General features: G+C 37.4%; 1 protein-coding gene and 1 long non-coding RNA gene across 4 annotated transcripts; both read left to right on the plus strand.

Annotated features, from left to right (window-relative positions):
- The first annotated feature begins 22439 nt into the window (after window positions 1–22439).
- Window positions 22440–25690, plus strand: LOC130714401 (dehydrodolichyl diphosphate synthase CPT3). Of its 2 annotated transcripts, XR_009011266.1 has the most exons (3): window positions 22440–22636; window positions 23667–24932; window positions 25298–25690. XR_009011266.1 is itself a non-coding variant. In XM_057564303.1 (2 exons), exon 2 carries the CDS (start codon window positions 23708–23710, stop codon window positions 24773–24775), a length of 1068 nt encoding a protein of 355 aa, XP_057420286.1. In that variant the 5' UTR covers window positions 22440–22636; window positions 23667–23707; the 3' UTR covers window positions 24776–24958. The 2 variants fall into 2 exon arrangements, 1 of the variants encoding a protein (XP_057420286.1); XM_057564303.1 differs by lacking the exon at window positions 25298–25690 and having other exon boundaries at window positions 23667–24958.
- A 12564-nt stretch (window positions 25691–38254) lies between these two features.
- Window positions 38255–39942, plus strand: LOC130715338 (uncharacterized). 2 transcript variants are annotated; one of them, XR_009011628.1, is made up of 2 exons: window positions 38255–39079; window positions 39667–39942. It is a non-coding gene; the product is annotated as an uncharacterized LOC130715338 (long non-coding RNA). The 2 variants fall into 2 exon arrangements; XR_009011629.1 differs by having other exon boundaries at window positions 38944–39079; window positions 39664–39942.
- Window positions 39943–72089: the final 32147 nt, after the last annotated feature.

A 72089-nucleotide genomic window follows, 5' to 3' on the forward strand; every position in this document is an offset into this window, starting at 1 on the left:
CTGACATTGCCACTTCCATGCACTCCATGACGCTTCTCCTCCGGACCGCACCTGGTACATGGACACTGGAGCATCATCTCATGTAGCAGCATCGCAAGGTAATCTCACGTCTTATTCTAATTTAAGTCATCTTAATCAGAAATTGTATGTAGGTAGCGGACAGGGTATTCCAATTCAGGGTTCTGGACACACCACCCTCCCCACCTCCCATAAACACAAGCCTTTAACCCTTTCCTATGTCTTGCACACACCACAAATTGTTAAAAACTTGATTTCTGTGAGACAACTCACTACTGATAACAATGTTTCTGTTTGTTTTGACCCATATTGCTTCTCGGTTAATGATTTTCAGACGGGGATTCCACTCATGAGATGTAATAGTTCTGGCGACCTATACCCAGTCACTCCGTCCTTTCCATTTGCTGGTCTAGCTCAGAGTCTCTGGCACAACCGTCTTGGTCATCCCGGTTCTTCCGCCTTGCAGTCTCTTCGTAGTAATAAGTTTATTAGATATGAGCTTTTGAATTCTAGCACCGTTTGTGAGTCTTGTGTTTTTGGAAAACATGTTAGGTTGCCTTTTGTTTCCTCTAATAATGTTACTGTGACGCCTTTTGACATTTTACACAGTGATTTATGGACTTCGCCTGTTTTATCTTCCGTTGGTCATCGATATTATGTCCTGTTTTTAGATGATTTTACGGATTTCTTGTGGACGTTTTCCTTTAAGTCATAAATCTCAGGTTTTTGAAATGTTCACCTCTCTGTCCAATCAAATTCGCACGCACTTTTCTCAAACCGTAAAATGTCTCCAATGTGATAATGGACGGGAATTTGACAATAAATCTTTTCATGCTTATTGTGCTGCTAATGGTCTTGTTTTTTCGCTTCTCCTGCCCACATACCTCATCTCAAAATGGCAAGGCGGAGTGCAAAATACGCACCAGTAACAACATGATTCACACTCTTCTCGCTCATGCGTCTGTTCCTCCGTCTTTTTGGCATCATGCTCTTCAAATGGCTACCTATCTGCTTAATATCATTCCCCGGAAAGCTCTGTCTAATCTCTCTCCAACTCAACTTCTGTATCGTCGTGACCCGTCTTACACACATCTCCGCGTCTTTGGTTGTCTTTGTTACCCTCTGGTTCCCTCCACTACCATTAACAAATTACAACCACGCTCATCCCCGTGTGTCTTCCTAGGGTACCCACTTCATCACAGAGGTTATAAGTGTTTTGATTTGTCGCACAGAAAAATCATTATCTCCCGAAATGTCATTTTTTATGAGACTCAGTTTCCCTTTGCCACCATGACTACACCTCCTCCCTCCACATATGATTGCTTCTCAGATCCTATACATCCCTCTATCATTCACCAGTGGACTACTCCATCCACCTTACCTATCCCTAGCCTTACTCCTACAGTGCCTCCCGCTGTGACCACACCACAACTCCCCCCATCCTCTTCCTCCTCTTCTGACTCCCTCCCATCTTCTCCTTCACCTCTGAAATTCTAGATCCCTTAGAACAAATGTCCTGCACGATGCTGGGACAATCGATTAGAACATCATACAACTGAAAGACCTGAACACGAAACAACAAACAACTAAAAGGAAACAAGACACAGGAAGTTGTTAACCCAGTTCGGTGAAACTACACCTACGTCTGGTTAGCTTTCGCCCAATGAAAAGGAATTCCACTATCTCAAGAACTAGGTATTACAGACCCACATGAACACATCAAGTTCATTGTTCTTAACCTATTCTACCCAGTGGTATTCTACTTAGAACCACAGCCTAAGTATGAGAGCCCCTCTCACTTTTCCTCAATCACTGCCACAGTGATTGGTGAACAACAATAACACAGAGTTTGTTTGACACTCAAACACAACACAGAACTCAGTCTCACTTTATAGAATCAGTGAGCAAGACGAGTTCACAACTAACAAAGACAAAGAACAACTTACACTCTTAAGAACACTTGATCTTCAAGGTAATTCTCTCGATCAACGTCAAGCTTCAGGTCTTTGTCAATATATATACTTCAGCAGAGGCGGCTAGGGTTTATTTGGGCTGAAGAACACTTTGATCCAACTCATATCAGCAGAGAATCTTTCAAGATCTGATATGAGTGATCAACAAGTAAAAATAGAAACAAATCTTTTTAATCACAGATTTGCTTCAACAATTACAGCCCGCAACTGGCTCCCAACACACAGTTACTTGACCTTCAAGTAAGCACAGATCATACCATAAAGCATAACCACAAGGGACCCACTTGCATGCCAGCAGGGGCGGATGTCCTGGCCTTCATCAAGGCAGATGTCACAACATCGGCTAGGACATCAGGTTGTTTTTTTACAAAATTGATGACAACAAAGGAACAACAATCTCCCCCTTTGTCAAATTTTGACTAAAAACAACTTCACTACCAGAGAGGGAAAAAATATCAAAATCATCAGAGTCAGCAGCAGAAATACTCCCCCTCAAACCAATGCATCCACAACAGCCAAAACATGGAGGAACTCCCCCTCAAAAGATGCATCCAAATAAACACTGCATAAAGTATACAGAACCCATATGCAACACAGTACAAACTAAGCAAGCACACTTGGTACTACTTGAACAGAAGCTAGCTTGTAGCACTTGAACACTTGAACATAAAATATCTCCTGAACTGGTCTTGTCTTGACAAAGCTGCATACTTATTACATAACATAACCAGAATACCAAGTCTTCAAAAAAAACAACCACAACAAACTACTACTCTACTACTACTCCCCCTTTTTAGCACAAATTTGGCAAAGATGGAAAGAATTGAACCAAGGCCAACTAAAAATCAACAAGGAGATGCACTAAACACCAGAAGAAGAGGAGTGTTCCTCATCATTTTCTGCAGATCCTTCCCTCTCAGCATCAACTGCATGCTCACCCTCTTGACCAGCTTCCTCCTTGAGAGTTTGAATGAGAGCATCCACCTTAATCTTCCTAGCAGCAGCAATCCTGATCGTCTCTTGAAGTTCCTTGGAAATGGCCTCAAGTTCAGCAATGACACTGTGAGTGCCTGAGGCAGACATAGAGGCAGGAACAGATGTCCTACTGGATGGCAGATCAATGTCCAGGACATGAGGGTCCAGGAACAACCGTTGGTCCAAGGTGATGGGAGGGCCTTTAGGCACAGGAACATCATCAACAGTGAGGATATTAGGATGTTGTTTCAGAATGATAGCAGTCAGTAAAGAAGGAAAAGAGATGGGGAGTTTCACTGCACAGGTATCTGCATGCTTCAAAGTTTGGGAAAACACAAAGTTGCCAAAGTCATAAGCAATTTCAGTCCCAATGCGATAGAGAAGCTTGGCAAGCATAGCAGAAACAGCAGAAGTATCGTTAGAGGGAACCCAATTCACCACTCCAATCCTATTCAAAATAGCATACTTCACACTCAGAACCCCAGTTGACAGAAGCTTCTTAGCAGGCCACTTCTTTACTCTTCCAGCAGTCAATTCCTCAGCAACCGTATCCAGAGAAAGTTCTTCTTCAACAAATTCAACCACACTTCTTCCAAGGGTTTGGTTGATGATAGCAGGAGAGAAATTCACACACTTACCCCTGACAAACACTTTCCTGAATTCAGGACTGGCAGAATTATTAACATCATCAGAGAGATTGACAATAAATTCCTTTACAAGCTTGTCATAACATTTTCCTATGTTCATCACAGTCTGCCTCAACCCTGCTTTTGCTATCAAGGCAATGATCTCTTTGCAGGCTAACACATCAGAATCAATCTCCCTTTCTTTAGCAACACGTCTTTGATAGACATATTTCCATTTGAAGGCATTTTCTGGAGCATGAATAGACACATTATCTAGAGGAACATTAGGAATATCTGAGGGAATACGCTTACCAGAGAACATTTTCTTCTCCGAGGCGGTGATGTCCAGGACATCGCCTTCAACATCTGATTCAGTCTCCAAACCGATTCTGGAACCTTTATGCTTTTTCCCAGTAGTCTTCTTGGCTTTCTTCCCTGATGATTCCACAGCTTTCTGCTTGCCTTTCCGTGACGCATCGGTTGCCCTTGATTTTGAAGATCCAGTAGGGATCTTGGTTTTCTTCTTCTTGACAACAGGGATTTCTTCAACAGATGCTCTTCTTCGCTTAAGCATTCTGGCAGCAACACTTGCCAGAGGCACATCCTCTGTATCTTCATCATCAGAGACATCATGAACAGTGGGAGGGGTCTTCATCGATTCCTCTGACAAGACATCCATTGAGTTTGCAGCCTTGGAATCAGAACTCTTGGATGAAGAGGAAGAATCCTTTGAGAGTGAAACTTCCTTGGCAGGCTTATCAGACAATGTCGCGACATCGTCTTCAACATTTGCAGAGACAGAAGTATTGGAGACTTCCTCAGGCACAGGGGCTTCTGGGTTTTGCATTGGGGTTGCACGAGACTTGTAGTGCTTCTTGGAAGGAGTTCTTGAGTTCTTCTTAGATTGAGAGGAAGAACTTGTGTGCAAACCCATAACCCTAGCACCACCAGCAGTTCTCTCTATCTTTCCTTTCACAGACTCTTTCTTGCTTGAAGACATGATGAACTGGTAAAGCAAACGAACAAAAACAAGAAATTGAGAGAAACGTAAGTGATGAGAATCAGAAATTGTTAGAGCAAGATTGGCAACTTGTGGTGAGAATGTGATGAAGTCATTGGTGATGATTATATAGCAGTTGAGTGAGAAGGAAGCAATGATGTCACAACGGCAGTTAATGGTAGTTACGAGGAAACTAGCCGTTAGACAGAAAAGGGGCTTTAATTGCTATGCTTCTTCGAAGAGGCAAATCCCAAGATTTCCTCTTAATTTGTCAAATGTAGCAGCATCTAAGGGTTTGGTAAAGATGTCAGCCAATTGTCTCTCTGTGGGGACATGTTCCAAAGTAACAATTTTATCCTCCACTAATTCCCTGATGAAGTGATGTCTGATATCTATGTGTTTGGTTCTGCTATGTTGTATAGGGTTCTTGGCAATATTGATAGCACTCAAATTGTCACAGTACAATGTCATGACATCTTGCTCAACTTCGTATTCCTTGAGCATCTGCTTCATCCAAATAAGCTGAGTACAACTGCTTCCAGCAGCTATATATTCAGCTTCAGCTGTGGATAAAGACACGCAGTTTTGCTTCTTGCTAAACCAAGAAATTAAGTTGTTTCCAAAGAAGAAACACCCTCCAGATGTACTCTTTCTATCATCAGCACTCCCTGCCCAATCTGCATCACAATACCCTACAAGGGAAGAATTAGTATCATTTGTATAAAGAATCCCATAGTCACAAGTACCATTTATGTACTTAATGATTCTTTTCACTTGTAAGAGATGACTGGTCTTTGGAGCAGCTTGATATCTTGCACCAGCACCAACAGCAAAGGTAATGTCAGGTCTGCTAGCAGTGAGGTACAACAAGCTTCCAATCATGCTTCTATATAAGCTTTGATCAACATCCTCTCCCTGATTGTCTTTAGACAGCTTGATATGTGTAGCAGCAGGAGTCCTTTTATGTCCAGATTTTTCAAGTCCAAATTTCTTGACGATGCCCCTAGCATACTTACTCTGGGAAATAAACATTGAGTCTTCCATTTGTTTGATCTGAAGTCCCAGAAAGTAGTTCAATTCACCAACTAAGCTCATCTCAAACTCTGACTTCATTTGTTGGACAAAATGTTCCACCATCGTGTTCGACATCCCACCAAACACAATATCATCAACATATATCTGTGCAATCATGAGTTTTCCTCTTTCATTTTTCACAAATAATGTCTTGTCTATTCCTCCCTTGCAATAACCATTGCTCACCAGAAACTCTGTAAGGCGTTCATACCAAGCTCTAGGGGCCTGTTTTAATCCATACAGGGCTTTCTTGAGTTTGTAGACATGTTCAGGATGATGTGGATCTGTGAATCCCTTTGGTTGTTCAACATAAACTTCCTCATTCAGATAACCATTTAGAAAGGCACTTTTAACATCCATTTGGAATAATCTGAACTTCAAAAGACAAGCAACACCAAGCAAAAGTCTTATGGATTCCAACCTAGCCACTGGAGCAAAGGTTTCATCAAAGTCTACTCCTTCAATCTGAGTATATCCTTGAGCCACCAGTCTTGCTTTGTTTCTAGTTACTACACCTTTCTCATCTGACTTGTTCTTGAAAATCCACTTGGTTCCTATGATGTTTACTCCCTCAGACCTAGGAATGAGATCCCATACTTCATTTCTTCTGAATTGATCAAGTTCTTCTTGCATAGCATTTATCCAGTATTCATCTGTCAGAGCCTCCTTGACATTTTTGGGTTCTACCTTGGATATAAAACATTCATGAGCAATGTAGCTTCTAGCCCTGGTAGTAACTCCTTCTTTGAGGTCACCAATAATATTCTCTTGAGGATGATTCTTTTGAATTCTGATCGATGGAGCTTTATTTGCAGGGGTCATCTGGTGATCTTGCTCATCAGAACTGGTTTCTGATTCAATGTCGAGGTCAATAGTTGGGACATCGGCTGTGACATGTGGACCATCATCATCTTCAGTTGCACCAATGTCTTCTCTTTCATTTGGTTGATCATCAATAGAGACATTTACAGATTCCATCATTACCTTTGTTCGGGAATTGTACACTCTGTAAGCTTTGCTGTTTGTAGAGTATCCCATGAAAATTCCTTCATCACTTTTAGGATCTAGCTTTCTTCTTTGTTCACGATCAGCCAGAATATAACATTTACTCCCAAAGATATGAAAGTGTTTCACAGTTGGCTTCCTTCCTTTCCAGAGTTCATATAGAGTGACTGTGGTTCCAGCTCTAATGGTTACTCTATTGTGAATGTAACAGGCTGTGTTCATGGCTTCTGCCCAGAACTTGTTGGAAATCTTCCTTGCATGAAGCATAACCCTGGTGGATTCTTGAAGAGTCCTGTTTTTCCTTTCAACAATTCCATTCTGCTGAGGTGTAATTGGAGCTGAGAATTCATGGCTTATTCCTTCTGAATCACAGAAGTCAGAGAATTTGGAGTTCTCAAACTCTCGTCCATGATCACTTCTGATTCTTACTATAGAGCAATTCTTCTCAGTTTGAAGTTTCAGACATAGCCTTCTGAATATGTCAAAGGTTTCTGATTTTTCCTTCATGAAGTCAATCCATGTGAATCTGGAATAATCATCAACACAGACATATACATATTTCTTACCTCCTAGACTTTCTACCTGCATGGGTCCCATCAAGTCCATGTGAAGAAGTTCAAGGACTTTTGTTGTAGTTGGATGCTGAAGCTTTGCATGAGATGTTTTGGTCAGCTTTCCAATCTTGCATTCTCCACATATCTTTTCTTCATCTATTTTCAGTTTTGGTAGCCCTCGTACAGCATCTTTAGAGATAACTTTCTGCATACTCTTGAGATTGATGTGACCTAAACGTTGGTGCCATAGATTCAACTCATCCGCTTTTGATATCAAACATCTAGACACTTGGGCTTTCTTTTGTGGAATCCACATGTAGCAATTGTCTTTGGACCTGACACCTCTCATCACAATCTCTTGATCACTAGTGGTAACCATGCATTCAGTCTTGCTAAACTTCACATCCAGATCTTGATCACACAACTGACTTATACTGATTAGATTTGCTGTCAACCCCTTGACAAGAAGAACGTTGTTCAGACTAGGAGATCCAGTGTTTACCAACTTCCCAATGCCTTTGATTTTTCCTTTAGCCCCATCTCCAAAGGTGACTGATTTACTGGAGTATTCCTTGAGATTTTCTAGATACTCCTTATTCCCAGTCATGTGTTTTGAGCAGCCACTATCAAAATACCAGTCTTTACTTGATGAGACTCTAAAAGATGTGTGTGCTATAAGACATGAAACTTCTCCTTTGGGTACCCAAGCTCTCTTAGATGTCTTGAGAACCTTCTGGATCTGAGGATATCCGTATAGCTTGAAGCAGTAGGGCTTAATGTGACCAAACCTACCACAATAATGACATCTCCATGGAATTTGAGCAGTAGCCTTCTGAGTAGTAGGATGTGGAGGCATATGTTGTGACATCAGGCTTGACATCTGATAGTTCTCTGGGTTTTTAAACTCAGAGTTTTCTTTAGCTCTTACAAACTTCCTTGATGCTTTCTGATTTCCTCTACTCCCAGACTGATAACTGAAACCAATGCCTTTAACACTCTTTCCTTGCTTGCTTGTTTCTTCCAGAATCTCTTCAAGCATATTAGATCCACTATTCAGCATACGCACTGACTTGTAGGTATTTTCCAGTTTGGCTGTCAATGTAGCTACTTTCTCTTGAAGATCAGCTATGGTTAACAGAAGCTTGGCTTTTTCAACAGTTTCAACATCCTTTAATTTTGAGTTTCATTTATCCAAATCATCTTGCAGTTTATCAATGGTCTCCCTTAGGTTTTCATTTTCAGTCTTAACTTGTTTCATCTCATCTTCTTGCTCCTTCAGATGTTTGCAAGTTTCCTTCCATTTAACATGTAGGAGTTTGTAAGTCTCTTCCAAATCCTCAAATGTCATTTCATCACCACTGGAATCTGAGTCATTGACAGCCCCTGAGAAAGCATTAACCTTGTTGACAGATAATTCTTCCTCATCCTCAGTATCTTCATCTGACCATGTCACTACCATGCCTTTCTTCTGTTTCTTCAAGTAGGTTGCACACTCAGATCTAATGTGACCATAACCTTCACATTCATGACACTGAACACCCTTGTCTTGGCCTGATTTGTCCTCTTCTTTGACCTTTCGCTGGGAATTGTAGGTTTTATAGTTGTCTGACTTAATGTCCTGGACATTTGGCCTAGTCCTTCTGTCTATCTTCCTTAGAGCTCTGTTGAATTTTCTAGCAAGAAGGGCCAGAGCTTCAGATAGATTCTCACTTTCACTATCAGCATCATCTCCTTCAGTGGTGTCGGATACAAAAGCAATGCTTTTGGTCTTCTTTTCAGGTTTTTCACCCAACTTTAACTCATAAGTCTGCAGAGAACCAATCAGCTCATCCACTTTCAAACTGCTGATATCTTGAGCTTCTTCAATAGAAGTGACCTTCATTGCAAACTTGCTGGTTACAGACCTCAAGATTTTCCTCACAAGCTTTTCATCTGACATAGGTTCTCCTAGAGCAAATGAAGCATTTGACAGATCACGCACACGCATGTGATATTCAGAAATAGTCTCATCTTCTGTCATTGTCAAGTTCTCAAAACGAGTAGTAAGCATCTGGAGTCTAGACATCCTCACCCTGGTTGTACCTTCATGTGCTGTTTTCAAAATCTCCCAAGCATCTTTGGCAACAGTGCAAGTATTAATCAATCTAAACATGTTTTTGTCCACAGCATTGAAGATAGCATTCATTGCTTTTGAGTTTGCCAGAGAAGCTTCTTCTTCAGCACTTGTCCATTCATCCTCAGGTTTTTCTTCAGGAGTAGATGTACTTCCTTCTGCTTGAGCTTTGACAGGATGCTTCCAGCCTTTGACAACAGCCTTCCAAGTTTTGATATCAATAGACTTGAGAAAAGCTATCATTCGAACCTTCCAGTAATCATAATTGGAGCCATCCAGGATTGGTGGCCTGTTGATCGATCCTCCCTCCTTATTGTCCATGAGATCAAGAAACTATCTCCCTGGAGCTCACCCACACAGAACAGGGGTGCCTGCTCTGATGCCAATTGAAATTCTAGATCCCTTAGAACAAATGTCCTGCACGATGCTGGGACAATCGATTAGAACATCATACAACTGAAAGACCTGAACACGAAACAACAAACAACTAAAAGGAAACAAGGCACAGGAAGTTGTTAACCCAGTTCGGTGAAACTACACCTACGTCTGGTTAGCTTTCGCCCAATGAAAAGGAATTCCACTATCTCAAGAACTAGGTATTACAGACCCACATGAACACATCAAGTTCATTGTTCTTAACCTATTCTACCCAGTGGTATTCTACTTAGAACCACAGCCTAAGTATGAGAGCCCCTCTCACTTTTCCTCAATCACTGCCACAGTGATTGGTGAACAACAATAACACAGAGTTTGTTTGACACTCAAACACAACACAGAACTCAGTCTCACTTTATAGAATCAGTGAGCAAGACGAGTTCACAACTAACAAAGACAAAGAACAACTTACACTCTTAAGAACACTTGATCTTCAAGGTAATTCTCTCGATCAACGTCAAGCTTCAGGTCTTTGTCAATATATATACTTCAGCAGAGGCGGCTAGGGTTTATTTGGGCTGAAGAACACTTTGATCCAACTCATATCAGCAGAGAATCTTTCAAGATCTGATATGAGTGATCAACAAGTAAAAATAGAAACAAATCTTTTTAATCACAGATTTGCTTCAACAATTACAACCCGCAACTGGCTCCCAACACACAGTTACTTGACCTTCAAGTAAGCACAGATCATACCATAAAGCATAACCACAAGGGACCCACTTGCATGCCAGCAGGGGCGGATGTCCTGGCCTTCATCAAGGCAGATGTCACAACATCGGCTAGGACATCAGGTTGTTTTTTTACAAAATTGATGACAACAAAGGAACAACAACCTCCTTCGCCGACTCAGCCTGCACCTCCCACCCGTACCATGGCCACTCGCAGCATGCGTGGTATCTACAAACCCAGAAAACTCTTCAATCTTTCTGTAACCATTGACGATCCCACCATCTATCCTCTTCCCAAAAACCCTAAGACAGCTCTTTCGGACCCAAATTGGAAATCCGCAATGCAGTCTGAATTTGATGCTTTAATTAGAAATAAAACTTGGGATTTGGTTCCTCGTCCTTGCGATGTCAATATTATTCGTTGCATGTGGATTTTTCGTCATAAGACGAACGCTAATGGTTGTTTTGAGTGATATAAGGCTCGCCTTGTAGGTGATGGCAGGCGTTGATTGTGACGAGACTTTCAGTCCTGTGGTGAAACCAGCAACCATTCGCACAGTTCTCGCCATTGCCCTCTCCAGGTCTTGGCCCATTCACCAGTTAGATGTTCAGAATGCCTTCCTCCATGGTGATCTACATGAGACAGTCTACATGCATCAGCCCTTGGGTTTCCGTGACTCCAATCATCCCGACTATGTGTGTCGCTTGCGGAAGTCTCTTTACGAGCTGAAGCAAGCGCCTCGGGCATGGTACCAGCGTTTTGCAGACTATGTCTCCACCATTGGGTTTCAGCACAGCACCTCCGATCACTCTCTTTTCATTTACAGACGAGGCTCTCACATGGCTTACCTCATGCTTTATGTTGATGACATCATCCTCATCTGCTCCTCTCATGCCCTTCGCAAATCTATCATGGCTCTTCTCGCCTTAGAGTTTGCTATGAAGGATTTGGGACCGTTGAGCTATTTTCTGGGCATTGCCGTCACTAGACATGCCGGTGGACTTTTTCTCAGTCAGAGTACATATGCACGTGACATTATTGCTCGAGCCGGTATGACCTCGTGCAATCCTTCTGCCACTCCAGTTGACACCAAGCAAAAACTCAGTACTTCTGCTGGTACTCCGTGCGATGATCCTACTTTATATCGGAGTCTTGATGGGGCCTTGCAGTATCTCACATTCACCCGTCCTGACATCTCTTATGCTGTTCAGCAGGTGTGCCTTCACATGCATGCCCCTCGCACCGAGCATATGCTTGCACTGAAGCGCATCCTGCGTTATGTTCAAGGCACCTTACAGTTTGGCTTGCATCTATATCTTTCTCCTATCGAGGAGCTTATTTCCTACACTGATGCAGATTGGGGTGGATGTCCCGACACCCGTCGGTCTACTTCTGGTTATTGTGTGTTTCTTGGTGACAACCTCATTTCATGGTCGTCCAAGAGACAACCTACTCTTTCCCGGTCCAGTGCTGAGGCTGAGTACCGAGGCGTTGCTAATGTGGTCTCTAAATCATGTTGGCTACGCAACCTGCTTTTGGAGCTTCATTTTCCACTTTCTCATGCTACTTTGGTGTATTGTGACAATGTTAGTGCCATCTACTTATCCAGCAATCCAGTCCAACATCAGCGCACTAAACACATTGAGATGGACATTCACTTTGTTCGAGAGAAGGTCACCCGTGGTCAGGCGCACATCCTTCATGTTCCTTCTCGTCACCAGATTGCGGACATCTTCACCAAAGGCCTTTCTAGAGTTCTATTTGATGATTTTAGTACCAGTCTCAGCGTCCGTGAACCTCCCACTTCGACTGCGGGGGTGTGATAGAATATGAATTATTCTCCTGTAATTAAGCTAATTGTTCTCCTGTAATTAGGTTAATTAGTCTCATATATTTATTAGTTGACTTTGGTCATATGCTTTGTATATTTATACCCATTCTAATGAATGAGAAAATCACCGATTGAATTTACCCTACTATCATAAAAAACAGAACCAATAGACTAGCTATGATGTATAGAGGAATTTTGCTCTTCTTGATACTTGGGATTAAATTTGTTGAAGCAGCAAAGACCAAGAGCATAATGTCCAAATCTACCACAAATTTGACACTGGTTTATTAATCTGCCATCAAACATCTCTGCCGGTGCTCTTTTCGAAAGCCTTCTATATTTCTTTTTTCTCTCTTGTGAGGGTTGTCACAACTTGTGTCTATCTGCTGTTAAATGACTAAGAGAGTAAATGAGTTGCGTGAATAGCTTACAGTGCAATCAAACCTGTTTATAATGGTCATTTGGTCAATTGTGAGGCTACTTCACTGCCAGTCAGCCTATCATTTAGGTGGAATTGAAGCTTGAATCTCAGTTGAGTTAGTTTGACCAAAGTTCTAACAAGTTAGTTATGTAATTAACTAACTGGTTAGAAGAATGGATGTCATGATTTAATCTTAATTTTTTTTTTCAAAACACATGTTCGGATACGGTGGCGGTCCATTCCAATAAGCAACTTTTTCAGGGTTTGATTTTATGACTTTACCCTTACGGGGTTTTGCCCATGACTAGACCAACTTGATTTTGAGTTTTAAGCTTTAACTATCTATTTTGTTTTCGACCCATAAGAAAATTACAAGAAAATAGAAAGAAAACTAAGGCGACCTAAGGAGTCCTTAAGCAACAAAGTGTCCAAGTCCGGATGAGACTGCTCATGAACTTGGGTCCCAGGAACAGATAAAGAAATGCCTAACTTAGCTAGAAAATCTGCCGAAGCCTGGTCTCATGATGCACCCTCCTCAAACTGACATCCCAATCGCGGCGCATAAGAATCTTAACATCCTCCAGAGATGTGAGAAGCTCGCACAATCAACCTCACTCACCACCTTCCTATGACCTCAACTCCAAGCTATGGTAAGGCCTGTGTATAGCGCATTAGCCTCTGCCAAGGACGGACGCACGTCTGTAGTCATGGGGGAATTTGCCCCCACTAAAATTTTCTAAAACATGACTAAAGTCATTCATCTCAAAAAATGTAGTATATGACTAGTGTATGAGATTGATATTATGCCCCCACTGTAGAATGAGACTAATATTATGCCCCTAGTGTAAACTTTAGAGTATTAATGTTCTCCATTGTCTTTCACTTTAAATTTCTCTCATTCCCGTGCATCCATCAATTATACAGAGTATGACTATGCGACACATGTGTGTGAAAGTTAAAAAAAAAAAAACAAAAGCAACTGTGAATAAGAAGGTAGCTACTAGTTCAATTCACTGAATATTGGATAATGGATGATTACTATAAATCTATAATATTGATGGTGTTCGTTACACTTACATTAACACCTCTTTGTTCAACCCTTTTATTTGTTGAGATTCATATAAGTCAAACTAAATTGAAAGTATGACCCATAATTTTAGTGGATCTTATATAAATTTCAATTAATAAATAAAAAGTGTTAAACAGTGAATGTTGATAACATTTTTTTAAAGAAATTTGATATTTCCTTCTCCCACGTCTCTTCACCTTTGTAAATAAACAGTTAATCATAAATTTCTCAACATAAAAATTTAAGGTGTCATTATTTTTTTATGAGTGATATAACATTTTTTTTAGAATATAATCAATAAACGAATGTGAAATTATATAAAATATGTTTTATCTTTGTATTGTTCCTCTTGTACCGGTCGAAGTCCCTTTACTTCATATCTATATATTTGGCTTTTCAAAAAAAATTAAAAGAATTAATAATTAGAAAATGAAACTTAACATGGTATTCTTTTTTATAATTGAGAAGATCCACTCTCGGTACAAGAATACTCAAATTTTCCAAAGATCTGATGGAGACTAGAGGCTCGTTTGACACGTTGTTTTAGACATGATAGTATAAGCTTATATAATACATTATGGACTTATCCATTGTTTGGTGCTAACATTGTATTGTTTATGCTTATACATCAATCCTTTCTTATACATTAAAATGATGGATTATTTAATCCACCCTATAGATGATGGATAAGGCATGATAAGAGTGTGATGTATAAACCACCATCACACCCCTCGACTATCGCCACCACACCACCCTCCACCATTGCTACCGCCCTCCTCCACCACCACCACCATCGTCGTCGCCGCCTCCACCACCATTGCCATCACCTTTGTTGTCGTCATCGCTATCACCACCACCACTGCCACCACAACCATCACCACCGCCTCCACCACCTCAACCATCATTGTCATCGCCGCCACCACTAGATACTGTCATGACCGACCACCACCACTACCGCCATAACCACCTCCCACTGTAACACCCCATTTTTTTATTAGGTTATTTATTATCTTATTTTAATTATTATTATGATATATGGTAATTAGATGATTTTATTAGATAATTAAGTGATTATGTGATATAGATAAATAATGGTTTAAGGTTTTATAGTGAGTAGTTGGGAGTGTGGCCCATTGTATGACTATTTAAGGGTTAGGAGTGAAATAGAAAGAAAGAAATCAGAATTTGTGAATTGGAGAAGTTAGCAGCGAGAAAAGAAGCATGAAAGAGAGAAGGAGAGAAAAGAGAAGGAAACCTAGAATTTGGTCTACAAGAGGTAAGAGTCTGAATTTACCTTGTATAATTGTAGTATAACAGAGGTTGAGTTTAACATGAAGGAAACCCCAACTTTTATGAAAATTCAGAACTGAGATACTGTGTTGAGTGTTAACATGTGGTGAGCAAAATTGATTTTGAGCGAAATTGAGGTTCTGGGGGAAAATTGGGTTCTGTTTCTGCCCGCAGATACCCTAACAGCCTGTGCCGTAGAGAGCATAACTCTATCTACAGAATTCAAAATTGAGTGAAACCATTTTTTTATGAAAGCTAACTCATAGGGTTATGTTGGGTAATATTTTCATAATTTTTGGATTGCTAGTTCAATACCAGAATTATCTGCAAGTTCACTCTGATTTTGCCCGCAGACACCCTAACAGCCTGTGTTGTAGAGAGCATAACTCTCTCTACAGAATTCCAAATTGAGTTAAACCAATTTTGTATGAAAGCTAACTGATAGGGTTATATTGGGTAATAATTTCATAATTTTTGGATTGCTGGTTCAATACCAGAATTATCTGCAAGTTCACTCTGTTTCTGCTCACAGACACCCTAACTGCATGTGTTGTAGAGAGCATAACTCTGTAACACTCCGATTTCGGTGGCGTCACTTTAGTAACCAAAAAGAAACTTAAAGCGGAAAAACGTGAATATTTTTTTTTTGATGATAAAATTAAAGACTGAAAGAAATGAAACTCAACAACAAAAGATAACAGAACTAATATACAATAATATTTACAGCCCCCGCCGTAAGAAACAAACCACGTCACGAGTATCCTCCAGTGACGGGAAGTAGTAGAATGTAACGCCCGTAGGCAATAGGTACAATCCAAAGGAAAAGTTAAGTGTCCGCAACACCATCCCTAAAAAAATGAGAATAAGTTAGCCCAAACGGCCTAAAACAAGACCCCCTAGTCCAACCAACTCTCTGTGATTTCCGTAGAGAAACCACACAAAAAGCTATCGGCAGGAAACTACCCTGTCCCCAAATAGAAACGTGACGGTCAGAGCTAAGACTCTACTCCTACACTAATCCTGTCTCGAGGAGCCCACACCAGCACTCAATCCTACATGCTAGCGTGATCGTCGTCCGAATCTGAATCCAGAACGACCAAGTCTATGTACACCATCCTACCTCCTCTCGCTACCTCGATGCGCTCCTGTGATGGCCTCACGGGCTTAGGGCCCGAGCCAAAATCATCGATGACAGCAACCGTGGGTGAGCTGGACTCCACAGAAGTCCCTCCCACAGGCTCCTCCTCTGAGGGGTCCTCATCATCAGAAGATGACGGTGGTGGTGGTGTTCCTACTCCTGGTCCGCAGTGCACGCCGGGTGGCAAGTTGAAGCTCACAGTGTACCTCCTCAGCACTCCCTCCGTCAGGTGTCCCAGTCGGTCGACACGGTCCTCCATAATCCTCCCCGAATAAGTCGCACGGTGGCCAGCGGGGTCGACCACCCATGAACCGGGGTCATCCTGGTCCAGCATCTCAAACCGGGTCCCCCCTGAAGGGTGGACCATCGTAAACCAGTCCGCCATGGACATCTGACAATGGGCGTAGTCCGCCAAAGCACACACAGAAGACGCGAGGGTCAACTCCAAAGAATTATGTGAATAATAAATCCAATAGGTAAAGATAAGGAGTAGCCACTTAGGCTTATAAGTTAGAGATAGCATCCTAGAGTTGTATATTTCACAATGAAGATAAAAGACGATAATAACAATTAGCATGCATCAAATAGGTTTAACAAGTATCAATCACACTCAGCGACTAAGTTAGTATGCATGTTGCGTGAAATGCAATGTCGGTTGACAAGATGCATTCCGGAATTATGGGCATCAACGAGTCAGCCCTAGCACCAGCCACGGTGGGACCATTTCTGCTCGCGTGTCTCTTATACCACACAAAGTGTAGTTAGATCAGCAGTGAACCCGAAGGTCTGCCATTTCCGTCTGCTACTAAGAATCACTGCAGTGTTCTTATATGGAAATCCGGGTCTTATGACCATTTTGGAATCCACCGAGGTCCGGTATCCCGCCGTGTATTAACCTCAAAATGAGTGCATGAATGCAATGTGATTAGCCAAACAACGTCTCCGACCTCACTCGACACGTCGCCACGTGTTCTAGCTAACTTATTGTCTCTAAAAAGAATACCCTAAGGTGAATGTCGATTCTGTGACAAAATACAATTAATCATAAAAAGAGTGCAATCACTCACGATAACTCTTCGAGTCATCAATGCTTTCACGAAGTCTCACGCTTCAGTGAAGTCTTATACAATCACGAAGTCTCACGCTTCAGTGAAGTTTTATGCTTTCACGAGGTCTCACGCCTCAGTGAATTTACACACTTGCACGAAGTCTCACGCTTCAGTGAAGTTCCATGCTTTTCACGAGGTCTCACGCCTCAGTGAAGATCCATGCTTTTCACGAGGTCTCACGCCTCAGTGAAGCTTCTCGGCTCATCCCTTGGATGGCTAAACAAACTGCTCAAAGAGCGAAGGAGTAACGACATACTCAGGAACTTACAGTTTCCCCAAAACTTGGATTAGACGATACTTCTCATTTTCCAAAACTAATATTCAATCCTAAGCTTGCATCCGAGATTATTATCTTTATTTAAAGGTTTAGAGGTTGTTTAATATCTTATGAATTTTCCTTGTAAAAAAAAAGTTTCCATTTAGTCTTATCGTAATTCCTATGAGTTTCAAAGATCCCATAATCCCAAGTAATTCCCAGAGAATGTCTCGATCCACTAAAACAATAACAAGGCCCGAACTCCGTTCGTCCCGTCAAACTTTCTCAAAAAAAACCTCATAAAAGTTTGGCATGACTTGCCCGTTATCCTCACTCTCCAACACCACAGATATATGTGTAATAACATAGTTAAATTAGCACAGTCCAACAATTATGGCTCATATATCAACACATCCTAGATTAACCACGTAGCACTTAGCATATAGAGCAGATATCACACATCCTAGATTAACCATTTAACACATAGCATGTGATTCAAACTCAAAAACAGTCAATAGATGAATAATCATCATTGTCAGCCGAAGCCTCAGAAAACATTTTCCCAGTCAAACACAAACAAGTGCATAAACAGTAAATCAAGTCGAATGCGTCGACACCTAAAGCATTAGCTAATAGTTCAGTGAGTAGCCCTCACCTGTAGCTCCTCCAGGGTTCTCCTCAAACGCTCCTTCACAATCCACGCCTTGTTCTTCGGGAAATTCCTCAAAATAACCTTTAGAGCAAAAACCACAGAATTCCATCATAATCAGTCAGAAACTCAGCAATCAATACTTACTAAGGTTACACGAAGTAGCATATACTCCGAGGTACGATAATCTAACGAAATCGGACAAGTTTTCGAAAAAGAAATTTTCTTCCTCCCCTAGGGTAGCTCACGGCCACACACAACAATTGTGTGCGCCGACTTTTCTTCGATAAAACTTGATTCCTAGGTTATTATTAGTCGTAACTAAGGTGAATCTAAACTCGGAAAAATTATCGGATCGAAAACTGTCGCAGGGGTATTTTGGTCAATATTTTTAGCTCAGAATTTCAAAATTGAAATTTCGAAAAACAAATTGGATGGGGACGTCAACAACGACGTTTATGACGACTAATCCTACTAGCACTAAGCTAAGTCGATAGTTTTCAGCTTAAAGGATGAATCTTTGCCTAAAAATGGGTATTTCCTATAGAAATGAATTACGGCGGCATTTCGGCGACATTCGGCAAAATGTAATCCGCTAGAAGTACTCTTGGGCACGTAGGGAAGAGGTTTAGACACTAAAATCAAGCTATTTGGACAGTTTTACAAAAAGCTCCAAACTTTGAGCACAGAAAGACATAGAAGAAGACGACAGAATTGACGATCAGAAGTGAGGGATAGTATCTATACCTCGTAGTCTTCAAGTAGCAACGAACTGTGAAGCAATCGGGCAAGAAACGGCGAAAATCTTCTTCTCCTCCTCCTCCTATGTTGCTCACGGGTTTGGGGAAAGAAATGGGTAAGTTTAGCCAAAATTTCTCATTTTCTTGCTATTTATAGGTTTTGGAAAATGCGGAAAAATGAAAATTTCGCGATTCCGATTTTTCCGGCTTCATTCTCCGTGAATTCTAAGATAGGTTTTGGCGACAGAATTCCAAAACTCAAAAGAGGTTTCTTGGAATTAAGGTAAACGATTCAAAGTCGGTGTAAATCTATTTTACCCGAAAAACTACTTTTTGCAGTGAATGTCGGAAGAGAAAACTTCCTTCTGAAGAAAGATTGGAAACATCAAGAGAAATGGGTGTACGCGTGTGGAATCTTCATTTGAAGCTCCGAATAGAAAAAGTCTTCATCAACCGTTCATTTTAGGTTTCTTGAACTATCAGTGATTCGTTTTCGGCAAACTTCCGAGTATTGGAATTTGACGTTCGTACATTCCAGGGTTTCGTATCGAAATGCTTGTTTATAGACGAATAAGAGAAGTTCTAACATTTCTCTGAAGATTTTTGGAATTAGTTTCCATCGTGTCTTAAAGTGTAAATTAGCTATTTACTAGCGTTCTTGACCTAGGTTTAAGCGAATACTAATCGTGCTATAACTTTTATCGATTTTGATACAATCCTTAGACTTTTCCTGAACTTTCTCCTTCATAAAATTTATTTCATTCAATAAACTCTTGTTCAGGTTTCCCTTCACGATACATCAAACCTAATCGTGAATAGGAATTTTATTCACTTATCCTAAACTTAAAAACTTGGGTCTTACAAACTCTATCTACAGAATTCCAAATTGGGTGAAACCAATTTTATATGAAAGCTAACATATAAGGCTATATTTGGTAAAAGTTTCATAATTTTTGGACTGCTGGTTTAGTACCAGAATTATCTGCAAGTTTGCTATGTTTCTGCTTATTTCTGGGATTGATTCTGAAACTGGTTCTGGTAATTGATGTGAGACATTTGGTGATTTTGTGTTGCTAGTTTGTCAGTGGAATAGTGAATGATTTGATAATTATATTGAAGTGTTATTTTGTGCAATTTTGGTGTGATTTCCGTTATGGAATTTGGTGAGAAACTATGTTATATATTTGGGGCTAGAGTGGTCTCAAATTGCATGTTTTAATTTATGAGTTTTTGCACGAAATACACTTCATTTAGTCAAGAGGCAACGTGTCGGTTTTCCTCGAAAAACTGGGGCTTGTCCTAGAACTGGAGTGGTTCTGGAAGTCTGGAGTGGACGCGGTGATACCGCTAAGGTTAACAATTGGTACCACATGCATGCATTGGAGTCTCACACACTAAGTTTCACGTTTTCAGTGGTTTTATGTGTTTGGTGAATTGTGGGTGAATTGTTTTGTTGTTGTGGGGAAGTCGTGAAGTTGAATTATTATTCTTCTTAAAGCTTATAATTTTCCGGAACAATAATAAGAATTGTGAACTGTCTTGAGAGCAAATATTATAATCACTCAGATTTTAAAGAAAAGGTGAAGAGTTTATAAAGCAGAATCTGAATTGTTTACTTGTTCTTTGTTATACTATATTTTATACAATGTAAGTTCTTACCCTTTTTTTGGAATGATGTTCTATGCGACATCGTACAGGTACTGGAGGTAGAGATGTGGCTCATGAGGAGGAGCTTCGGAGAGTCTTAGTTTATACTATTATTATTATTATAATAAAATAAAGTGTTTTGCTCTGTAATATAACACTGGGTAGATATTTTACGTTACTTTTGCATTTCTGTTGAGAGGATTTTATAACCTCTCCTTATGGAAGTTGTTGAATAATTTTCTAAATTATGGCGATGTTGTACTGTTGATGGTCGAAGTGCTTATGAAATTCACTTATGAGTATAATGAATTTTATTGGAATATCATGGAAGATAAACCTATTTAAAAAAGTGATTTTATGCATCTTAGAATTATCTGGCTGGTTTAGAAATTTTATTGGCAGGTCTTCTTATTTTAGAAATGCTGAAAATACAGAGGAAACTCTGCCCGTCTTTTTATATAAATATTTGTGATACATATTTTGTCTGATGTGCTATGCATGAAAGGTAGAAATAATTCATTCTTTAAAAACCATATGAACTTATAAATTTTCAAACACAATCAGTGTTAATTTTAATGAGTTTTCGTGAAGAAGTGTAATACTCTCTAGATATGTTTTTTTTTAAACTCTGATAAACATTTTTAAATAAAACAATGGGAAAAATGGGGGTGTTACACCCACCACCACCATTGTCATCGCCACAACATCATCACCATCACTTCTAACACCACCACCGCCGCCACCACCTAAACCACCATTGCCACTACCGCCGCCACAACCCTCCACCATCGCCGCCACCACCTCCCTCCACCGCTGCCACCGCCACTACCAGCATTACCATCACTTTGAACACCACCTCCGCCACCCTAACCACAAGTCAGCATCACCGCTACTACCTCTACAACCACCACCACAACCACCACCCTTCATCACCACCTTTGCCATTATTGCAACCACCTCGGCCGCCACCGCCATCTTTATAACCCACTAATACCATCTTCATTTTAATAATATATATCATTATTTAATATTTTACAAAACATAGGATTATATACTAACTCTTAATGGGTTGAAATACCCGTTGTACTTCTTCAATACAATTTGCCTTACCTAAAAAAAATATGCTAACTCTTAATAGTAATTTCATATATTTTTTGCATTATAAATTTATATATATATATATATGTTGTCGCACAATTTAAAATTTCGGGATCAGTCACCCAATGCAAGAGAAGAAAAACCGCACAACCAATGCTTGTTCTTATCTCGCAAAGCACCTTCCCAACCCATTCAACCAATCCGCTCTCTATAACTGCCATATGTATTTCGTTTGAAGTATCTCGGCAGGGGTGGCTTTCGTGTGTTAGTCAACCCAAACTTAACAACCTGGTTTTGATGTAAAGAAAATACCCAAGTAAAATATCACCATAATCATGGCAAATTCGACGCCAAACCTCATCGAAGGGCTAAGGGTGATGTCAAAGATAATGTTATTCCTCCATTTCCATACACCCATATGTTTGAAAAATATCAATTGCTAATACATTAAAAAAATTAAATAATTTTTTTATTAAGATTTGTAATCAGATCCAAATGATAGTTCAAGTGGTAGTAAGAGACAGGAGATGTATGGGCTGAGTATGAGAGGTCTATGAATGAATTTCTGAAGGGTTCAATTTATCTTTTCGATGTAAAAAATAAATTGCAATCAGGTTTACAAGAAATTTTTAATTATTATTCAAAGATAATAATTAAAACATTTAAAATTAATTACACCATGAGGTGCATATTCTTGATATCACTAGATCCCATCATATACGAATACGACAACCCCCGAGAGCCAATGAAAGCATTTCAACTCCGAGCGAGTGTCTTCTGACTCTGTTTCCAATAACAACCAAACACACTTTGGTCTCGTTTTCTTTTCTTCCTCTAAAGTTTTCTCCTTTATCTTTGCGATTTTTCCAAATTCTCGATTTGATTCCGATCAAATTCGAACTTCTGAACTGATCTCATCCATGCACGCATTCCTTCTTTGAAGGTATATTTATTCCCTCCACTTCTATTCTCTGTTTCATTTATGCCAGATATCGATTCAATTTTTATCTTTTTCTTTGCAAAGGGTTTTGTTATTACTATGAAATAGTATAAATGGAATCAATGATAAAAATTGAATTGTTGACATGACTATATGGTGTTTGATAAATTGCCTGAGCTATTCATTTGTTCCAAATATACTTGTTGCAGCACTAGGGGTGTTTGAATATTGATTGTTTCCCCTGTGATAGAGTTTAAATGAAATTTTCTTTTGGAGTAAGGTTTGATACTTTCAAATCTCTTTTCTTAGATGTGTGTTGAGCCTGGAATGAAGCATTGGAACCTTGTAGCAGTAGTAATAGGTAATAACTACAAATAAGAACAGATGAGCTTCTAAATCCTAAAAATAAATGATGTTAATGCCAAGGGCTATATGTCTAACTTGGCGGTTTCATTCTTCGATTTCGTAACCAGATTGAGGAAGTATATTGCTAATATTGTATATTAAAACTGCAATTAGTCTTAATAACGATCCCATCCTAACGCCCAATGAAAAATAGACCTTGGATTTTGCTCTAGCTTCATTGCTGCTAACTGATGGAGGAAGTACCTACTCGGATAGTTCTGTACAATTATACAGTAGTGTTGCTTAAATCCTCAATAGAAGCTATCATTTATTGATGCGTGGCATTACCACTGGTTTGCTGAATATATGCTAGACCCTTTTAGTTTAGTGCCTGAACTTTGCCATTTATGATTTGCAAATTTCAAGCGTTGTTGGTCTTTTCTAATAATTTGGTTACTTATCAGTATGGTCATGATCCATATTTTAAAATATTGATTTTACAAGTAATCATATAAGCTGAACTTGTTGTGTAACTAATTACTGTAGGCTTTCTACTTTTTGATACTCCTCTTAACAATGCAGATTAAATACTTCAGTGGTTTCTTGTGAGCTGGTATCGTGAGTTCAACTGTTGTTGTTTTAACCTTATCTAGTGCTAACTTTAAAACAACTGTGCTCTCTTACATAGGTTTGTCTAAGACTCTACGAAGTTTATTCCTGAATACTTCAATGCAGAAAAGTACTGGAGGTATTACAAGCCACTTACTTGAAGGTTTATGTTGTTATCTAAGAAGATGCGTGTTTGCCATTTTATCTGTGGGTCCTGTGCCAAATCATATTGCTTTCATAATGGACGGGAATCGAAGGTATGCAAAGAAGAGAAACTTAGGAGAAGGTGATGGCCATAGGGCTGGATTTGCAGCTCTCTTGTCGATTCTTAGGTACTGCTATGAATTGAGAGTGAGGTATGTAACTGTCTATGCATTCAGCATTGATAACTTCAAAAGGAAGCCTAAAGAGGTTGAAACCTTCATGGAATTGATGCGAGAAAAGATTGAGGAGTTACTTCAACAGGAAAGCATTATTAACGAATATGGTGTTAGATTACATTTCATTGGAAACTTGCAGCTATTGGCTGATCCTGTCAGGCATGCTGTGGAAAAGGCAATGCGAGTTACTGCCCACAACAAAGAAAGAGTTCTTTTGATTTGTGTAGCCTATACTTCTCGTGATGAGATTGTGCATGCTGTTGAGGAATCCTGCAAGGATAAATGGAATGAAGTGCAAGCATCAAAAGAAGCAAAAGTTTCCAATGATGCATTTGCAAGGATTAATGAGGGCCAGGAAAGAAATGGTTTGGATCTACATTTTCAAGATTCTGGCACCAAAATTTGTAGTAGAATAGTTGACAGAGTGGAAGGTGGAGTGAAAGATGGCTTGCTTGAGCATAATGCTGAGAAACATGATTGTAATTACAGTGAGGCTGAAATCACATCTTGCAATGGGCTGGTTGAAATAACTGAAGAGAGAAGGTATAAGCAGAGTGGGCTTCCTTCTATAAAACTGGTGGATGTTGAGAAGCACATGTACATGGCAGTGGCACCTGACCCTGACATTTTGATCCGCACTTCTGGAGAAGCTCGCCTCAGCAATTTTCTTCTTTGGCAGACTAGTACCTGCCCTTTGTATGCACCAAAAGCACTTTGGCCTGAAATAGGTCTAAGACACCTGGTCTGGGCAGTATTGAACTTTCAGAGACACCATTTTTACTTGGAAAAGAAAAAGAAACAGTTCTAATTGTAACCACTTCAGCCATAATTCTTAGTGTAATTCATGTGATGGTAGATTTCTTTTACTTTTTAGGCCATTTTATGTTCTTACATTTCTTTGTAACAGTTGAGACTACAAGAATTTAAAGGCCCGTTTGGTGGAGAGGATCAGGAGATAAGATATTGTAAGTGTATTCTTATCATGTCTTAATATTGTGTTTGTTGCACCAACGGTATATGATACACGTATCTGAATGAGTATCTTATCCCATTGGCCTAATGTAAAACTTTAATGTAAGGGGGACAATGGGTTAGAAATAAGTAGGGTTTTTTTTTTTTTTTTTATAGGCAAATGTTAGTTGTTAATTGTTAGTAAATTAGTTTCTTCGCCAGGGTTTGAACCCTGACCCTTCACCCTGCAAATCATTTCATATCCCTTAGCTCACCAAGTGAGCTACCCTTCCCCCTAGAAATAAGTAGGGTAAGATAATTTTTTTATTTCCTTTCTCCCTCTCACGCTCTCACCCTGACCATTGACATTTTCTGACAGGCTCTCCCCCTTATTGGCCTTCAACGATGGCTCGTCCTTCCCGTTTTCCGTCATCCTCGGTGTGCGTAAACTCTTCTCCGATAGCATCTTGTGTAGGTCGCATCTCTTTCCATCAAAGAAGGTATCAATGAGATTTCAAGAGTCCCTCACTTTCTATCTTGTAACGGTGTTGCGACATCTGTGGATGTGCATCTTATCTTTGTCCTTCCTCTTCCATACACCCCTTGTGAGTTGTGAACCACCATTCTTCCCAGAACACTACGATACACCACCTTAACTTTGAATCCAACATCCCCAAACACATGTACCCACGGAACCCAACTGATTGATCTTATTGTGCATTTCAGCTTTGCTTTTGATTTTTTCATAGTTATTCAATTGTGCTTTTTCATTTCTCGTTTCCACTATGGTTTTGCTATTACATCTTTTCTTTTACTTGCATACTTCTTGGTTCTTAGACCATACTTGACAAAGGGAATAATAATGCATAATGTAACCTATAACTATACTATAAAACGAAAAGGCTATTAGAAGGAAAATAAGTGTCACTCTCTCCTTCAATGTCTTCCTTCAATGTATTCCTTAATAACTAATACTTAACTTAATAGTATACTCTTCCTCTGACTATAAAATGGAAATAATTCAAATTTTAATTATTATAAAACATAGTATTTTTAATTACAATTTTAGTTTTCTTAATATAGTGTTTGACTGCTTGCTCACGTGATTTTGGTTAGGGATGACAACGAGTCGGAGTCGGGTTTTACCTACCCCAAACCCGAATCCGAGCTCTCATACGCGAGCCTGAACCTAACCCCAACGGGTTTGGAAAAGTGAAACTCATACCCGAACCTTTTGGGTTTTGGGGTGACCCAAACCGCTTTTAACTTGGACCCATGACCGGACTCGATACATTATGTTGCGAAAAATTCAAATGTAGCTTAAGCTTATGTCATTATAATGCAGGAAAACTTGTTTTGTGTAATTTTGCAAAAAAAAGAAATACTTTGATGTTCGAGTATGAGTGTTTGTTAAAATTTGATACACTAGCGTTTTTACCCCGTGCGTTGCACGGCGAATATTGATCTTATTATTTAAGCACGTATTAATAAATTAAGATATGAAAGAAAAAAATGAGCATTCAACAAAAAAAAATCGCAATGAGTGTCACACAACTTGCAAAATTTTGTGTGATTATCAAAATGATTTTTCATATTACTTAAGTATTTAAAAAAAAAAAACTAAGAGTAAACATAAGTAACGGTATGATAAAATTAAAATTGAAAATATGATTTGAAAACACTATTATATATATATATGTGTGTGTGTGTGTGTGACACTCATTGTGATTTTGTTTGGTTGAATGCTCATTTTTTCATATCTTAATTTATTGATACGTGCCTAAATAATTAGATCAAATATCGCCGTGCAACTCACGGGGTAAAAACGCTAGTTATTATTTAAGAAAACAAATCATAATTAATATGTGCATAGATTGTTTGATTATGCCAAATTTGAAGCTTAATCATAATTGATTTCATTAAAAAAATTCATTTGAAAGTATATTAATCGTACGCAAAAACCTTTGTTATCCTATTAAACATTAAAAGCATGAAATTAAGCTTGATAATATCTCATCGAAATTATTTACTATTATTATGGTTTTCAAAATTTATGTTAGGTTATAGTGAAAAATAATACCATAAAAACAGCATAAATTCCTAAACTGAATATCTTACTATTTTTTAAAAGTCAATTTATCACAATTAATTTTCTCATAATTTGGTATATGTTCTCATTTATTTATTTTTAAAATTTGTCTTCATTGTTCAATTTTTTCAAAAGCAAAAATAACTTTATTAAACTTAAAATGCTTTTATAATACGACTACACCTTTAAAGCATGACAATCTATATTTGAAATTAATCTCAATATATGGAATTAATGAAAACAGAACACAAAAAAATATATAAGAAAGTCTCATCGATTAAATAGTTTTAGCTGACATCAAGGTTTAGGACATTGGGTATTCGGACAAAAGAGTTATAATGTGGAGTTATAATTGGAATCAACCTTTTAGGCCGTCATATTTGGTTCTCTTGGTGGGAAATTCGAATTTTTTTAGTAACAGGCTATGTTAATTGGTTTCAAGGCACAAGTCATTTAATAAGATGATGTGAAAGTCAATAAAACTTAGTAATTAAAACATTTTTTAGGCATAAATTTGTTCAGAAATGTAAGTAATTTGCAACTAATTGTATATTAAAAATGTTGTCAATAATTTTCTATAAATCATGACATTAATTTAAAGACGTGTCGTATTTTGTTCCGTATTTCTCTTATTAATAATAAAAATGATTTGAATAAATATTAAAATAGAAAATTAATTAAAACAATACAAAATGTGTGTTTTATGATATATTAATTATTCTATTATAGAAACTGATTCAAATATTTTAATGTATTTAAAAACCATTAAATATGGTTCAGTATAAACATTTTTTTTAAAACAAATATTTTTAATGTATTTAAAATATTAAATAGGTGTATTAAAAACGTATTTTTTTTTTGTAAGGAAAGGAATATAGCATTTATTGTAATTTTTTTTTACTAAAAATTAATGTATTAAAGAATATTTTGTTTTCTACCATTGACCCTTGATCAATGTATTTAAAAACAATTTCAAAAAAAAAAAATGTATTTAAAAACGGTTAAACACGTGAGCATACCATTAACTTATTTTAGGAAATTTAATGGTCCGAATGAAATTGACCATATACACTTTCATGATTGCAAAAATTACTATATGAAATTATATGGGCCGAATTGAATTGTGAAGTCAAGCATTTATTACCAAATCAATAGTAACGTAAAAATGGGGAGAAGCAAAACAATTTCAGCTTTTGAATTGTGTGTATTTGGGCCGAATTAAATTTTTGAGTAAAATACACTCACCCCCCTTAAGGTTTGCAAGAATGACACTCCACCCCATTCTTTTTTTAAATCTACACTCCACCCCATTTTTTATAAAGGCAAAATTTAGTGACGAAAACAAATTCGTCACTAATAAAAAATAATTACTAATTAGTTAAAATTTAAATAAGTTTAATGCATATACACTATCATACATTAATTTATGAAAATAATTTTACTGAATTAAATTTAAAAAAGGCTTAAAAACACTTTTGGTCCCCCACGAATACACTTTGTGCAAGATTGGTCCCTAAACTTTAAAAATAGCACCCTGAGTCCCCCACGTTACCCTCCGTTAACCAAAGTAGTCACTCCGTCAAATTTCTAACGTTTATATCATATGTGGCACACTTTAATTGATGTGTATGCTTATTAGGAGAGAGATTATCCTGTGTGGCAGATTGCTTCTTAGAAAAAATGAATTTGCATCAGTTTCATCTTCTCCATATGCATCATCATCTCCTTGTCCTTCATCATCATCTCCATCTTTCTTCTTCATCGTCATTAAATCTTGAAATCCCATCGTTCTGGTAGCCATCTAAATTCAAATCATATTCTCAACCCAAAAACCCCAAACCCATAAACACCATAGCCACCTCTATCAATCAGCGTATGAATAAGATTTAAACCGTTTGCAAACTTGTCCTCTAGCTCCATTGATGATTGGACTTGGTATCATTTACATTAAAGAAACATGATCATCGTATCATCGTGTCTGGAAACTAGATTGTTGACATTATTTGAATTAGCAACATCCCTAACCCCTAACCCATAAACACCATAGCCACCTAAATTCAAATAGGCATTAGGGGTTAAAGTTCGATGATTTAACAAAATTTTTGGGCAAATTCTTCTCCAATTAAGTTCGATCAAATTTCTGGGCAATTTATGGGTGTTTGTTCAAATTGGGGGTTAAGGTTCATCTAAATTCAAATCATCTTCACATACGTTGCTGCTGGGTTTAATGTTTCCTTTCTGTTACTTTGGGAAGAAGAAACAGTAATTAGTTCAGAGAGAGAGAAAGATTAGTTATGTGATTTGGGAGCTTTTTGGGTTTTTGGGTTTCATGATAGAGAAAATGATGAATATGGTGGAAGAAGAAGATGTGGAATTTCCTGGGTTTCTTCATTTTTTTTTATTTTTTCAATTATTTTTTAAAATTACATCTTTATCCCTAGAACCGTTAGTTTTTGGACGGAAAGACCAATTTTGTTGACGGAGGGTAACGTGGGGACCTAGAGTGCTATTTTTAAAGTTTGGGGACCATTCTTGCACAAAGTACATTCGTGGGGGACCAAAAGTGCTTTTAAGCCTTTAAAAAAACAATCCACTCTGTCTGTTAAGTCCACGTCCCATCTGTCTCCAAATCATATTTCTCACCACAAACGGTCACCACCAAGCCTTTGCTCCCTTTAACACGACGGCCACTGTCCCAGAATGTGAAACCCCATGGCACCACCATGCATCAAAGTTTTGTTGCGACCTGAACCACAGAACGTGAATCGCACATTCCCAAAGCTACATGTTCAACTACTTCTTGTGAACTTCACCCCCTTTAAGTTGCGAGCGAACGCTCTGTTGGTTTAAGATGTCGTTGGATTTTGTTAAAAGCGGTGCTCCACCGCATCGTTGGGTTCTAATAACCTCCGATCCACTTCATATTTCTTAATTTTGTTTCTCTATTTTCTTCATCCATTTGTCTTGCTTTTTGGGTCTACAATCCAATTCTCAAAATTTGAGGTATAAAGAGATTATTTTGATTAAAATTGAATTATTACCAAATATGAAAACACAAGCATGTTTCCCTATGTTCGAGATATGGTTTGTAAACCGATCGAGTGTGCTATTGCAGAATTTGCATTGTGAATTTATGGAGGAAGACCGCGATTGAGAGAATGAGGAGGACTGTGATGTTTTCATTTTTAAATTTATTGGATTATATTGAAAATATTTTTTGAAATTATTGATTAACAATTTAAATAATAACTAATTATTAATGAAGAATATTTTTCGTCACTAAATTTGCATCTATATAAAATGGGGTGGGGTGTAGATTTTAGACAAGAATGGGGTGGAGTGTAATTCTAACAAACCTTGAGAGGGGTGAGTGTACTTTACTCTAAATTTTTGTGTATTTTTGAAGTTGACGTTTTTATTTTTTGAATTTGTTTTCTGGTTGTATTAAATGAGTGTCATTAATGTGTGAATTATTAAATGGGTGTATTAAATGGGTGAATTAAAAGTGCGAAATGTTCTCTGGCTGTGACATTTGTCAGCCAGAGAGATGGGTTTGAGGGGAGTGATTCTTAGAGTGACATTTGTCATAAAGTAGTGGATAATGATTTTGTTTTATAAAGTATATAGATTACTCTAAACCTGTTCTAATTTGTCAAATCAGGGACTTAAAGTTACGTATCATATTATTTAATACCTTTACTAATGTATATTGGGAGAGTTCGGGCACAGGTATTACCAATCTCAAACCCGGACCCAAACTCAGTTAAAGCAAGTTTTACCCATCAAATTGAGTCGGGTTCGATGGGAGCCAGAGTTTTGTTGGGCCAAAGAAGGAGATGGTTTACAATTGGGGGATAAAATTCCATATTGGGCTTTTAAAAAACAAACAACAAGTGGATCAGACACCACATTTTTCACCCAAAACCTTAAGACAATGGGTGTATGGGTCATCACACTTATAAATTACTCAAACTTATCCTTATCTTCTAATATGAGACTTACTCACACTTGATACATAACAAGTTCCTGCAGATACGGGTTAAATTGTCATCCTTAATTTTAGTCTCCTAGTATTTTTCGCTCAATCTTAAGTCCTTTAATTTTTGTAATCAAACAATTATGATTGTGTTGTTTTATTTTTTTGGCAATGACGTGGTTAAACTTCTTTGTTTATTGGCCACCTGAGAAATGATATCGAAAAAAAACATTTTTATGAGTGTTTTTTATTTTCATTTTTAAATTAAAACTTAAAACAGACATTAAAAGGGTTGAAGTTTCCGTGTAAAGTTGGCCAAGTGATCGGCGCTAAGTGTTAGTGCCAGCTCAACCGAATCTTGGCCGACGCAAACCCGTCGAAGACGTGGGTTGACGTAAATTTGTAAATTCTAGAGTTAGACATTAAGGCTAACGTTACATAGAGTTGGTATTAATTGTGAATGCACAAACGATGATGATCTACAATATTTGATCAAAGTTTATGGGACCATAAATTGGTCACACTCAACTAGGTCAAATACTACCGATAATTTGAAATTATTGTGTTAGTATCTCCGGATGAGAGGCAGTGTGTGGCCTGCTCGAAAGCACCAATTTATCATCAAAACTGTTAACTTATGATGCTAGTCATCATCAAATTTGCATTTACCATCATCACAATCAACAAGCTAAAGGTAATGCACACAACACAACATAAGATCTCAATGTCAATCAAATTTTCACAAGTTTAAAGTACATCACAAATATTTGTAACTTGACATAAGGAAAAAAATACACAATGGACGCTCTAGATTGTGTTTCACTAGTTGAAATATATTTAGAGCAACAAAGGGATGAGATTCAAATTTCTCTCACATAAATTAGTTGTTGATCAAGGTAATCCATGACCTCCCCTTTCAGCATGGGGAACATAGTTATCATTGCTGATTCGAACAACCATTGTAACCAAACATTCAACATTCTACTCAACCTATAGCAATGAATCGACTTAAGTTGCTCAACTCATGTATAAATGTCACATATCCTAATACAGTATTATAAGACAAGTGAACGCTAACCCGAATCTGTCCATATCATTTGAAGTTGTCCATTTCTAGCCAAATCATTTGGAGCATGTTGTTGATGCCAAATGTGAAGGCAGCAACAGTGGAGTCTATTGCATCGAAAAGTATGTTAGTGGCTAGATTCCACTGGAAGTGACGACAGTAGATGTGGAGACCGTGGCAGCGGAGGCTATGGCAGCGGCCAGACAACACTTGAAGTGATGCCATCGGGGGAGATTTTGGCAGCCATGATGGTAGGGCGAAGGATCGATGGAGGCGGCACTAGAAGTGACAATAGCGATTGAGGCCGATCCAACGACACTAACCATTGTGGGGCAGAGTATCGATGGGAGCGAAACCGGTGGATGGGGTTATTGAACAATAGGTAAAGGTGAGAGGATGACCAATCTGGTGCAATTGAGGGACGTAGCAAATGTTCTAGTGGATAGGGCAAATATGGTGGTGGGTGAGGGTTGATTTGGTTTTGGAGGTAGCCGGGCAGATCTATTATTGGAGAAGGGGACATATATGATGGTGGAGGGAGGACAAAGGGATGGGTTGTAAAATACATGGTGATAGAGGGGGAAGGGGCGACGAAGGCGAGGGTTTATGAGTTTGAGAGGGAGATGTGGGGACGAGAAAGATGTGGGGGCGGGGAAGATGTGGGTGGTAACTGGTAAGGTTGAACGATAGAAGATGGCACAGAATTATCTTTGAGGAAGGGCGGCAATGGCTGCTTGAAGGGGGAAGATGAGGAGAGGTAGAGGATAGGGTTTGAGAAAAGCGTGATGGAGACATTTGAGAGGGGAGTGACTTATTGAGATGGGGAAAACGATTGAGATATAGCATTGACATGACCGACACTAAGACTTAAACCCACAAAGTAGGCCAGGGTGATTTCAAATTAGCTTCGGTTGGGACCGATGCTGCCTTGGCTAGTGAACTTAGCGTTAGATTTAACCCACCGATGCTAACATGGACAATAATTTGAGTGTCAGCTATAACCAACGTTAATTACGGCTACACCGAAACTTTGTAGCATCGGCGCATCTGATGCTAAACTTAACCTATATCAATTTTTAATTTGACATTTCGAGTCAATCTGATTTGCGCCAAAGTGTGAAATTTACCATTGATGTCGTGGTTGACACTGGACCACCCATTCCTATAGTGCATTAGGCCATATGAAATAAATAACTAGGTTTCATAGTTTCAGGATATTTTTTTTTCTCTTTGACGAATGTCGCAACCCGTTTGAGAAACAATTGCATGTCCCTGCCAACAGATATTTTTTATAGGAGTCGAACTTGTGCTCTCATCTTTACATGGGTCTAATATACTTATCAATACCTTGTTGATACGATATTTCTTTCTAATCTAAAGAACATTTATCAGTTTTATGTTTAATTTTTTAAAAAAGGAAAAAGTATTGTTTTTTTCCAGATCATGCCCACGGTATGTTAAACAATGAAGTTTATACAAGCCATTGTTCACTCACTGAACATCGTTAATGGTTGTATGAACATTTAACTGAAGGACGATATTTGCTTAATTGCAAAATTGGAGGACTAAATTAAGTAAAAGATACGACGAGATACTACTTCCATTCTTTATTAACTTTCTACTTTGAAGAAAGAATTTTGTTCCTATATATTTGTCAACTTAGAGTTTCAAGAGAGCATTAAATGATGTTTTTCCAAGAAATGCCCTTGCATGAACAATAAATGAGGAAAGATAAAATACATTATAAATGGTGAAATAGGAAAACAAATAATACTTTTCTGAAAATCAAAAAAATTAATTACACTTCTTAATATGTTGTTTCTTCTCTTACTAAACAGTTAAATAAGCATGAAGGTAGTATGGGTTGGAGTGAGAGAGAATTAGTACTTTCTTCTCCGTGATTAATGATTAATAATTAAATATTATATGTGTTTCCTATATTTTGGGATTTGACCATCCACAAAGAAGGCATTTCAATTTTTTCTTTTTTAAATTTATTATTTATTCACTAATAATGTTTTACACTTTCAACTTTATTTAAATAAATTATGAGTAATTGATTCTTTAGAACTAATGTTTAATGAGTCGAATGATACACTTTTCTCAAGGTTTGTTAGAATCTAACATCTACACTTCACCTCACTTCCTAAAAAATTAGCACTATCTAAAAAAATGTCAACAAAATATTTCATTTAATTTAAATATTTAAGTAATAAATAAATAACAAAAATAGTTATCTTAAATGAATGATCACTTGACTTTGAGAAATTGTTGTCACTATTCGACCTACTTCAGTTACTGTATTTCAGCATATTCAATCTGCAACTTTTGAGCTTACTTCATCTGTTGTTGAACCAACTCTTGGTGTTGCTTTGCTTTAGTATGTTCTGCTTGTTGCAGTTGGATCGTCTTCACATGTTGCTAATGATGCATAGTTTTGAACTTATGATTCTCCCTATCAAATTTATGGACAAGGCTAAGATGCTAATGTATAGACTTTTCGGTTGATCATGTAATTTTATTAAACCGGCGACCATTTTTGAAACTAATGACGAATTCAATTGTTGCTAATTTACCAACGATCTAGTATGTCGTTGGGTTGCCAGAAGTTCAAATAGTCAGTAACTTACTGACAATTTACCAACGGAAAGTTCTCGATAACTTTTGCAAAAATGATAGTAATAATTATCAACGAGTCCAATACCTATAATTTTTTTGATCATCAGAAAATTGACATTGTCGAAAGTTCTTAGTGATTACCAACGACTCTGACCATCAATAATCAGTGTTTTTCTTATAGTGATTTGTCAGTACATAAATAGTTCATTTTATCATGTCTATGATAACCTTCTTTTTTTAAGAAAGGAAAAGGAAATATATATATTAAAGACTCGACGGATCAAGCGCATGAAAATACAAGGGGGAAAAAAGGCCAGCGCCACAGATAGCTAACCAACAGGAGAAAATAGGCAACCTCTCACAAAGTCAATAAAAAGAAAAACCAAAACCCCCATAAACCTGTATAGAAAAAGGAACTAGATACAAGTAAAAAAATCCAACCAATCAACTAGCCTAACACTACGAGAACTAATGTTATGAGTAATGCCTTGGAGAGCAACCTCATCAGAACAGTCATAAGATAACCCCAGCCGCTTCCCTAGGAACAAAGCCGCCATTGCCCTTGTTATAACACCCGGAGGGCCCTTCAATCTTAGCAACACCTATATGAAGTTTTTCTTTTGGAAATTTTGCACTTGCTGGCCAATTCTTCATATTTGGCACACCACACCCATTTTTGGCACCATAAGCAACCCAAAGGTTCTAACCAACACCTGAGTTATCAAATTGCATTCCTATTGTAGCGTCCTCAATTAATTTCGATGTAGCATTCTTTATTTTTTCAGACAGTTAAAAATCATTATTTTTTAATTTGAAACAAACATTCTTAAGTAGCTTTTTCAAATAATTTGTTTTATCTTTATAGTGATCTTTTAAAATGTTGAAACAATCATAAAAAATGGTTTTTTTTTTTAATTTAAAAAGTGATATTTTATAAAAATAGGCTGAAACAAAAGCACAAAAATTGACTCGTTTGTCGTTGCTTAAAAAAGTGATTTTATTTTTGAAAAAATAATTGATTTTATTTTAAGTGATTTTTTGAAAAGCTGAAATTTATTTATGTTTATCTAAAACTATAATTGGTGATTTTCACTTTAAGAAGTGATTTTAAACTGTTTGGATACAAAAGATTTCAAATATAAATTAGAGACATTTTCACTTTAAGAAGTGATTTTAAACTGTTGTGATAGGAAACAATGGCAGCGATCAATTAGTGCCGGTCTCCTTTCATTGGACCAAAAATGATTATTTTTGCTGGTACTGTTTCTTAGTACCACCTGTACTCTTTTGAATCTGGGATGTTTAGCATTTGAGTGAGAGAACATGGAGCCGTTGAAACTTGATATTATTTCTTTGCAGATTTATCATAATACATCTTCCAATGCGATTTGGAGAGATCATGAAGGTTGTTCTTTGACTGTGGAATTAATAATTCAAATTATTCTAAGCCTGGCATGATGGTTATTTGCCTTGGAAGTTGACTCCTTTGAGTACAACGACAATGCCTTACATCAATAGTTCTGTTTCCTGCTGAAATGGCAGAAACACAAATTTTTGCTTCAGAAGATTTTGTATATATGTTAGAAGTAGCCTTTCAATTTTGTTCATCACAGCCTGTAATCTGTGTATTATTAGATGATGTGTCACGATATCAATTGTAATTGGTGTTGTGTAATGATAAGAATGCCAAATAATCTTTTAATGTACTTATTTGCCAAAAAAAAAATTAGAGACATTTTTACCGTCTAAATTTTTTAACAGAGTGTTTCGTTATGATCCACCCTTTTCCACGGAACCAAAATATTATGTTCTATGAATCTTATGTCCTGTTTCATTTCATCTTAAAAATGTGTAACAAACACATAGCATAACTCTATGTCACGTTCTATTTCATTTCCACCAGTCTACCAAATGCTACCTAATAAATATTAATTCTTCAGGAGTATTCCAAATTTAACAACAAGATTTAGTGAATAACATTGGAATTAAATATACATGAAATGAAAACACATGCCCATCTATTCGTTTTCTTAATGTATCTCATTCAATTAGAGGAATCAATCAAAATCAATCACATCTAAAATAAACTCGCCGCTTAATATATTTAACCTTAGCCAATAAAGATGGACTTGCATAATTTTTTTCATCTTCGGCTTCCATGTGAAATTAAGTTGCTAGCTAGCAATTATTTCTAAACAAAATTACTAAAGATGTAGACGTAACTAGCCCAACTTAGTTTAAAAATAAATACTTTTAAGCTTAATTGAATGTTTAAAAGTGGGAGAATGAAAGATATAACAACACACATTAATTTTGAAAATAGAAAAATTAAGCAAAATTCTTTATACTTACTAGAAATGGAGTTAACTAGATTTGCAACTCCTTGTCGTGCCAATGGCAGTACCTAAAAATCATGTTACCTCCAATTTTTTGATATATGTCTTTGCCTTTTTTATTATAGTAATATGGTCTTAAATAACATGGAAAAGTGCTAACCTTAGATATTTGTTCTGGGAACTTGGGAAATACCTAGGTCCGACCCCACACCCCCACAAAGGACAACGGTAGGACCCAGGGCCTAGGAGTTAACTTCCCTCAACCACCCTAGAAAGCTAGGGACTGTACCTACCACACGGGGAATCCCGGACCGTGAGATCTTACTGGCGTCACAGGAATGACAAGAGGATCGAACGACTGGGAGCCACCCGCATACAGGGCTTGCATGACTGTTCAGAGAACCCTAGTAACTCCTCCGCGAAAACGCCGCCCTTAAAGCTCATGCTCCACTGTGGCAGTGGACCAGAGCTGGGGGACTACTGTTCTGGAAAACCATGGCACGGACGACCAGAGCAGGCCCAGGGCGGAAACCTAATGAAACGGCCACCACCGCCCGTGGACGACCACCGCTCCAGGAAACCCTTGAACGGACGACCGGAGTGGACCTAATGGGACGATCACCCACTAAACGATCGCTACCCCCTCCCGACCCGCTTGGGACGGAGGAGACTCCCCTTTTGAGTACAAGACAATCACCGGGCCCACCATGTAGGGGTTGACCTATCCCAACCACCCTACGGTACTAGTGGTTGGAGGCACAGATTCCAAGGAACCCTGGACCATTGGATCACTGCTTTGCGGCAGGGAGCAACAGAGGATCCAACGGCCTAGGATGAACTAAGTACGAGCCAGGCATGACGTTGCATGGCTCCAACCCTAATTTCCCTTCGTGTATATAAGGAGAGCTCCTCCTCCATATTAAGGTAACTCATTCCTTCACCTCTTCACTCACTCTCTCTCATTCCCCTACTTACTTTGGCATTGGAGTCCCTTGCAGGAGCCCCTCCCGGGACCTTCTCCAACCGTCCCAGCTTCGCCGTGCCCCTCACCTTCTTCCTACCCCTGGCTTCAAGGGTAGTTTGGTCGCCCCCGATCAATTGGCGCCGTCAGTGGGGATTGGTAAAACTTCTCCTTCACCGCGTTTCGGTAAAAGCTCACCACCACTCTCCTGACAGCAACGACAGCTTCCCAACCAGCCGCCAGAGGATAGTGTGGATCTCGCGAGCAGAAGATGGAGCGACAGATTGCCTTCGGTTCCTGCAAAACCGCCCCCTCTGTTATTTCAACCACGACATCACTTCCTTTCCTCCTTTTGATCATGACCCATATCAGAATCAAGCAAGGAGAACGAAAGATCCAAGAAAATCAGAGAGGAGATGAGAGAACCTGAGCACTGCTTAAGCAACCGGAAAGGAGCAAACTTTCCCTCACCACAACGGAGAAACAGTGGAAGAATAAAAAAAGTTGAAGATCGATTGAAGACTACACCATTGGAAAAGAAATCAAATCAGTGATGGAAGAAGAAGATGGAACTTCAACTCTGGGTGTCTTCGATGGAACAACAACAACAGGTAGACGGCTCGACCAGATCAAGCTGAAGAAACAAGGATTTGTCAAACACCAGATTAAACAGATCCTCCCACTCTTTCTCCTCCATTTTTCCTTTCCCGTGAATGTTTTCTGTAGAGAACACGTAGCCGGCGAGGCATTCCCTTGGAGCTCAACGGCAAGAGCAAAGGAAACAGACCGGAAAGCCTTCCAACGGTGCTGGAATGAACTCCTAACTAACGAAACCATGCTGTTTCGCCACGGTGAAGTAACCATCGCTGCCGGAATGGTGCCGGAAAGAAGAAAGTGTCAAACCTGGATGAATGAAGAGTAATTTCCCTCAAAAGTCAAGGGCAGCAGCGTCTTCACACCAAAGAAACAGGGGCATCCTAGTAATACAACAGGTAAAAAGCAAGGGCAGCAGCGTCACAAAGTGAGAAAGATGAGGGTGTTTCTGGTAAGATGCAAAATCCATTGGGTCTGAGGGAGGAACAACCGAACAACGGTTCACATGCTCAAACTTCAGGTCATCAATCACTTTTCTTTTCATCATTTTTTATCCTATAAAAGTACTGCCTAGTCTATAAAAGCACTACCTAAAGCATGTGAACATCACCTTTCCCATCTGCACCAATTAGGGGATTTGAAAAACTAATTATTATTATTAAAATAACTAAAATCCGGTCCAAACATCACGTGATCTCCCAGCTTTTTTGTCTTAATTGATGCTGCACAATTTTTATGAGGTAAAACCAAAGGTAGCCATTTAGACACTACTAGTTATTCTATTTTTTGTCTTATATGAACATTTGTTTACTCCTACATGGTCAACATGGTCTTACCTCTCTTTTATATCTTATTTGAGTAACTATATCAACATATGCAAGCATGAAAATAGGACAGTATAGGCCAAACTTCCATACGGCTTGGCAAAATTTGATGTATGTTCATATTAACTAAATTATGCAATGTCTTCATTGTCTTATATGATATATATTATCTCACATCCACACGACATTGGAATTCCAAGATTAAGTGATAATAGCTTTTATGGTTTAACATCATGGGAGATAGCAATGTTAAGAAAGTATGCCTACAATGTATTCGCAGCAGCTTTGTTGACGGGGAGTGCAAGACAAATTTGCCGGTTAAAATAACATTGTTTGGGGAAAAGTTTGGTCTCATGTGAGTAGCTGCCTTAGCTCAAGGACTAAATGAGGCCAGTCATGTGCACACTATGTTAGAAAGATAAAGAAAGCTCCATTCTTCTTGTTTTATACTTGCTTTTGAAATATTATATAGAAATTGTGTCATCTGATGATTAACCTCACTAATATATGGGAAAAAAGCCGCATGACTATATATGGTATGCCACTATCATTTTTGAGACTTGTTGGTCTTGTATATACTTTGCCTACATGTGCTACACATGTTGTCTTAAGGGACACTACATGTAAGAATTCTACGAGGACCATGAGCCTCATCAAGCAAAACATGAAAAATCAACACCAAATACCCAAGAGCAATTCGGACGATTAAGGACCACCAACTGAGTGTTACGCATCGCAGCTAGTTCAAGGCCATGAAAATGACTAAGCAATATTTCATATGCTATATTCTATATTTTCTTTAATAATTAGAGTTTTCACTAACATGCTACACGTGTCTTATATGAACGGATGTATTAGCGTGACCTTGTTAAGCAGGTAGCAGGTTCAAAGAATTCTCCGAAGAACGAAAAGACCCGATCAGGGCACTTAAAGACCTCCTAAGGCCAATCAATTGGCAGAGGCAAAAGACCCGATCAAGGCACTCCAAGACCTCGTAAAACCAATTAATTGGTCGAGGGGACGAGAAGATAAAAAGACCTGACGAGCATAGACCCAACCGGGCACGACAAGACCTCGTAAAACCAATTAATTGGTCGAGGGGACGAGATGATAAAAAGACCCGACTACACAGACCCAACTGAGCACGACAAGACCTCGTAAAACCAATTAATTGGTTGAGACACCGAATAACTAAGTCTCGCCGAGCATAGACCCGGTCAGGCACGAAGAGACCTCTCGGGACTAATAAACTGGTCGAGGCAACAAAGAGTTGAAAGTCCCCTCCGAGTGCCTCAATGTTCGGCGGGAGGTAGATGAAGAAGAAATTCCCCCGAGCGTCGCATTGCTCGACGAGAGGGTGATGAAGAAAAAATCATCCACGAGCATCGCAACGCTCGGCGAGAGGGATATGAAGAAGAAACCCTCCCCGAGCATCGCATTGCTCGACGAGAGGGTGATGAAGAAAAAATCATCCCCGAGCATCGCAACGCTTGGCGAGGGGGATATGAAGAAAAAATCACCCCCGAGCATCGCAACGCTTGGCGAGGGGGATATGAAGAAAAAATCACCCCCGAGCATCGCAACGCTTGGCGAGGGGGATATGAAGAAAAAATCAACCCCGAGCATCGTAACGCTCTGTAAGAGGGATATGAATAAGAAATCATCCCCGAGCATAGCAACACTCGATGACAGGGATATGAAGAAGAGTTCCCTCCGAACACCGCAACGCTTGGTGGGAGGGAATTGGAGATTAAATCCCCTGGAGTGTGTCAACGCTCAGAGGGAGAGGAGATGAAGACAAATTCCCCTCGAGTGTCTTAATGCTTGGCGAGAACGAATACGGAGACAAATTTCCAAGTGTTCAGACACTTACTTGAGGACGAGCATAACCCCTAAAAATTGAGGGTTTGGGGAAGCTCAAGCCAAGAAACCTCCAAAGCGTCAAAACGCTTAGCCGAGGACGGTCGCTAAGAAGTCCCTCCGAGCGCGCGAACGCCTTGGCGAGCGGATAAAAGAAACCAAGAAGGATAAGACAATGGAGACGAAGAAAAGATAGGAGAATCCCCTAAGACTCAAATTCCTCTGAGCGGATAACAAAAATTCAAAAAACCCTAAGTGTCAAAACGCTTAGTCAAGACCGATCATCCCACTAAAACCAAACGTTTTAGTCAGGTCCCAAAGATTCAGAAACTTTACTATCTCGAAACAACAAAATGTCAAAGAACTTCCGCTCCATACCACACGAGCGATCGGGCTGGGGCTCATCCGGGCTCACCCTTAAATCCGCAATCTGGTCACACCACCCTCGTAGCTGGAGCTCCATGATGGACTAGAGCTAGGGGACTACTGTTCTGGGAGCCTCCAAAACCGACCGTCCTCGAATACACTGTTCTGGGAGACGCCCCAGCCGATCACCCCCTGGGTCGATCACACTGTCTCCTCACCCGATCAAGACTAAGGACGATCAACCCTGATCGACCAAGCGATCCCACTATTTCCATTCCAAACCGCACGAGCGATCAGGTTGAAGCCCAACCGAGTTCAGCCCTGAATCTGCAATCAGGTCACACCACCCTCGTATCAGGCGCTAACTCCTTTCCTGACCTCTAAACTCTTGTAGCTCAAGCTCCACAACCCTTGTGGACCAGAGCTAGGGGACTACTGTTCTGGGAGCCTCCAAAACCGACCGTCCCCCGAGGATGATCGGCCCAATCTCGAAGCTCAAGCTCCACAACCCTTGTGGACCAGAGCTAGGGGACTACTGTTCTGGGAACTTGGGAAATACCTAGGTCCGACCCCACACCCCCACAAAGGACAACGGTGGGACCCAGGGCCTAGGAGTTAACTTCCCTCAACCACCCTAGAAAGCTAGGGACTGTACCTACCACACGGGGAATCCCGGACCGTGAGATCTTACTGGCGTCACAGGAATGACAAGAGGATCGAACGACTGGGAGCCACCCGCATACAGGGCTTGCATGACTGTTCAGAGAACCCTAGTAACTCCTCCGCGAAAACGCCGCCCTTAAAGCTCATGCTCCACTGTGGCAGTGGACCAGAGCTGGGGGACTACTGTTCTGGGAAACCATGGCACGGACGACCAGAGGAGGCCCAGGGCGGAAACCTAATGAAACGGCCACCACCGCCCGTGGACGACCACCGCTCCAGGAAACCCTTGAACGGACGACCGGAGTGGACCTAATGGGACGATCACCCACTAAACGATCGCTACCCCCTCCCGACCCGCTTGGGACGGAGGAGACTCCCCTTTTGAGTACAAGACAATCACCGGGCCCACCATGTAGGGGTTGATCTATCCCAACCACCCTACGGTACTAGTGGTTGGAGGCACAGATCCCAAGGAACCCTGGACCATTGGATCACTGCTTTGCGGCAGGGAGCAACAGAGGATCCAACGGCCTAGGATGAACCAAGTACGAGCTAGGCATGACGTTGCATGGCTCCAACCCTAATTTCCCTTCGTGTATATAAGGAGAGCTCCTCCTCCATATTAAGGTAACTCATTCCTTCACCTCTTCACTCACTCACTCTCATTCCCCTACTTACTTTGGCATTGGAGTCCCTTGCAGGAGCCCCTCCCGAGACCTTCTCCAACCGTCCCAGCTTCGCCGTGCCCCTCACCTTCTTCCTACCCCCGGCTTCAAGGGTAGTTTGGTCGCCCCCGATCAATATTGTTCAATGAAAAGGAACAATTGATAGCACGTAAAAAATTTACAAAAAGTAGGCACTTATATATAGATAAGAGTTTGTTTTCTTATATAGTAAACTGTTGCGTGTTAATATTTTTGTAAGGCCCGAGTTTTTAAGTTTATGCTAAGTGAATAAACTTCTTATTCACGATTAGGGTTGATGTAATGTGAAGGGAAACCTGAACGAAAGTTTATTAAATGAAATATATTTATGAAGGAGAAAGTTCAGGAAAAGTTCAAGGATTGCATTAGGATCGATAAAAGTTATAGCACGAACGTTTTACGCTTAAACCTAGGTCAGAAACCATAGTATATAGCTAATTTTCACTTTTAGGCACGATGGCAGTTAATTCCAAAAATCTTCAAAGAAACGTTAGAACTTCTCTTTTTCCATATATCACAATCGTTTCGAGGCGAAACTCTAGGATCTACGAACGTCCGATTCCAATCATCGGAAGTTTGCCGAAACCGAATCCCTGGTATTTCAAAACCCTAGAATTTTTTGACAATGAAGACTTTATCTATTCAGAGCTTCAAATGAATATTCTACACGCGTACACCCATTTCTCTTGATGATTTCAATCTTTCTTCCGAAGGAAGTTTTCCATTCCGACATTCGCTGCAAAAAGCAACTTATCGGGTAAAATAGTTTTATACCGACTATGCATTAGTTGTCAAAAATACAAGGAGACCTCTTTATAGTTTTGGAATTCTTTTGCCAAAACATATCTATTAATTCACGGAGAATGACGCCGGAAAAATCAGATTCGCGAAACTTTCATTTTACCGCGTTTTGCCAACCTCTATATATAGCCAAGAAAGGAAGAAAAATACAAATTTTCCACCATTTTCCCCACCCAAACCCGCGGCCACAAAGAGGAAGAAGGAGGAGAAGATTTTCTTCATCGTTTGCTTGATCGTCGATCAATCAGTTGCTACTTCAAGGCTTCGAGGTATAGTCGCTAATCCTTACCTCTGATCGCTTTTTCCATAGCTTTTCTGTAGAGTTTTCTGAGTGGATAGTTTATGGGTTTTTGCAAAACTATCCAGGATCTTTCATTTCTGATTCTAAACCTCTTCCTTATGCGCCCAAGATCACTTCTGCCGGGTTAGATTTTCCGTTATGTCGCCGGAATTCCGCCGGAATCAATTTGAACCTAAAATACCCATTTTTGGAGTTTTTGGTGTAAAGCTTCAACCTTTAGGCTGAAAACTATCGCCTTAGCTTAGTGCTAGTAGGATTAGTTGTCATAAACGTCGTTGGTGACGTCCCTGCAAAATTTTATTTTTGGGATTTCAGTTTTGAAAATCCTAAGTTAAAAATCATGACCAAAATACCCCTGCGACAGTTTTTGATCCGATAATTTTTCCGAGTTCAGAATACCCTTAGTTACGGCTTATGAAAGCATAGGAACCAAGTTTGATCGAAGAAAAATCGAGCCCCACAATTACCAAAAGTGGCCGAGCCCTATAGGGGAGGAGGAGGAAAATTTCCTTTTCCGAAAACTTGTCTTTCGCGCTAGATTATCGTACCTTAGAGTACAGATTACTTCGAGTAACCTTAGTAAGTATCGATAGCTTAGTTTTCGATAGATTCTTATAGTATTCTGTGATTTTATTGTAAAGGTGCTTTTGAGGATTTCTCTGAGGAACAACACTTTGAGTGCGAGGAAGCGCTTGACGATCATACTGGAGAACCTTCAGGTGAGGGCTTCTCACTGAATCTCTAGTTAATGCTTAGGGTCGATGTTTCGACATTGTTTACTGTTTATGCACTGGAATTGTGTGTGATTGGAAAATGTTTTCTGAGGCTTCGGCTGACAATGTAGATGATTCATCTACTGAATGTTTTTGAGATTGTCTTACATGCTATGTGCTATGTGGGTAATCTAGGATGTGTGGTGCATGCTTTATATGCTAAGTGCTAAGTGTCTATGATGCGATTTATTGATATATGACATGTTGTTGATTGTGATGATTTAAATATGCTCTGTACTGGAATCTGAGATTCTGAATGGTGAGAATAGCGGGCAGGTCATGCCGATTTTATTTTGAGAGTTTTGAGAAAGTTTGATAGGACGAACGAGGTTCGGGCCTTAATTTTTGCTTAGTGGATCGAGACATCCTCTGGAAGCGACTTGGGATTGGGAGATCCTGAAAATGTATAAGACTTGCGATAAGACAAAATGGAATCTATTTTATAAAGAAAATTCATAAGACCTTAAATAACCTCAAAATCTTTAAGTAATGATAACAACCTCGAAGGAAGGCATTGGAAGTCAAATCATAGTTTTGGAAAAACGAGGAGTGTCGTCGGATCCAAGTGTTGAGTTTGTTGTTGTGCTGTTGGAGCAGCGTTTGTTGTTGTGCTGTTGGAGCAGCGTTTATTGTTGTGCTGTTGGAGCAGCGTTTGTTTTGTGCTGTTGGAGCAGCGTTTGTTGTGGTGCTGTTGGAGCAGCTATGTGTCGTTATGAAGTGTGTCTTTTGGTCGCAGAATCGACTTTACCTTAGGGTAAGCTTTTAGAGACTTTAACTTCCCTAGAACACGTGGCGACGTGTCGAGTGAGGACAGAGACGTTGTTTGACTAATCATTTTGCATACATGCAACATTAATGAGGTATTAACACAGGACGTACTCTGGACCTCGTCGGTTTCCAAAATGGTCATAAGACCCGGAATGCCGTGAAAGAGCGTTTGTAGACGTCTCTTGTAGCAGACCGAAATGGCAGACCTACGGGTTTACTGCTGATCTGGCTACCTTTGTGTGGTGTAAGAGGCACGCGGGCCGAAATGGTTCCACCGTGGCTGGTGTTAGGGCTGATCCGTTTGATGTCCATCCCTTTCCGGAATGCATGTGGTTAACTGGGTTAACCTGCATATCATTTCATGCAACATGCATACTGACTTAGTGATGAGTGTGTTTGATACTTGTTAATTCTATTTGAGGCATGTTAACTGTGATTTATCGTCGTTTATATTCATCATGAGATAATGCAACCCTAGGATGTTATCCCTAGTTATAAGCCTAAGTGGCTAATCTTTTAATGGTATCTATTGGTGGTATTATTTATATAATTCTTTGGAGTTGACCCTCGCGTCTTCTGTGTGTGCTTTGGCGAACAAACGCCCTTTGTCAGATGTCTTTGGCGGGCTGATTCATGATGGTTCATCCTTCGGGAGGAACTAGGGTTGAGATGCAGGAACTGGAGCGTATCGCGGTTGCGAGAGGAGGACGGATGGTGTATGTAGACTAGGTCGTTCTGGATTTCGAATTCGGACGACGATCATGCTAGCATGTAGGATTGAGTGTTAGTGTGAGCTCCTCGAGATGGGATTAGTGTAGGAGTAGAGTCTTAGCTCTGAACATCATTTGTTTCATTCGGGACAGGGTAGTTTCCCACCTATAGCTTTTTGTGTGGTTTCGTTACGGGAATCACAGAGAGTTGGTTGGACTTAGGGAGTCTTGTTTCTGGCCGATGGGCCAGCTTATTCTCATTTTGAGGGATAGTGTTGCGGACACTTAACCTTTTCTTTTGGTTTGTACTTTTGCCTACGGGCGCTACTCTTCTATTACCCGTCACTGGAGGTTCACTCGTGACGAGGTTGCTACTTACAGCGGGGGCTGTTTATATATTGTATATTAGTTCTATTGCTTTTCGCTTTTGGGTTTTATTTAAGGGTTAATCCTCTACTTGGTCCCTGTGGTTGTGTCGCCGTCTGAAATTAGTCCCTCCCCGGAAAATTTAAAAATCTAAGTCCTCGCGTTTGGAAAGTGTGTGGAGCAGGTCCTCGCCGGAGTTGGAAGCTCCGGCGAGTGATGATTAGGCTTGCTGACTGGATACATTTTTCTGACGTGGCATTAAAAAAAATTAAACAAAAAAAATTAAAACCTATTACTAATTCTAACCTAATCTAATATACAAAATTAATTTCTCCCCTAAATTAATCCCAATTCCCCCAAATTAATCCAATTCTTTTTGAACTGTCCTTAGCTTCACCAATCTTCAGACCCAGAAATCATCAATCTTCATCAATCTTTTTGAAGTAAACTAAAATCATCAATCTTCATCTTCTACACTAAAAACCTCCAACTTCAAGGAAGAGGCATATAATCATCGTGTGGAATGCTAATTCTGCAGAGATGATGTTGTCCAATCTAATGACACTAGTCCAGAGATTCTCAATCGTACAACTTGGAATGCAGGATGTAGATTTGAACCTTGTATTATGCTAATTCCTATGAGTTGTCTATAAATTGCGTAACTGAAGTTATGTACAGAGGAAAAACCCAGATATCATTAATCTCCATCAATCTTCAGACCCATAAATCATCAATTTTCAAACCCAGAACCCCACATTCGAGTGAACAACTTCCTCAGCTTCCTCTTCTTCAACTCGATTTCTCCCCCCCTTACCCTCACCCACCTGCAACCTCACCCTCAAACTCTCACCCGCAAACCCCAAATCCCAACCTGCAACCTCACCCCCAGACCCCAAACCCCAAACCCTCACCCACCTGAAACCTGACCCTCAAACCCTCACCTGCAAACCCCAACCCGCAACCTCACCCATGGCCGCAGCAGCACTGTCAGATCCCGCAACCTCACCCATGGCCGCAGCAACACTGTCAATTCTGCAACCTCACCCCACCCCCACCCGAAACGTGAATCTCAAAAACCCCAAATCCATACCAAACGAAAACCCCAACCTCCATAAGGAGAAGGCGAGCTCATATCGAAATCGAAGAAAGAAGGCGAGTTGATGGTGGAAAGCAGTCGGTGATGGCGGCGAAACAGGAGCTTGGAAAACGCCGCCATCACCGGCATAACAGGAGCTTGGCGGTGTAACGAAGAAGAAGAGGGCATGGCCCAATTGAAGAAGTTGGAACATAAAGAAGAAGGTGATGCTGGAACAGGAAGAAGAAGAAGCTCCATGGTTGGTTATGATTTGGGGATTTTGGGGGTTGATTTTAATTTTGGGGTTTATTTTGATTTAGGGGTTAATTTCGGATTAAGGGTTGGTATTTTTATTTTAATTTCAGATTATAAGGGGTTAGTTTTATTAATTGGGTTTATTTTTACTAATTAAATTAAAAAATCTGATATGTTATTTACTTTTTATTTTTTATTTTGTTAATTTTTTTTTAATGCCACGTCAGAAAAATTTATCTAGTCAGCAAGCCTAATCATCACTCGCCGGAGCTCCCAACTCCGGCGAGGACCTGCTCCACACACTTTCCAAACGCGATGACTTAGATTTTTAAATTTTCCGAGGAGGGACTAATTTCAGACGGCGACACAACCACAGGGACCAAGTAGAGGATTAACCCTTTATTTAATTCAGTCTTGTCTTAGTTATTATCGAAAAAAAATATTTCACGTTTTTCCGCATTAAGTTTACTTTTGGCTACTAAAGTGACGCCACCGAAATCGGGGTGTTACAATTTTCACATTTGATTTTATTAATTACCAATAATTTCCTTCTGCGAGATATTTATTTTGTTGGGAGGGGCGGTCCTTTCGGTGGCACCAGCGGGGTTCCCACGAGAAGACCTTCAACCCTCTGTTTTTGAAGCTTCTGTTAGGAAGGCTCCTCTTTTGGAGATGGCTACTCAGGTCTGGAACATAGAGTTGGTTAAGGGAGTAGTGGAGATGATTTCGGGGTTGGTTAGAGGGTGTTGCTTGGGGGATGGAGCTCCTGCTGCTGTTCTTTTCCCTGAGCTAGCTTCGCAGGCTCTTGTTGCTCCAACAACCTTTTCTGAGGAGGTGCCCTCTTTGCCTCCTTTAGAGTGCGACCAGGTTGGAGGGAGTGGCGTGGGGGGCGTCCTTGGGGCGTCATCTCAGATTTCGGGTCTCCTTGCAGGGAGGGGGATGACCCTACTTCCTTCCCTCACCCCTCTCCTCCCAAGACCAAGAGACCGACCTAAGAATGTTGGGGCTAAGGGAAGTGGGAAGCTCCTTACGGCGAAGACGATTGACGGAGAGATGGTGCCAACAGGGAAATAGTCGATGGTTCTCCCTAAGGAGTTGTCAAATCTGTATGGCGTTATGACTTGTGCGAGAAGTGTTATCCTTTTGGGGAAGCGCCTTGACTTGACTTACGATTGTCCAAACGTCATTGCAGCTCACATTTTGGCAAGTAGACGTGGTTAGTCTGTGATGAGGGAGGAGCGAGGTTCTCCGTATGTTCTCTTAGGGTCTTTTCTGTGTCGGCTTTAGCGGGTTTTGCTAGGTCTTAGCAGATGTGCTAGGCTTTTTTGATCGTCTTGCATTAGTTTTTGGGTTGGGCTTGCTGAGTCTTTGAGGGATTTTTGGTTTGCTTTGTCTTTTTGGTTCCCCTTTGAGGATGGTAAATATCGTGTATAAATTTCATTTAATTACAACTTATTTAATGCATGTACAGATTTATTGTCTTATTTTGAAACTATAATCTAAGCTTCAGGTCGTCCAACATGAACATGATCACGAATTAATTTTGGGAGAGTCTGTTACATAAAACACAAACCATTACTATAAAGCTCAAACTAAAATCTAAGTAATTTTACTAAAGTAGAATTTACTAGTTGATGACCATGATGCTTGGTGGCAAGACACCGTAACCTCCCTCTAGTGGCTGGAAAGGCCAGGGTGAGGACCACGGAGCATAGGTAACATAGGTGGAAGCACGACACGACTAGGAAGAGGATGAAGTAGATGTAAAAGAGTCTTGATTGCATGCATCAGTAAAAAATAAAATCTAAAAAGCTACTTTCTCCGACCCGGAAAGATTGTTGTTTTAGACTCTCTTTCAATATTTCAAAATGTTTGTTGTTTTAGAAAACCAATGCATTTTTTGCTAATTATTTCCACATATACCCTCATTTAATAAATTCTCTTTATCACATTTCATATTAACCAACCACAACTCTTATCTATCAACTACATTCTTCTCTTTTCAAGGAGAGTTTAATAGTTTCACATGGTACTCATAAAATTAAATAAGGCTACTTTAGTAACATAATACTATCAATAATTGTCATCTTACTCTTTGTGTCACAGCCTTAAACAACAGTATTTATGGAACGGAGGGAGTATTTATTAAATTTATTTTGTCTATATTTCTTTTATAATTAAACTAATTTGAATTAAAAGGTTAAATGCGAGATGTTAGAGTAGACAAAAATTAGATCAATAAAGGTACAAAATACAGGTTAATGAAATTGAGGAGAAAGGTTGGCAAGTTGAAATTTAAATGAAAAGTAATGAATGTAGAAGTGACAGATAAAGTTAAGGAATGTTGTCAACCTAAAGAACTTTGGTAAGTATACAACCAGAGATTAAATGGTTGAGTGTTGGTAAATCCGTAAGTGTACGAATCCACCCGGTTTTAATTATCGAACCACAGGGATTGTGAGTGACTAAATTCAGCTTAAGCCTTGAGTTGAAGGGTTGTTTTATTGAAATAAACATATGTCGAAGTAGTAAAGATAAAATATAAGAAAAACAAAGATGAAAATGCTTTGGGTCCTTGCTCAACTAATCAATTCAAGCAAATCATTCTAAGCACATGAACTCATGATTCTCTCCTTGATGCTATAGCCTAGTTACTCACTTATTGATTCCTCACTTAAGCAATTCTCTCATACTAAAAGCTAAACCCAATTCCTTTTGTACTTAGTCATTTATATGAGGTTTTAGATCATGCAAATTCAGGCCAACAAACCCCAACCCTTCCTCTATTCCTAGTAGCCAAGATAGAAGGGGTAATCCCAAATCGGTTCCCTAATCTATAACAAACTTTCGTTCTGATTATAGAAAAGCATAAAGCAAGCATGCATACAAGCTTAGATTGAAATTCAGAAAATGGGATTCAAGGGAAGAAGAAGAACATGTGGGAAAAAACTTAAGATTATAACTCAAATATGAAAAGTCTTACAAATAAAACCAAAGCATAAGAAGAGAGATTAGCCAAGCATGGCAAGCCATGCTTGGCTAAGAACCTGAATTACAAGCTTGGAAGTCCTCTCTCACTCTCCTAGATGATCCTCTACCTCTGAATTTTACAAAGTATGAAAAGATGCAAAAGAAAATTACTAGAATCCTATTTATAGGCAAAATAGTTGAGCTGGGGCGCTCAAGCGCTGCCCTGTTGCGCTTGAGCGCCCATAAGGCAGAAGCCAACTTCCTTGCTACTGGAAGGCTGGCGCTTGAGCGCCCCTGCCTGGCGCTCGAGTGCCAGACACACGTTCTGATGGTCTTTTTGGCTTCTTGTAACCCCCATTTGAATGTTTCCATCAATTCTTCAAGCTTTTTGGCCTTCCCTCTTCATGAGTTACCTGCTGAAGCACTTAAGGACCAAGACAAGGAAAAATATCAAGAAATTGAAAGGGCTTTTAAGCACAATAGTCCTCACAATTCCATGAAAAACAAATGCAAGTCCTAAAATCTATAAAAATACAAGAAAGACCCCTATAAAACTATATAATTACTAAAACCAAACAAAAACTCAAATAAAGATAAAAATGCATGAGAATGCATGAAACACTACATGAGACAAAGAAAAAAGACTCAAAACTAACAACGAAATGACTCTAAAAACACTACTAAATCCGGGTCATCATTGAGTAACAAGCTATTATTAACACAAATGAAGATAATCAACAAATGGTCAATGTAAAGTGAAAACTCTTCAAATACTATTTGAATTTCAATTTCTTAGAGCTTTATTTGACTTCATCGCTACCCCCTCCCAATAAAAAAATTTGTTCCGTGAAATTATACAAATATGATCTCCTCACCTAAGGAGAATCATTGCTCCTAAAAATTATCAATTAATTGCTATAGTATATTATATTACTTAATTAAATTTACATAAACTTTTGTCATAAGCAAACAACAAGTCATGATTTATCTACCCAAAAAAAAAGTCATGATTTATCTCACCAACATGACATAAAAAAATTATAAATCTATAATTTTAACCTATAATATATGTTATAATTCATATTACATAAAATAAAATAATATAATATATAGATATCATCAAAAAACAAATGAGTGAATATAATAATATTAATAATAATACTAACTGCAAAATAAACCATAATTTTCACATAAAATTATGAAAGCTATAAGTCAATTGATGAAATGAAAATGTCTTAGAAATTTCTTGGACTTGTCTTTAACCACCTTAATTCAAGAAGAAAACACATTCCTTGATGCATGCACGCACGCATCCAATTGGAATATTGGCATGAGTCTTTGAACACTCTCCACCATTACCCAAATATATAACTCAAGCAAAAATACTAATAGTTTAAATAATCACCCAACAATATCTATTGATAAAAATTTAATATAGGCCTACTCTTCAACTCCATCACTAGGAAGCTCATTCAAATCAAAATTTTGAGGGATCCTTCGAAGTCCAACATTGTCATTTTCTTCAATGCGATTAGGCAGCTCCATGGCAAGAGGCTGTTGAACTGCACTTGGATCTATTATTACAGAGGACTCCCCCTTCCATGATTGTACCTGTTTGAGAGAACAATTTGAAGTAAGATTCATGTCACTTGCACTTTCAGTAGGTTGCACTGCAATTTCATTTGTGGCAATATCAACAGATTTTCCTTTATCCTTTATCTCTTCTTCTATGTCTACCCCTTCATCCACATGAATAGGTGGTAAATCCTCATTTTCTCCTTCAATACCGCTAGCCTCATCACCTTCAATGATATACACACAATTATCAAATATAAAATCATATTAAACTTATTCCATAGTTCTTGACTAAAAACATATTGTAAAAATAATTTATTAGTTCAAAATGGTTACTAAGATTTATCTCTAGTCCTTCAGCCACATGAACAGGTGTTAAATCCTTCTTGTGTCCTTTTATCTCGCTAGCCTCTTCACCTTCAATGATATACACACAATTATCAAATATAAATGCATACAAAACATATGTCATAGTTCTTGACTAAAAACATATTGTAAAAATAATTTATTAGTTCAAAAAGGTTACCAAAATTTATCTCTAGTCCTTCAACCACATAAACAAGTGGTAAATCCTCTTTTACTCCATCTATGTTGGCAGAAATTTCTGTAGGAAGATTCACTTCCCTTGAACTTTCAGTAGGTTGCATTGTGGTTTCATTGATAGCAACATCAGAAGATTTACCCCCATCCTCTATCTCTTGTTCCATGTCCACCACTTCAGCCACATGAATAGGTGGTAAATCCTCATTTTCTCCTTCAATACCCCTAGCCTCATCACCTTCAATGATATACACACAATTATTAAATGTAAAATCATACAAAACTTATTCCATAGTTCTGGACTAAAAAAATATTGTAAAAATAATGTATTAGTTCAAAAAGAATACCAAAATTTATGTCTACTCCTTCAGCCACATGAATAAGTAGTAAATCCTTCTTTTTTCCTTCTATGTCGCTAGCAATTTCGGTAGGAAGATTCACTTCCCTTGCACTTTCAGTAAGTTGCACTGTGGTTTCATTGGTGGCAACATCAGAAGATTTTCCCCCATCCTCTATCTCTTGTTCCATGTCCACCCCTTCAGCCACATGAATAGGTGGTAAATCCTCATTTTCTCCTTCAATACCCCTAACCTCATCACCTTCAATGATATACACACAATTATCAAATATCAAATCATACAAAACGTATTCCATAGTTCTTGACTAAAAAAATATTGTAAAAATAATGTATTAGTTCAAAAAGAATACCAAAATTTATGTCTACTCCTTCAGCCACATGAATAAGTAGTAAATCCTCCTTTCTTCCTTCTATGTCGCTAGCAATTTCGGTAGGAAGATTCACTTCGCTTGCACTTTCAGTAGGTTGCACTATAGTTTCATTTGTTTTAACAGCAGAAGATTTTCCTCCATCCTCTATCTCTTGTTCCATGTCCACCCCTTCAGCCACATGAATAGGTGGTAAATCCTCATTTTCTCCTTCAATACAGCTAGCCTCATCACCTTCAATGATATACACACAATTATCAAATATAAATTATAAAAAACTTATTCCATATTTCTTGACTAAAAAAATATTGTAAAATTAATGTATTAGTTCAAAAGGAATACCAAAACTTATGTCTACTCCTTCAGCCACATGAATAAGTAGTAAATCCTCCCTTTTTCCTTCTATCTTGGTAGCAATTTCGGTAGGAAGATTCACTTCCCTTGAAATTTCAGTAAGTTGCATTGTGGTTTCATTTGTTGCAACATCAGAAGATTTTCCCCCATCCTTTATCTCTTGTTCCATGTTCTCCCCCTCAACCACATGAATAGGTGGTAAATCCTCATTTTTTCCTTTTTTTTTGCTAGTCTCTTCGCCTTGAATGATATTCACACAATTATCAAATATAAACGCATACAAAACCGATTTTGTAGTTCTTGACTAAAAGATATTGTAAAAATAATGTATTAGTTTAAAAGGGATACAAAAATTTCTACAAATGTTAAAAGTTAAAAATGTCACATAATACAATGAATATAATAGATTAGCTTTCTAGTTATGTTGTTAAAACGCACTTTCTAGCTGGTCAAAAATTGATGTGCTTTAACCTTATTATTGTACTCTTTGCCTTCTTTCCCTTGATCTTTTTTCTTATTATAGAAACATTATTACATGTATATTATTTGTAGATTGAAATAAAATTTAATTCTAACCCAAATAGTTGACCTATTGTTTAATGAATGAGTGTTTGGTTCCCTGGGAGAATGTAAAGATGATTGTATTATTGTTAGGAATGTAAAACTTGCAAAAAATTCTAATGATATTGAGAGCCTGTAATTTAGAGCAAGAGGAGCTTAACTATGAGGGAATCGACTTATAATAATCCTGATGAGAAGACAAATTAGAGAATGATGCGAAACATTCAACGGTTATGTGAAATTGCACTGTTAAAATATAATTGATAGAGATTTCAATTTTAGGAGAAAATTTACAATAGGAAGTTTGAATGTAGTAAGCTTGGTGACCATAGATATCGAAATAGTCTATTGTTTCTTGTTAGGTATAACCCTTAGCAACCAAACAGGTTTTGTATCATTTAAGAGATCTATCATTCTTGCATTTGATTTTATAAAGCAACTTGCAACCAATAGGAGTAAAAAAGTGAGGCATCACGGATGATTTCTATTTAAATCATGGAAAGTTACTTACATGGATGAAATCCATTGTGGAGACTAGACAAATTTGGTGTAAGATTTAGTGTCAATGATAGAAGAAATGAAAACAACATAATGAACATGAGATGGAGATAAGGAGCTAACATATAAGACAGAGTATAAATGATATGATGTACCTGAAGAAGAAGAAGATGAACTGGACTTGGTGAAATCAAGAAGCTTGTGTTCATAGTCCTTAAGATAAGAAGGAACTTGTCTATTCCTCTGAGACCTGCGAATGGGAACTACTGATAGAGGATACAAATAATTAGAATTATCAATATTTGAGGAATAAGATTGATAAAGTTAAATATTAGATGTACCAAAAGATTAAGTAAGATAAAAAAAATTAAATACTTTTGTTATATCAAAATGATAATGGTAGATGTTTTAGTATATGATGATGATGCAAAAGGTAAAACATGTTCATAAAAAACAATATTGTGGGGCTCGGAAACGTTTTCTCTAGAATTAAGATCAAGCAGGATATATCCCTCGTTAGAGTTATGTTTATATAGTCTAATTTAGTCCCACATTTCATAATCTTAAGAAGAGTTTGTCTCACTATATATAGGCACGTTAAACAGTCTTCACTAAAAATAAAAATACTTTCTAGTTTGGTCGTGGACATAGGTATATACATTGAGTTCCAGACCACCTTAAATTAGCGTAATCTCTCTCTCTTTACACACACAAGTCAGGAGCTTTTGGTTTGGTGGGATTTTTTCTTAGTATGCTCTAGTGTTAATACATATCTTCAAGATATGAAAAGAATTATTCTTAATTCATTAAAAGAAGTGTGATACTATAAGAGTGCTTGTTTGGGATAGAAAAGGCTTGGTATTTAAGAGTGTCCACTATTGCCCACCTCTTTTTCTTTATGACCTACCAAGTGAGTGATTTACAGTTTTTTATGTAGAGTTCTTAGTTTTGAGTAAAAAGTGGGAGCAATGGCATTAGAAGGAGGAAAATTGAAGATTGAGAGGTTTGATAGTAGAGACTTAGAGTTTTGAAAGATGCAGATAAAGTATAAATACAAGAAAAAGTTGTATCAACCCTTATTAGGGGAAAGCTAGACAATATTAAGCTAACAAAATGAGATTGTACGATCGTAAATCCCCTGGTGTGATCAGATTGACCTTAGCAAAAAAATGTCGCGCTTAACACAGTATATGAGAAAGCTACTGCAAAACTGACGAAGGTATTATAAAATATGTATGAGAAGCTATATGTAGCAAATAAAGTACATCTCAAATGTCAAATATTCCACCTAGAGATGGGAAAACGCAGCTCTGTGACTGATAATAAATTCAATACAAATATTTCTCTACTAGCGTCTATGGAATTTACTTTTGGACATAAGTTCATGGTCTTGAGTCTATCAAAATTCCTACCGAATAGTTGGACTGCAACAATTATTTAGTCAGTAATTCTACAAAGGATAGCAAGCTAAAGTTTGATGATATCTAAGACCTGATCTTAAGTGAGGGTTGTCTGCATGAGAGATTGAGGGAGTCTTAGAGTAGTACTTCCAACTAAGTATTGAATACTGAAAGTAGAGGAAGAAGTCTCTAGAAGGGTCATCATCAACCCCAAGGTCGAGGGAGAAAAAAGTCAATAGGAAGAGGACAGACAAAATTCAGAAATGATATTATCTATTGGAATTTTGATAAAAGAGGTCAATTAACCAATGAATGCAAATCCCCACATAACAAGAAGAATTATAAAGAGGCAGGATGATGATGGATCATTTAAAATAGCAACGAAGGAAGTCGTTGATGCATTTATCTATAACTTGGATAGTTTTATTGATTCATTGATTATAGACTTACTTGCTTCTTTTCCCCATACTTCTTCAAAAGAACTATTATCTAACTATATTATGGAAAGTTTGGAAAGCTTTATCATGAATGGAAAATCACTTGAGATTTTGGGAAGATGAGATATTTATATGAGATCTTCTAATGGAGTCTTATGAACATTGTATAGTATCAGACATATACTTGCCCTAAAGTGAAATTTGATCTCTATAGGTAAGTTAGATAATGATGATCCTTACACTACTTTTGGAAATGGACCTCGAAAGATGATGAAGCGTAATGTGGAAAGAAGCGGGGGTCCATTTATATAGTTGTAGAGGAGGATATGATAGTAGTGCCCGATGTTGTTAGTAGTTGATCTTCATGGAATCAAAAACTTGGACACATGAATGTAAAAGGATGAAGATTACTTCATCAAAGGTTAAGATGTCAAATTTGGCACATGTTTATATTGGTGTTTTTGAGAAATTCATTTTTGGAAAATAGAAAAAATTCGATTCTCAAAATCAGGAAATAAATGAATATTAGAAAAGCTTGAACTGGTGCGTACTTTGGGGGCTAACTCTAGAGAAATCTCTTTGAGGCTCATCATATTATGTCACCTTCACAGATGACTCAAATAAAAATACATGGGTTTTTTTCTCAATAGTAATTATGAATTTATGATGTGTTTCATAGGTAGAAAACATATGTTGATAATCAGGCAGACTTAAAGATTTAGAGTCTGAAATCTGATGATGAAATAGAATTATGATAGTCAAGATTTTAAATGCTTTTGCTCGGAAAATAGGATGACAATAGGAAAGACACCCAAGAAAGGATGGACATGACCTTGATATAAAGGGATAGACTTTTGTATATCTAGTACTGTTTGAGTAAAGTATTTTTGCTAGATGCAATTAATACAACAACTAATCTGATAAATATGAGTTTGATTATTATTTTTCTGAAGAGGTGTGGTCCTAAAAGGAGGTAATCCTTTCAGATTTTAGTGTATTTAATTGTGTCTCATATGTCCATATAGACCTTGATAATACATATAATTTGGACCCTAAGGCCAAAAAATATTTTTTCATTGGTTACGAATCTTACAAGTATGGCTACAGGTTTTGGGATGAACAAAAGGGTAAAATCATTAGAAGCATAAATGTTAATACTAATGAAAATATGCTCTACAAATACATGTCTTATGCAGAATCTATAAGTGCAAGTAAATACTTGAATTTTTTTGAGAAAGTTGTATTCGAAGAAATTTCAAAAAGAGATGTTGTCAATAGAAGTTAGAGTAATCTAGAGGACGATGATGACGGGGCAGAAATTGAGCCTGAACCACAACCATCAACACAAACTAAAAAAACCTATGACCTAAGTTAGAAGATCTGGGAGGGTGACGAAATTACCATAAAAGTATTCTCCTTCATTACATTATGTTTTGTTAGCTGATGTTGGAGAACCAACATATTTTTGTGACGCCATGCAAGGGAGTGACTTTATCAAGTGGGAGCTAGCAATACAAGACAACAAAATGTCCTTTTAGAAGAATGAAACATGGTTTTTAACCAAGTTTCTATAAGCAAAGAAAGATCTGCAAATTTGGTGGGTCTATAAATAGAAGGAAGAATATGATGACAAAAGATACAAGGCAAGACGTGTAGTGAAAAGATTTAAGTGGAAACAAGGAATGGACTTCACATAGAATGTATCACTTTTTATCAAGATGAACACTATTGGAGGTATCCTGAGTATTGTAATTAGAGAGAATTTTCAGTTGGATCAATTAGATGTTAGAACTTCATTTTTATATGGGGATTTAGAATAACATATTTACATGACACAACGTGAAGGTTTTGAAGTTATAGAAAACGAGAAAACTTTGTTAGTGTTTAATAACTTTTTTATGAAAATATAAAGAAATTATATTCATTAAAAAATTCTCTGGTTATTATCAAATGAAATTCATATTAAAAGAAACATTGAATCAATTATCAATATTATAAGGCTAACCTTTAGAAATAGGAGGAATGTTCACGTCTAATCTGATGGCATGATCATTATCATTTTTCAATGCAACTGATGGATTAGCTTCATTATTTTGTGTAAGTGAATCATCTGCTTCAACGTCTTTTGTATAATTCTTTGTGCTTATTCTCTCATTAGTGGTTCCACCTTCACCTATGATCACTAAACAAGTATCATTAAGTTAATAAAAATATTCTACTAACAAAGAAGAAAAAAACATACTCGCTTAAGATCAATAAACCATAAAAATAATTTAGTTCACATTTTTCATTTTCTTGTAGAAGATTTTGTTTGCTTATTTCCTCATCAATGATTCCATCTCCCCCTGCAGCTCAACAAGAACAATTAAGTCAATAATATGATGGAGTCCAAGAAAAAAGAAGAAGCAAAGTCACTTAAATTCAATTAATTATAGGGAGAACTTAGTTAACATTTTTCATTTTCCTTTGTAGCATTATCATTGATTATTTTCTCACTTGTGATCCCACCTTTATTTGTAAATAAATATGAACTATTAAAACAGTAATAAGATAACGTTCAAAATAAAATAGTCTATTAAGATTGTTAACTGTGGGAGCATTTAACTAGTTTACATCCTGATAAATATTTTATCTAAACCTACAAGATTTGTCTTTTAAGAATATGTTACCCAACACTCACATGATTTTGTTCCATGTAAAAGAGTGTGTTTACCAATATTTAAACAAAAATAAAAAATTTCACCCTATGTGGAATTGACTACATGAAACCAATAATACCAAAATATCCTATCATAAACTAAATCTGACTGTGCATTTAAATCTATAACTCTCTTGATGGTTTGAACAATTGTTTGGTTCTTCTCTCTCCACCTCTAACTATTGATTTATTCTCCATTTGATTTACGACTCATGGTCTTCCTTACACATGAAAAAATCTTTCTCTCTAGACAAAACTATAACATATTTTATACAATAGTACCTTTCTATTACAATTTCATGTGTAATCCTATGACCACTTATTCATCGCAACATTATCATATTTGCAACAATCATCTTAATTTCACCTAGGTTTTGTATCACTCAACATTCAATCATCAGAGAAAGATAAAAAAAATTATCTTTAGCCTAGAGATGTAAAAAAGTCATTGTTTTTAATTTTTGAATTGTGTATAACATACAAAAAATTGGAAAAAGTTATCCTCTATGCACCCAATTTCAGCCCCACCTTAGAGAAAGATATGAATAGATCAGAAACAGATGAGATACATGATGAGTGACGTGATAATCTGATGGGAAAAGAAAAAATACATGAAGAAAAAATTGACTAAAATGAAAAAGATGAAAAAGTGGGAGTGAATGAATTAAAACTCAATCCATTTTGACATTTCATGAATAGGTGACAAGACAATAAAAAATAAACAGGTAGCAGATCACAAGATTAAGGTCTAAAATGTTTTACCTTCGGAGTGTTTTCTCTTATAATTGAGAAAATCATCAGTTCTAGCTGATTTCATAGAGAGACTCTCACAGGAGTAGGGTCTTTTCCTTTTTGCATCTCCTCCTTCAGATACTCCTCCCTCAGTTCTAGGTGCATCAGCAGCAGTAAGTGCATTGCTTTCAATTGACAAAGGAGATTTGGCAGTAGCTAAATCTTTTGTTGTGTTTTCCATGGCTACAAAGCCCTTAGAAAATGTTCTGAGATTAAATAAATGGCAAGTGTTTTGAGGGTTGATAACTAGAAATCTTATTCAAGACAATCTTACACTCTATCTTGTGGCTACATAAAATGTTTTGAAGGTAGTATTATCCACTCAAATCTTTGAGGTCTTGAGCTTTATTTGAGTCAAGAGCACAGTTAAGAAGTCAATTATTCAAACTACCATATTCATACCACATTTATTATTTTTATATGTAATTAATGTAAATATTGAAAAAACATTATTTGTATTTAAATAATACCAATTATATATATATATTATTTTCAAATTACCTTATTTATACACATTTATTACTTTTTCTTTTCTTTGAAAATAATATTTATATATAAATATAATATTAATTTTCAAACTACCGTATTTATGCCGCAATTATTACTTTTAATTTTCTTTAAAAATAATAAAATAATATTAATATATCTTAATATTAATATTATTTTCAAACTACCGTATTTATACCACATTTATTATTTTTTCTTTTGCTCTCTAAGATGTATTATGATAAAAGTTCTACACAATTATAACATTTTATGTGTAGTTCTTATGAAATATTTTCATATGTAAATATTGTAGGCACAATTTATAAATATATGTAAATAATTAGAGCAAACTATAGATATATATATATATATATATACATATATATTGTTTTATTTTAGATAATTTTAATTGTTTGCACATTTAGTCATATTTAAAAATTTCATTATTATTTTATTAAATAATTCTTAAATTTATATATATATATACATATATATTGTTTTATTTTAGATAATTTTAATTGTTTGCACATTTAGTCATATTTAAAAATTTCATTATTATTTTATTAAATAATTCTTAAATTTTGAGAATTATTTTGAGTTAGACAACTTGATGAATACAAAAATTTAGGTGTGAGAAGAGTTAATCTAGATATACTAAAAAGTAAAAACAAATCTATGAAAAATAGGTGGTTTTTTGGCTGAAATAAAAATATCTCAGCAAAGAAAATAATATTTTAAACTAGATATTAATTATTTATTCATTTATAGAAGACCATAAATAATAGTTTTTAATTTTTTTGAACTTTTTCCTATTGTTTGGATAATTTTATTTGAAACTAATTACAATCTGCCCTTCGTGAAATTAAGGAGAGGATCAAGAAAACCAAGGATGAGAAGAAGGCCAAGAAAGCTGAAACAACTGCCAAGTCACAAAAATCTCAAGGAAAAGGCAATGTCTCCAAGGGTGCTGCACCGAAAGGTCCCAAACTTGGTGGTGGAGGCGGGAAACGTTAAGTTTTTAGTCTTCCATCGGTTGCCGTTTAAACATTTTGTTCTGAAAATTCTGTGCTGATATATTATATTTGCTTGACTAGTCTTTCATTTACTGTTTTATCAAACTTTGTATGGAGCTTCATAGAGTATCGGGTTATTGAATGGATTTTGCCCGCGGTGCTAGTTTTGTGATTTCAAAAAAAACTAATTACAATCTGCACATTCTAAATTATTCCATTATATAGGTTAAAGATAGTTTAAACATCAAAATTTAAAATTAATTATTTCATATTTTAATTATGAATGAATAATAAATTAAATTATAATATATTTAATCGATTAATTAATAAGTCAAATTTTAATATCTTTATGGTAAAATATTATTATCATACTACTTAAATATATTAAAATAACTTTTATAATTATAATAATTATTGGCCATTTTACATGGTAACAATATTATGGCATTACCATAATATTTATTATTGTTATAATAATTAATTAATAATATTATTATCATTATGTAAAAGATAAAATATTCATTATATCACAAATTTTAAATATAAATTTTTTGTTTTACTTGTAATTAATGTAATGCACAAAATAAAGTTAATTAATGTGTAATGTTGATAAGATATATGTTGAATCTTATATGTTACACACAAATATATATATATATATATATATATATATATATAATATAAGATTGAGGATATAGATAGGAAATACACCCTCTTCAAAGAATAACAAAAAAGTAGCAACACTGAAAAAACAACCTGGAACACGAAACCAACCAGCCCAGATAAACAGGAAGAACCAAGGACTCAAAAGCCTAAATACGACCGCCAAGAGAACACCTTAATACCCCACAAAGACCCCAAAAGCCCAAAGAGACCCAAAATCCAAACAAAGCCCAAAAACGCTCTCTGCCACAACTAAAAAGTCATGCAAGCAGTGATTTGAGCTGAATCTCAAATTGGGCGTAGTCATCAAAGTAGTCGTATTGCATGCCTTGGTGTTTCCCCATTAGGATAACACTTTACGCCTGAGTCAAGATGTCAAACGACTTAGAAAGTTCATCCGGTAACACCATCAACTATCTTCTTGCTACCTCGCTAACACAGACTCTGTTGTCTAAAAAATAGAGCAACTCACGTGGTGGCCTTGCTTCTTGCTTCTCGCTACCGCCACCTTCTTAGGTCTACCCCTAGGCTTTGGGATTTTCACATCATCGTAATTAAAAGGTAACTTAACTGGAACATCAAGCACCTCAACAATCTCAAGCGCAAGAACAGCCCTCAAAGAGGGAGAGGGGGAGACAATAGATGGGTCAAAACAAGCAGAGGGAGCAAACAAAATCCAACAAAAAAAATTTCAGGAAAAAGAAACAAGAGAGGAAAACCAGGAACCTCCGAGCAGCTTCTATCAAGACCAATTAGTATCAAGTTTTCATCAATGGAGAAGTCTAGTGTTGACCGATCCTCGTCTTCTCCAGAAGTAACGTCAACACACTCACCAACTACCAGTATCTGGTCTCTAAGTTGAACCAACTCTGGCCGTAGGAACCTCGTAAGAGCCACCGAAAGGGATGCATCACCCAGGCGAAACTCGTTGAGATGATTGATCGCCTAAGGTGGCACCCCTAGAGAAGAAAAAAAAATGAAAACAAACTTGAACATGTACATCCTTCTAATCTTCCTCTAAATTTGGACGAAAAGTTTAAAAACCCTCCCAAAGTTAAACAACCCACAAACCTGTTGATAGACAATGCATTCTTAGATACCATTGAAAAAAAGGGTGAAGATAGAGCTAGGAGAAGAGTCTTTCTCCTTCCTTCTGCCTGGATTTCCATTCCCGCTTCTTCCTTGACCATAGGACCATCCTTCATTTTCCGATTTGATTCGCCGTCGGGGTTCTTTGGTGAGCTCTTCCTTGATTGATTCTGAACTTTTTGGTTGCATTTTTGGGAAAGGGGTTTGAACCGCTTGAGAGGAAAAGTTGAGTGATGAAGAGGGTGGCTGAAAGTGAGGAGTAGATTAATGACGTCGCTTCAAAATTTGAGGGGATTTATATATTATAAATTTTTGAATAAATGACGTTATTTATATGTGTTCATCTAATTATGTTCAAACAAACTATACAAAATAATTGGTTATAAAATAATTAATTTCAAATTTTATGATTTGTTTTTAATGAAAGCACGACTTTATTGAATTGAAATAAATAAGATGAGACAACCTTCTCATCACAAAGGAGCACATAATCTCCAATGAGGTTCAACTAAATCACAACAACTTTTTTCCATGTAATCAGCAAACATATTACCCTCCCTCTCAAGATATGCTTTACACCTAAACATTGAACATTAGGCATAAAAAACCAACAAGATTAAACTCTTACATCATATTCCATGGCTTGTGATCCTTCCTCAAAACCCACCTAACAGTCAGGGTGGAGTCACTCTCAATAAAAACATGCATATAAATACTCTTTTTTTTTTGAAATAGAACATTTTATTAAAAGATAACACTACATGAGAACAACCCTCTCATGAAATTTGGGATAAGTAATTCCAAGAAACACATAAAACACATACACGCATATCACCCCCTTACTATATTTTGATGCCCAAAACTTATGAATGACCCTTATTAAAATCTTTCTAGGAAAAACCCAGTGGGAAAAACTTAGTGAAAAAAAAAAGAATACTCAATCACAAGCCACTACCGCCTTACAAGAACAAAATAAATTAACCACAGGCAAAGCCTCTGGCATTATTTTCACAAGCCAACAACCAAAATAACCAAAACTACCACCCCACCAAAAGAAAAAAATGCACAAAGCTACTGCCACCTTACAAGCACAAAAAAGTTAACATTTGCATCCCAAACAAACGATACACCCCCTGCCCCCAAAATATATTATCATAGATTTCCATTCTTTCACCATTCATCCATTAGTTCCTACACGTTTTGCATTGCAAGACAACACATGTTCTTTCTCCAATCATCAATTGATTCCTTCATAATTTAGCATTGCAAAAAAACACTTGTATCTTAATTTTTAAAACAAACCTACAACCGGCATACACCAAATAATAGCAAAACAGCAGCAAAAATGTTGTGACCCCGACACCACATAATCAAATTGTAGCAGCTGATCACCCACATGATAATGAGTTCAACAATTTCAATACAATAGTAAACTTAGATATTTTTTTAAAATTATATTCTTACAATAAGTAATGATTAATAACATAAAAAAGAAAAAAATTATGGGGGAAGATGAGGAAGATTTTAGATAACGAGTTGATGCTTCAGCAGCCTCAAGATTGTAGTGAGCCATATGATATTTTTACTAGGGCGAGGTGCGCCCTACTCATGCGGAAAAGGTACGATAACTCGTTTTTTTAGTGGTATAAGGGAATGTTGAGAAACAACTCCTCTCAACAACATGGGTATAGTAACTTGTCCAACCAAAAGGCTGACAAAAACTCAGTCAACACAGCAAAATCCCTCCTAAAACCTTCTAAGAAACAAAAAAACACTACCAAAACCCACCCAAATACCCCTACGCCTGCATCACTCGGAAAAACCCAGTCGTGCCGCCCAAAAACCCAAAAGAAAACTGCTTCCAGAAAGTTGAGATGCAAACCCTAAAAGAAAACAAACACAAAAAAAGGACCCCAGCCCAGCTGTACGAGGAAGACGAAGCTCTCACAGATTGAGTCAGGGATTGAAACGTAGAGTAAGTAGTTGGCTTGCTTGTTTTTTTGAGCTCTTGAATTTTTGGGTGGCTGTGGTGCTTTGCCCTTTTTGGTTGTTTCGTATTCCTCTACTTTCTTTGGTCTCCAAGAATTGCTTCGGGATTTTGGTTCTGATGGTGATTTGCGACTGTGTTTGTTTGGTATTTTGGGAATGTTAGGCTAGGTTGTTTGATTTTTTTTATCCTGCCCTTCTTTTTGCTGAGTCTTGCTTTCTTTGCGAGAAAGATTGTATATTCTTGACTTTTACTTCAATAGATTTATGCTTTAGAAATATAACACGAAAAGAAATTAGACAAAAATACAAATGATTCGTGCCCATTTATTTTTATTGATTTTCATGACATCTATGTTTTTAGTTTTTCTAATTGATCATTTTTCGTGCAATTCTTGTGCGAATATAGTCATGCTAAATAGTAAAGCTTTGGTCACATAAAATTTTAGTACTTTTATTTTTATTTATTCAATTAGTTTTAATAGTAAATATATAGAGTTTTAACAACCAAAAGTGAAATTATATTACACAAGAATGAAAAATATATTAATATCGATATACCATATCATTAGTATAAAATTACATACATTAAATACAACATGAAATTATGCATACATGAATGTGATTTAACACCCAAATTGCTAGCAGAAAAAAAAAAAGATTTTTATGTTGGACCGGGTTGCTTTACTAGGTTGTGCTTCCTTTCTGCAAGATTTTGTTATCCTTTTGAGAAGCTCATATTTATTTGCCTCATTTCATATATAATTTTTTCTTTCGAATAAAACTTAAGATTTCTATGTAGATGTTTTAAAAAAATTAAGCAAATATATTCAATAAAAATAATAACTCAAGAGTTGAAACATATTTAAGGGGAAATATAAGAGACAAAAAAGCATCTACATATAATTCGATTGATACAAAAATTATAAATTATACCCTGCTCAAGGGAGGCAGCAATAAACAGGATATCTGAGCGATGAAGTCGCCAATATTCCGAGGACTGAGGCATCGCTGGTCCAATGATCTTCTCTAATTCTCCTTGAAGCTCGAGGTTACGAGGGTGCACTAACAAGAGCTCGCAAAGAAACTGCTAGGATTAGATTTCATTGCTTAACCTTTATGTATCCTACTGATTCAAATACATATCATGCAACATACAATTCATCTACACCAGTTCAACCCTACATCATTGATGTCTCGCATGAGTGGATAGTAATTACTCTCTAATCCTGAACATTGATGCCTCACATGACGAAGAAAAAGTGTTATCTTGAAGCTTAGGTATTTAAGTGACTAAAAAAATCAAACTCTATGTCTAGAAATTAGATTTATTAGATGATTAACTCTAGATTGAACTCATGACGTTGTAGCTTCTACTCTTATGTTGAATCAATCTAAATGTTCTAGGTGGGAAACTAAGACATAACACAAAGATCAAGAGAAAATCATTGAATTATAAGCAAAGGAACATGATTTTATGTGGGTTGAATCAAATAGAACACATGAAAGTTAAACAACTACATCTAAATCTTATAAAGAGATTATTTATCCATTTTCATGAATAACTTTACAAACATAGAAAAGAAATGACAAGAGTCAAAGACTATGCGATAACTCGTCGTTGAACCCGGCCCCCAAGCCTCATCTCTAAGTGCTCCTAGCTTCCTCCCTTGTTTCTAAGGTCGGGAAGTGAAAAGGTATGAAGAAAAGATGAAAAAATATAGTATAAAGTCGCTCTGCTTTGTATCTGGTCATTTACAGGAGTTTTGTCACCTTACGTTCACTCAAGCAAGAATCAAGTTCGCTCAAGCGATTTGCTTTCTTCATGTGTGAGTTTCCTTGTTAGCATAGTTCATTTGAACAAGTGCTCGCTTAAGCGAACTCAACTGATGTCACACCAAATGTGGACACTCAGGGTGGATCTTTATCTGCCTCTGATTCCTTGGAGAAGACTCCAATTGCTGATGAACATGAGAAAACCGTGCTCCCACAAATTTTTTGATATATGGCTCATTAAATTACAAGTTATTTAATATAAATATTTATTGTCTTACTTTGAAACTATAATCTAAGCTTCATGTCCAATCTGACCAACATGATCACGAATACATTTCGGGAGAGTATGTTACGTAAAACACATCATTATCTATAAAGCTCAAACTAAAATCTAAGTGATTTTACTATTAAAAAAATTACTAGTTGATGACCATAATGCGTGGTGGCGAGACACTGTAACCTGCCCCTAGCGGCTGGAAAGACCCGGGTGAGGAGCACGAAACATAGATAACATTGGTGGAAGAATGACACGACTAGGATGAGGGTGATGTAAAAAAAGTCTTGATTGCATGCATCAACAAAAAAAAAAAATCAAATCTAAAAAGCTATTCATAAAGTTTATTTTGTCTAGATTTCAATTTTATTAAATTAATTTGAATTAAAAAGTCAAATGTGAGATTTTAGGGTAGATAAGAATTAGATCAATAAAGGTACAAAATACAGGTCGATGAAATTGAGGAGAAAGCTTGGCAAGTTGAAATAAAGAAAAAAAAAGTGACAGTTAAGGATTTTTCTGCATGTTAAAAAAAAATTAAGGAATGTTGTCAACCTAGGGAATCTTGGTAAGTAGAGATTAAATGGTTGGGTAACAATCTACTATTAACACAAATGAAGATAAGCAAAAAATAAAGGAGTGAATGTAATAATAATAACTACAAAATAGACCATAATTTTCACATAAAATTTTAGAAGCTATGATTCAATTGATGAAATGCATATCAAGAAAAACGTCTTGGGCTTGTCTTTAACCACCTTTATTCAAGAAGAAAACATATCTGTGATGCATGCACGCACACATCCAATTAGAATATTAGCATGAGTCATTAAACATTCTCCACCATTACCCAAATATAATTCAAGCAAAAATACTAATAGTTTAAATAATCAATCAACAATATCTATTAATGAAAATTTAATATAGGCCTACTCTTCATCTTCATCACCAGGAAGCTCATTCAAATCAAAATTGTGATTGATCCTTCCATGTTCAACATTGTCATTTTCTTCAATGGGAAGAGGCGGCTGATTGATAACAGGTTGTTGTAGTGCACTTGTATCTATTATTACAAGGGACACTCCCTTCCATGATTGCTTCTGTTTGAGAGAACAGTTGGTAGGAAGATTGTTACTTGCACTTTCACCGGGTTGCATTACAGTTTCATTTGTGGCAACATCAGAAGATTTTCCCTCATCCTCTATCTCTTGTTCCATGTCCACCCCTTCAGCCACATGACTAGGTGGTAAATCCTCCTTTTCTACGTCTATCTTGCTAGCCTCTTGACCTTCAATGATATATACACAAATATAAAATATAAAATATAAAATATAAAATATAAAATATAAATGAATACAAAACATATTCCATACTTCTTGACTAAAAAATATTGTAAAAATAATATATAAGTTCAAAAGGGATACCAAAATTTATAGAAATGATAAATGTTAAAAAATATCACATAACAATGAATACAATAGATTAAATCTTAGAGGGTAACTGGCTTAATTTTTTTATTTGGATTATTATATAGATCATTTAGTGTTAGTTTTCTAGTTATGTTGTTAAACCGCATTTTCTCACAACTAAAACAAAAATATTCCTCCCTAAGCACTATTAAATTCAAGCAGATGGTAAAAAATTGATGTGCTTTAACTAGCAACCAAATGATATTTTTATCTTCCAACAGGTCTGTCATCCTTCCATTTGATTTTACAAAACAACTTGCAACCAATAGGAACTTTCCTAGAAGGTAAACAAGTGAGGCATCATGGATGATCTCCATTTAAAGCATAGAAAATTACTTATATGGATGAAACTCATTGTGGAGACTAGACAACTTTGGTGTAAGTTTTAGGTTCAATGATAGAAGAAATGGAAACAACATAATGAACATAAGATAGAGATAAGGAGCTAACATATAATGCAGAGTATAAAGGATATGATGTACCTGAAGAAGAAGATGAGATGGACTTGGTGAAATCAAGGTTGCATTGAAAGTCCTTAAGATAAGAAGGAGCTTGTCTATTCCTCTCAGACTTGCGAATGGGATCTAATGGTGGAGAATAAAAATCATTAGAATGATCAATATTTGAGGAATAAGATTGGCAAGGTTAAATATTAGATGTACCAAAAAATTAAGTGAGATAAAAAAAAATCAAAGATATTTGTTAAATCAGGATGATAAAGGTGGGTATTTTAGTGTATGATGATGATGCAAAAGGGAAAACATGTTCATTAAAAACAATATTATGGGGAAATTTTTTCTCTGGAATTAAGATCTAGTAGAATATATCCCTCGTTAGAGTTATGTTTGTGTAGTCTAATTTACTCACATATTTCATTGTATTAAGAGGAGTTTGTCTCACTATATATAGACACGTTAAACAGTCTACACTAAAAATAAAAATAATTTCTAGTCTAGTAGAGGACATAGGTATATACACGAAGTTTCGGCTATATGTATGTATGTATGTATGTATGTATGTATGTATACATGTATAATATCTCAACAATTTGTATCAAAAGCTTTCGGTTTAGTGTAATTTTTTCTTAGTATGCTCTATGGTCACAATATCGTCTGATCTTCAATGTCTAAAAATAACTATTCTGGGTTCATTAAAAGAAGTATGATATTATAATAGTGCTTGTTTGGGAAGGTTTGGGATAGAAAAGGCTTGGTATTTAAGAATTTCCATTTTGATCCACCTCTCTTTCTTTATGACCTACTCGGTGAACGATTTACAGTTTCCTTTGTAGCATTCTCAGTTTCGAGTACAAAATGGGAGTATTGGCATTAGAAGGAGGAAAAATGAAGACCGAGAGGTTTGATAATAGAGACTTAGAATTTTGGAAGATGCAGATAGAGTACTATAAGTACTAGAAAAAGTTGTATCAGCCCTTATCACGGGAAAGCAACACAATATTAAGCTAACAAAATGAGATTGTATGTGGATTGGACGAGCCCCTAGAGGGGCAACGCCAAGAGGGTGCCCCACCAAGTGGTGGGTGCTTAGCCAGTAAGTTGGGCCTCGGCTAGCGAAGCCCAACCGGCCAATTAAGGGCAGCTACATGAGAGGCCCAACCTCCACTCTATAAAGAGGGGATGGTTACCAATTGGAAAGAACTTTTTCTTATTTGCTCAATATACACACATGAAATTAAGTTACTCTCTCTCTCTCTCTCTCTCTCTCTCTCTCTCTCTCGTGCAATCTCTCTACACTCTAGGGGTTATCCTCTCCTCTAATGTTCATAGCAGGAACATTTGGTGCCGTCTGTGGGGATCAGTGAATTTTTTATTCCCAGATCACGTGGATTGGTTGCACGCTGATTGTACCTTTAATTTTCGTTGATTTCCAAGAACTAAATTGATAATAATTGGTTCGGTTCAACTTAACATATAATGAACAAATTAACCAACACACGCAATAAAATGCAGAATGATCTTTTGTAAATTTTTGGGTCATGTGTGACATTTCTTAACACTACCCCTAACCTTAATTCTGCCATTCTCTATCTAGTGGCTGTAGTATGGCCTATATATATCATGGTTAAATTCTCATTCTTCAACATGAGAATAAAGAGCCATAAAAATTATCTTTACCCTAGAGATATAAAAAAGTCATTATCATCTTGTTGTAAAATTTTGAATTGTGTAAACATACAAAAAATTGGAAAAAGTTATCCTCTGTGCACCCAATTTCAGCCCCACCTTAGAGAAAGATATGAATAGATCAGAAATAGGTGAGATACATGACGAGTAACGTGATAATCTGATAGGCAAAGAAAAAAATTAACAAAAATGAAAAAGATGGAAAGGTGGGTGTGAATGAATTAAAACTCAATTGATTTTGACATATCATGAATAGGTGACAAGACCATAAAAAACAAATAGGTGACTAGATCACAACAATTACGGTCTAAAATGTTTTACCTTCAATGTGTTTTCTCTTACAAGTGAGAAAACCATCAATTCCAGCTGATCCGATAGAGAGACTCTCACAGGAGTAGGGCCTTTTACTTTTTGCATCTCCTCCTTCAGATATTCCTCCCTCAGTTCTAGGCACAGCAGCAGCAGACGCATTGTTATTAGTTGGCGAAGGAGATTTGGCAGCGGCTAAATCTTTTGCTGTGTTTTCCATAGCTACAAAGGACCTTAGAAAATAACCAGAGACTAAATAATTTGCAACTGTTTTGAGGGTTGACAGCTAGAAATCTTATTCAAA

The sequence above is a fragment of the Lotus japonicus genome, chromosome 4 (genome assembly GCF_012489685.1).
Source record: "Lotus japonicus ecotype B-129 chromosome 4, LjGifu_v1.2".
NCBI lineage: Eukaryota > Viridiplantae > Streptophyta > Magnoliopsida > Fabales > Fabaceae > Lotus > Lotus japonicus.

Excerpts from the sequence above, each read along its gene's own strand:
- LOC130714401 (XM_057564303.1), top strand. The coding sequence starts at position 23,708 with ATGCAGAAAAGTACTGGAGGTATTACAAGCCACTTACTTGAAGGTTTA.